Genomic DNA, 72,089 nt, shown 5'->3' with positions numbered 1-72,089 from the left:
TTCTTCACTCATTTTCTTTTCATCAATCAGTCTTTACATTTAAAGTGAGTTTCTTATAAACAATATATAATTGGGTCACATTTTTTGGTCCACTCTGACCATCTGTGTTTTAGCTTGGTGACTTTACACTACTAACATTCAAAGTAATCTTTGGTATGGTTGAATTAATATCTATGGTATTCAATACTGTTTTCTCTTTTTTGTCCTTGTTCTTTGCTTCTATTTTGGTCTTTCACTCTTTTCTGCTTTTTGTGGTTTTAATCGAGCAGTTTACACGATTCCATTTTATCTCTTTTCTTAGCATATTAGTGATACTTATTTTAAACTTCTTTTTTTTTTTTAGTGTTTGCCCTAGAGCCTGTGATATACATTTACAACTATCCAAATCCATGTTCAAATAATTCTATTCCACCTCATGGGTAATGTGAGAACCTTATAGTAACAACTAAATAATCCTAATACCTTCCTCCTGTGCCTATTATTCATTTCACTTATGTATAAGCATACATAAGACTATATTAGCACAGACGAGAGGGACCCCCCCAAAAAAAACTGGAATTATCTTCTGGAGGGTGTACCCTCTGTACAAACTTCCTCCAGTAGGTGAGTGTCTTAGGAACCCATTGGTATCAGTGTACCAGCTGGCACTGTTGTGAGAGGCTGCGTTCGGCTTCAGTGAATTTCTTTGAAGACTTTTTCAACATATTTGCTCATTTCATGATGGGTGGTTTACGAGCACACCTGCCCACACCGCGCTGAGCGTTCAGCAGTTTTTGACCAAAAACAGCATGACCCATGCCCCTCCCTCCCCATTCACCCAAGATCTTGCCACGAGTGACTTTTTTTTGTTTTTTTCTCTGGATGAAAAAAGTCCTCAAAGGGAAATGTTTTGCCAACGTGAAAGAGGTGAAATAAAAAAACAACAGAAGCACTAAAAGGCATCCACATCAATGACTTCAAAAACTGTTCTGAGCAGTGGGAAAAACACCTCAGTGGGTGTGTTGCATCAAGTGGGGACTACTTTGAAGCTGACTGAAGTTTGAACATGTGAGAGTAAACACACAATTTTTAATAAATCAATCCTGGTTTTTGGGTCCCCCACTCATACATATGATACAGACATAAGCATACATTGTAGAATACATTTTTTGCTATCATTGTGGAGAAGGCCAGGTAGCTCTAAAACTCCCTTCCCTCCTGCCACTGCAGGAACTCAAAAACAAGGTCCCATCCCAGGGAGCATGCCACAGATGAGTGACACCGTCAGGACCCATAGGACACAGAGGTGCTTCTCACCACAGGTCCCGTGATTTCCCAGACTGCCTCCGGCAGAAACCAGATGGTTTCTGCTGGGTGCCTGTGGCTCACTGTAAACCATAAACTCAACCAGTTAGTAGTTTTTACTAGACATGCCGTGACCGATGTGGCAACTTTGCCTGAACATATTCGCACAACCTCCAGCACATGGTATGTGGGGTTTTGAGAAATGGTCCGCTACCCCCCGCCCGCCAGTGGCACACGACGGCCTAGAGAAGGTCTTGCCCGAGGGTGTGTTATCTCTGCTGCCCTCTGTCCTAATGCAGTCCAAAGGGATCTGAACTTTTTTGTCATTCTACACAACGTCACATTGATCCACTATATGAATAACGTTACGTTAATGGGGCCAGATGAACAGGAAGTAGCAAGTACACGGGAGGCCTTGGTAAGACCTATGAGCTACACAAGGTGCCGACAGACATTCTGAACGTGAGTCAAGTTTTTAGGGGCCCAGCGGTCTGGTGCGTATCAGAATGTCCCCTCTAAATGCACGGCAGTGCGCCCTGCATCTCCCGCCACTGAGAAGGCAGCGCAAACAGGGCAGGCCTCTGCAGGTTCCTCAAGCAGCCTATTTTGTTCTTGGGAATACTGCTCCAACCTATTTCCTGGGTGACAGAAAAAGCTGCCAAGTTCAAGCGGGACCCAGAAAAGCAGAAGGCTCAGGCAGCCTTTCAGTGGCCTTGCAGGCGGAGGCCTGCAGCGCGGCACCGTGTGTGTCCTTGCGTGAGACGGAAGCCGTCACCATGACCCGGGTGGGACCTGTAGTAACTTGGACCAAGCCGGCAGAAACGAACGTGGCGAGAAGTGGCCGAATACATTTTGAAAGTAGAACTATCAGGGTTTGCCGATTAATTGGATGCAGTTTATAAAGAAAGCGGTGAGTCAAGGAGGGCAACAACAAGGCTTCTGTCACACAGTGTTAGTGCAAATATCTGTTCACGTGGCATGTTTGAGCAAACTGTAAAGGCCTGGAGAGCAGCAATCGTGTTTCTCTGAAGTCTCCTGGAGCTCGCCTGAGGTCTGGTGCAGAGCGGGCCCTCAGAGGGAGTGCCTCGGGCATCTTCACACACACATGCGTTCACAGGTTCGTCACCCAAAACAGTGTGATGCATTTCATTCACTGAACTAAAGGTGAATCAAGAGATCTGGTAATTATCGGTAGCTACTGAACATCCATAATCTCAGTGGGATTATTTTTTTTTTTTGGTACAGAAAAGTAGGAGATAAATGAACAAGACAGGACTTGGAACCATTCAGGGTTATTATTCCCGATTCCAAAAGCACATTTATTGATTTTATTTTTATCATGGTTAGAATAACACTAACATTTGTCTTCTCTGTCTTTTAGCACTCCGCTCATGTGGAACTATTCGGAGTGGCCCTTGCAGATCGTGCCAAAAATAAAACTGGGCTGCAGCGTCCGGTACGACACGCCCTTTCAGAAGGGTGGGCAAGCGCCATCTGCACGCAGTGACGTTCGTGTGACTAGAATGTGCGGGCAGCGATCGGCGAAGACAACGATGCACATACTTGATGAATGAATTATGGATCCGTTGTTTTCCTGAAAAAAATACAGAGGATATGAATTTTATTTATGGCTGGATTTCTTTAAAAGGGTTAGAAAGGTTGCTGTTTTATTGTATGCTCTAGGCTCTCAAACCCATATTTATACTTTGTCCTATGCTAATGCAATCCTGTCCATTTGCTACAAGAAAGAGTAAAAAGGGACCTAGTTGCCATGCTGTCAAGCCAGCTGGCCTAAGGGTAGATGCTGGAGAATTAGTAACACAAGATTTCCCTTTCCAGTGGTACCCTGGAGTCGCTCATGAATACATTACTGAGGAATTGTCACCCTCCTCCTATATTTATTCTCTGGCCACTTGGTACTTCCAAGGGTCCTTATCTATCATGTAATGATTCTTGAATTAGTGTCTGGAGTCCTTGCGAAGAAATATTTCCCTGCACAAAGTTATTAGATTTATTAATAAGCTCCGGATGTCAACTCCACTTTGATCTGTGGATGCTTTGCTCCACCCCCATCCCTTTCTTATGAATGAAGAAGGTATTTTTGTCCACTTGCACATTTGTCTTCGGTGTTCTTTTTAAAACTCAGATGACAGATTGCCTTGGCTAGGATTTTCTTCTGGAGAACATTCATTTAACCAACTCAGAACTAAAGAGAAACTACTAACCCTTTTTACCTGAGTTCTCTGTTTGGTGTGAGAAAAATGAGTCGCGTATGCCTTCTGTGATTTGCACCCAAAGTAGCTATTAGGCATGGTAGGCTCGTGAGGAATTCATCAGCTGAACTCACCATGTGTCTCATTTGATGGGGAATTATCTTAAATCATTCTTGTTTAACAATTTAATTCCAGGAAGCTCAGGTATATTTCATGAGAACCCATTTACCAATAATGACTATAATTGCCTTTTTTTTGTTTTACTTTTAGGTTGCTCTCTAAAAGGGATATGAATCATGTAGACTCCTGGTCAAGAGAACAGGCAATAGATTGAGGTTTCAATTGTAAACAAAGCGATTCCTATATCCCTCAGTAAGAGTCGTGCAGGCCAGTTTGGCTTAGCCAGTGTATAAAGGCCACTGGAATTCTATTTATGGTTAATTTCCACAAATAGTATCATTGAAAAAGATTACTATTCTAATAGAAAAAGCCGAGATCATTTTCATCCTTTTTGCAGCTGCAACACTTTATCGTTTTGATTCCTTTTTGAGATTCTTCCACTTTCCTTCTTCTAACACACTCCTACAAAACGTGCTAATTAATAATAGAACATCTGCTAACATTGGGGGGAGGCATGGACAACTGAATGATGTTCACAATGATGGATGGAGCAACTGTGCGCAGAGACATAAAAAACATAATGATTAAGCAACCTGTGGTATCTAAGTGATCGAAGGTCAATCAGGAAACATTGAACCTACAGTTGTTCTCAAACTTTATCATGTTAAACTATTTCATAGTTCCTTATAACCACATAGTGCTTATATCTGGACATTTTTTTAAATGTGTACAAAGAAGAATTCTCTATACATAACTGCAGGGCAGAACACACCAATAACACTACCCTGTAAGAGACGATTTCTTTTGATAAAGGAAACTGTGGGAGATTAGATGATACATCAACCCAGTGATCTGATGTAGTTTATTTTTTTTTAAGTTTAAGGCTTGTTGCACTTACAACAAAAATAAGAAAGAGAGTAACTGTGTTATCATAAGGTTCCACAGAGGCTGCTTCTTACGTGAAACTGAACTGCAGTCACAGATTTCTGGCTGTTTTGTACATTCTACTAGAAAAACTTGGAAGAATATAAGGAAAATAATATTTCATCCAACCTTAAAATATAGCCACTAAGCTACATTGGTAAAAAATGTGGACCAAATAAATCATGAAAGTTACTTTTACTTAGATTTCTTTTTTCCTAGTTCCACTTGATTTACATCAGTCTCTCACGGACTTGCCTAAGTAGTTAAAGGACCTACTACGAATCTTAACAAATCCCTTTTTGCCGACCTTTCTTTAATCTTTTACCATGATGAGGAAGAGGGAGCAATACTCGACCAAATACTCCCCACATTCCCCGAATGTTGTCCTTTTATTTTTTATTTCAAATTAATTAGCTTTATTCCCTAATGAACTTCTAAGGCAGTGGTGTCAAAGTCATGTTCACTGGGGGCCACATCAGCCTCGTGGTTGCCTTCGAAGGGCCAATTGTAATGTCAACTCCTTAACAGTTAAGGAGTAGTTACATGTATACAGCCCTAAAATTATTTTGGCCCTTGGAAGGCAACGGCGAGGCTGATGTGGCCCTGGTGAAAATGAGTTTGACATCCCTGTTCTAAGGGATTTAGTATGCTAGTATAGGGTTTTTTTTTAAAAAAACATTTTTTTATTTGTATTTTTTCCATTACCTTTTAACCCCCTTAACTTTGGCTAAGTTAATGTTGGTGGTGAAATATAAAACCAGACAAGTTTTGATATGACTTTTTCCATTGAGGGAAAATGTTTACAGTGGTTGAGGGAAAATATAAATCAATGACATTAATATAGTTACTACTGAAATAAAAACCGGAATTACAAATTACTGATTTGTGTGTGTGTGTATTGTATCATTCGGTTCCTGCAATAACCTATTGAGGTTGTTGAATAGGCTACTATTACTATCATCCCAATATAACAATAGTCTAAAAAACTTATTTTAAACCAGTTCAGTTCATTAAATCAACTGTGATTCGTGGATGACATGAGTTTCCATGACATGTCATGGATGACATGACATAATGAGATTCATTATGAATGTGTTACCCGCGGAAGCAAGACCCTTTTATGCTGCATAAAATCGCATGTGCACACACAACTCTGACTTCAAAGGCGCTCCCCACTTCACAGCCGGCTTTCCCAAACGTTCGTTATCTTGCTCGGTCACCGGAACAACCTCGCTGGGAACTAAGGGTTCACTTTCGCACGAGGCAACGGAGGCTACGGAGAGCTCGGTGATTCCGCCAAGGCGCAAACTAAGATGCGGCCTCAGAGGTGCCGACTCCAAGTCTTCCGACCCCTGTGATGGAAGGGCTGAGTTAAGACAGGAACAGGCACCCTCAAGACGCAGACTGACTCAGCCAGGGAGGAGCTGTGAAGGACAGGGTCATCGCCACAGGTGGGATGTTCAGGGTCTGTCCTTAAAGATGCTTACACATAGTATGAAAATAAACGCAGCTAAACCCTGAGACTGTCCATTCCCCAGGCTCAGCGTGCCTCCTAACTTCCTATCACTTATGGGAATAGCATAGATCCAGAAAATCATGTCTACCCTCCAGTCCACAACTCCTGCTTTTAATCTACATCATTTTGGTTCTGTGAGGAGTAGCAGCCTCCATAGCAGGAATTCTCTGACCTTCATGAAAAAGGGTCATCAAATAAATACTGGTATTATTATCATCATTAACATTCATAATGCCGGTCGCCTTTCTACCCCAGAGACGCATTGTGAACATCTGAGTGGGGTGATGTCTGCGAAGCCTCACAAGTTCTGTACATGAGATTTCAGATACAAACACCAAACGTTTTTATTAATACAGTATGAGGTGGACCTGGTCTAGAGAGGAAGTCACAAAAGTTGGTGAGCAGAGGAGGCACGGACACTCTGTGTGGACAGTGCTGATGGGGGGCGTGGTGTCGCTGCCTTAGATTTGGAAATAGAAATCTCTGTGTTCCTAATGTCGTATGCCTTCATCAAAATTTTACACATGAATCCTTTGACTATTCTATCCAGAGTATGTTTTTATTGAATTCTCTTATTTCTTAAAATGCAACTTCATGTTATGCCTATGTCATAGGAAAAAGCCAACTTCTGCATAGAGGTTATTGTCATTTTATACAAATGAAGCCCTCTATCATTTTGTGTGTGTGTGTGTATGTGTGTGTGTGTGTTTTGATGAGACATGTATGTCTAATAAGAAGAGTCTACTGAGGTCATTGCATTTGAGACAGATAGGGTTTTGAGACAGATAGGAAGAGCCTACTGAGGTCATTACATTTGAGACAGAGAGACAGATAGGGTTTTGTCTTTTAAAAAGATTGTATTCGTATCATCCATCCATTCTTGAGATTTATAGGGAAGCTGAAACACAGTTCCTGAGTGCCTGCGTGGAATAGGTGCATATACGGCAGCTGCCTTCTCCCGGCTCAAGGCAGGCTGTAGAACTCTGGAAAATGGCATTTAGGGATGCCCCTCGCAGAGCCCAGCAGAGCCTTGAAAGAAATATTGTGGCTTTGATCCACTCTTCTGATGTTGGTGGTTATCATCAGTGAAACAATCTTCTCCTTGCAGGGTCCCTCGCTGAGTCCTTCTGAAGGAATTTAATATTTATGCCTGTGCTGTTATATTAGCTTGATTCCAATCGGCAATGCATTTCTAACCTAAATGGACTAATTAAAGGGTTTATTTCCTGTCAGAAAAAAAAACTCAGGAATTTTGTGAGTTGGAGTCTTCATGACAACAGAAAAGATTTCTCCTTGAGGATCTGGTCTTTAAATCAATTTGTATCTTTGGGAGAGAAGTGTTCAAAGGGACCACCACGATCTGGCGGAGACAAGCACGCCGCAGATGCTCGTGCTCTGACCTGTTGTTCCAACACCCCGGTGCCCAGGGGACAGTGTGAGAGCGCTGGGTGTCTTCCTGCTGCAGGGAGTTCGGCGTCACATCGAGGGCAGGGATGGGGCAACCTTTGTGCACGGTCTCACAGACGCACTCAGTAAAGGGCAACGTGGTCACTGGACTCATCCAGAGAACTACAGACATGGCGGAAGGTGTGGCCACACTTCAGAGACTACAGTCCCAGCCCATTGCACTGCCGTGGAGAAAAGGCCACTGTCGGGATGCATCAGGTTAGGTGGCAAGGCCTTCACGCCTAACGACCACGGGGAGTCACAAATAACACGGGGGACCCAGGGCCACATCGCTTCTTCCTTCTAGCTCAGCCATGCTCAGACAGCCCCTGCTTCCTTAAACTCTGGGAAGCCAGGCACTGACCCAAGTCACCTGTTATTTAAAAGAGGTCTTTAAGAGTACATGGAGATCATTTTAAAAATGAGTAGGCACAAGAACGTTCCCAAATAGTTTCCTTGGCATGTACACATTGAATTAGTGGTTTTTTTGTTTGTTTGTTTGTGTCTCTCACCCATCTCAGGCACTGAATCCGGATGTGCCTCCACCCCTCCCTCTTTCCCAATTGGAGGGGTAATTGCCGTTCCTTCCACATCTCCTAAGACGGTCTTCTGCTCTGCGACGCTGTACGAGAGGTGACATCCAGTCCCGGTTAATCAGCGCTCAGCCCAAACCCGCAGGGGCAGGGGAGGAGGTGGCACTACAATTTGCCCATGACACTGACCACGTTTTTGAGGAATAAGAGCGAGGGGGGGAATAGCATAAAATACTTAAATTTTTATGGAAAAGGTATAACTTGGTGAAAAAACGCCATCATAAATTCCCAAAAAGTGTATCTTAATGATACACTTAGAGTAAATCATTTGCCTTGAGAGACAGGAGGTCTCTAGTGGCCCCGCGTTGCAGCCACATGAGACTCCTAGACCAGCTACTTTCAGCTAAATGTACTCTCATATTAATATTTTAAAATGCCATAATGCCTCTCTGAAAACCTCAGAGGACAGATACATCAATTTGCGAGGTCTTCACTCCAGGAAATAGAAACAGGGATAATCTGCCATTAAAAGAAATAGTTCATTATGTCTGCTTCTTGGGAGCACATAAACTATGTCCCTCATATACTTAAGTTGCAAATCCTCACTTTAATGTGAAGGGAAGCACCACGGCCCAGAGCTTTATTGCCCACTGTTTATTAGTACAAAAAGGTTTGTTGTGGTATGAAATCTTAAGCTTTTTGCGGTAATCAATCAGCTTCAAAGAGTCTTTACCCCGAGCCAGATTCATTACAAATAAATCAATTAAACATAAAGTTTCTATTTTCGGGGAGCTTCACGGTGCAGAATGGAAGCAAATGCATCACAGTTAGAGGCAGGAATTTTCCTGGAGCCGTGACTCCTCACAAAGAGCGCCCCTGCCTTCCTCGCCCTGCGCGAGCACGGGCTGGAGTTGGCTTTCTTGTGTTGGCTAATTGCTGACATTCTTCTTAGCACGCAGTTTTCACCGGGGGGAAAAATCACATCCATAGGAAAAAGATATGCGGTAAGCAAAAAACACATTGCTGGAGGCAGGGAAAAATAAACAATTGGTTTGTGTCTTCTTGTCATTGCCAACTGCATCCCCTCATGAGGCTTTTGGGCACTTCTCACTCTCAGAGGCTGTATTATATTTTTTTCCAAGCTCTGTGCTCAGATTGTTGACCGGGTAGGCAGCTCAGTGGCAGACACAAAAACATCAACACACACACACACACACACAGAAATAACAAAACCAACCAACAACAACAAAACAAAACAATCAACAACACAAACACCTCTCAACATCAGTCTTCATTAGGGAACTAAGTAAAGACTATGCATGCTGAACCAAACTGACGCTTTGAGTATAAAAATGGGAGTTACAGAGATGTCCTTCATCTTATAAAAACATCATCAGGGACTTTTCTTAATGTTTTCATGTATTTTGTCCTAATGTGTTTCTAATAAAAACAGCTGTTTGCAGAGATTCCCGGAAGTGAGAGCCCTTGGCGGTGAGAGGGGCTGAGCCCCAGCTGATTTCTTGCAGACGCCCGATGCCACAGGGGGTGTGCGCGGGCGGGGTGGGTGCGGGGAGCGAAAGCAAACCCCACTCGCCCATCGCCCTGCCTGTACAATGGAGTGCCGGCCAGTCCCAACTCAAAAACAAACAGATGAAAAGGCCTCACCAGCCCAGTCAAGTGTCTTCCTCTGCCCAGCCCGCATGAACAGTTGTTTTGATGACATCCGATATGCCCTACATATGGTGACATGTGTCAGTGCACTTCTGGAGCCATCCCGGAGACAAAGGGGGAGACGCACCCCAGGAGCAGGAGGCCTTCCTGGGAGGTGGCCGCCCCTGCCTGCCTGCCCGCCTGCGGGTGCGGTGCTCGGTGCTCCCCGTGCTCTCGGACTGGGAGGGAGAAGCCTCGGGTTAACCATTTGCTCTTCAGTCCCTAGATGGTCGGTAGACAGACCAGGGGAAACAGTTACCTTCTCCCAGGATTTGACCGCGGCCTTGTTTGTCTGGGGTGAGGCCGCATCAAGACCCCCAACGGTAGTAAAACATCTGGTCTGGAAACACACAGAACGTGCTCCGAAGAAAAAATGATATTCCCGGAGCCCTCCGCAGGCTCCTCGTGCGTCGGTCACGCCTCAAAGACGCCTGAGGCGCGTTGCTTTCAGAACGCGCCTCCCTCCATGTTATTGTCCACAAAAAAGCCTTATTTTTCTGACAGTGGGCAGCAATATGAAAAGAAACTACTGATGACATCGGATTAGATAATATTCATGCTATTGGAATGTGCATGCTCAAGGGAATAACAAAGCTGCATTTTTATCGAGCAAATCAGAACTTATCATGGTAATTTTTAGTATTTGCTCATGGATACCTTCGTATTCTGCAGACAGAGGCTTTATCTATGAAAACAAATATATTAGTCTTCACATTGGCTCTAGAAAGGTCTATTACTAAGTCAGGTATTTAGTTATTTTGAAGGAACTCTTAACTTTTCAAAATTGGCTTGCAACATATTTTAGAAGCTAGGGAGACAGACCATTTATATGTGATTTGGTTACATCCCTTCATCTAAAAGCTCTTTCAGGTGAAATATAGAAAAGACTTCTTAAAGAGTCGAGATATGTAAATTGGGACCCACATCAGGAAACAATGATTAAAACATTAAACATAATACAATAATTAGTTTATTTTAGAAAGACAGTTGATTCAGAGTATAGCCAATCAGGAAGCTCCGACTGCTTGTGCTTCTTCCTCCTACATCCTCACCGGGGTTATTTCACATGACAAAGGAAGGTCACTGTGTGTGCTCTTATAAAAAACGAGGACCATTTGGGGGGGGTTTGGAAATGCTGACTCATAAATCACTCTTCTATTTTTGTAGAATATTCTATTAGAAGTTCAGATTCTCCATTGTTCAGCATTAAGACAATTACGAAATATAATCAGACAAAATGATGTATTATACAACAGATTTTAAAATTTGCAATATCTCAAATAAGATGTAGGCTCTTCATTAGTCTTCAAAAAACACGTGTACTTTGGCTATTTTAACTGTGTTAGTGAGAGATCAGTTTGGTAAAGTGAGTCAAGCTGAAATTGTGGACATAGCCAAGATAACAGCATGTTCTTGACAAATAACCAGCGTGGAAAACAAGAAAAAGGAGGAAGATGGCAATGAGGATGGTGATGACGGAAGAGATGAAGAGGAAGAAAAAGCTAGTGTGATTTTGACATCACTGATAGAGGAAATGTCTTTTTGACTCTAAATAACCAGTAAGTGAACTACCAATAAGAAAAATCTGAATTATGGGAGTTAGACCATAACATATATTCCTCTATGCTATTATCCGAGCAGAGTACTTATTTTTATGTTTGTTATGATAGGAGCATTTGTTCCTAATTATCCAAAAATACATTAAACTGTTTATTAAAAAGTACAGGTAAAAGGAGGCTAAAGAACATCCTGATCAGATAATTTGAGAGAATTTGGCCTATGACTCATCAACAATTTCTAGATATTTTACTTCCAACGTTGACATTGTATGCAAGTTTTTTGGGAAGATTAATGAAATGGCCATTCTATCAATATTTTGGCTTAGTCATAGATGTAGAAAGAGAAACACAGACTGATGATGGAGAAATAAATGTCCTATATTGCTCTTGGGCATTTTCCCGGTCACGTGAAAGGTGTTTACAAACGTGGTCAGGAGGTTAGTGCTCCCGCAGCTGCCTGCCTGCTGCTCCAGTGCATTTGACTGAGAGCACAGACCTGCTGGGGAGTCAGAAGGAGGCTGGCAGAGGGCTTTGATGCCAAATGCAGCGAGCCCCTCTGCACGACGTTTGCAGCCTAAGGAACTTCCCTTCTGTCAACTGACTAGTTTATGTGTGACTTCTATTTTAACACATTATTCCTGGGGAAACACAGCAAATGGGATTGCAAGAACAAGTGTGCGTCCCTTAGAATTTAAATATTTCAGGAGGCAAAAGACTTTTTTTCTCGGCATATAGAAGAAAGAACATATCACGTGGCTCCTTGATCTCAGCCAGGGATAATTCTCTCATCTGTTGTGTGGCTATGGATCTAGCAGAAATAAATCACTCAGGCATCCAGAAAAAAAAACGCACTTACATATGTCCTCTTAGGAAATTATTAAATTATTATGGCTCCAAATCTCCACTGCTGTGGCAAGTAATTCTGAATCCCGGGACCTCTCCCTGAGGTTTTCCATCAGCCATTAGAAGGGCATTACTGAAAACAACATTTAATGCATTTTCGCTGAGTCTGATGGAAACCATGGTCTGTGTACTTGACCACGGTATTGCTGGCTTCTTGGCAGCCATAGTCAAGAGATGGATGGCCGGTCACCCACCTGGACCACAGAAATGGTAAATTCGGTGTGTGTTTGGACCTGCCTAGATTCATGGAGAGGTGGCTGCTGGGAAGCTTCTCTCAGAAGACAGTTGGAACAGAACGCTCTGAATTCTTTGTCCTATAGTAGTAGCTTGCTCATCTTACTAGAGAGAAACTTCATCCCACCTCAGCCTGGCAAAATCTCTGAGCTCACCATTCCAGTGAGAAGTTCAGACGTGGGGGTATCAATGTTAAACTTAATGGGGGACATTCTAGCATATTCGCTTTATGAAGTTTATACATGCAGCAGCCAGTTATTAAATATCTAATAAAATGGACTTGGATCAAAGACACCGTCCGGCTTCCTTGGGCGCGTGGAGAAGCAGGCTCCAGAGTCAGGATGGGTCAACTGGACAGAGGTGGGGGCAGCCGGGACAACGGTTCTCGAAGTCGAGCATGAGGAAAGGAAAAGAAAAGGATAGAAAACAGCAGAACTGCAGAACTGAGTAAAAGAAAAGGGTTTTGGTTTCCCAAAGCATGGTACTGAGGGCAATAGAGAAAGAGGGAGAAGTTCACCTTGAGGACCAGCGAGGGGACCACTGCAAGGTGGTCTCTCTGAGGGGCGGGGTCAGGCCAGGTCCTGGACAAGGACACAGGACACTTCTCCCGCAGTGGGCTGAGCCCTGCGTGCACAGGAGGGGAATTCGCTGCCCCAGGTTTGTTGTCCTCGGGAGGGAAAATGATGAGCTGGTCCGTTCAGAGTGAAAGAGAAGAGGAGACACTGGGGATGAAGGGGAGCTGAGATGCTCAGAACTGTTCGTGGGGGAAACGTGAGAAGAGTCACACGGGACCAAGCAAGAGGTAAATCAAGAGATTTGAGACAGCCACTGTGAGCCCGGTTCGAGTGAGAAAATTCTGATTCGGAGTCTATTTTTAGGCTGCCTTGACCTACTTTGAAATTTCCCAAACGCTCGCAACTTCTCTGCTCTCTCCCTGGACCGCCACTGTGAGGTGGCCTGTTTGCCTTATGGGGGAAAATGTGTTTCAAACTGTTCTACCTCCAAAACCAAATTCCATTTATTTCTTCCATCGTTTCAAACAAACCCTAGCACATTCATGTGCAAATATAAAAGGCAATCCTAATTGCCTTGCCTGTCCCTACGAGGTGAGGTCTTTTCATTGGTATTCCTTCCCAAGGAACATTGGTTTTCAATATGGTAATTCAGAAAATATTTCTAAATCCTGGAAGAGAAATACAGTTAGGGGAGTTTCTGGTGGGTTGGGAGGCTTGTGAGGCAACCTGTGTGATCAGTAGATTTTAAAGGATTCCTTAGATCACATCATGTAATTGGCTACAGGTGATATAAAATATACATGTGTGTTTTTATGTATGTAGGTACCATATCTACCCGATTATCTATATTAGAAATATTGCCTGTGTATTAGGAATATTTTTCTCTTCTGAAATGCCAGGAGAGCTTAGACTGTGGCTGTATACACATTTCTCTCTTATTGCACAAGGTATAAAAATAAAATGACACTTTCAAAATACTTTACCCTGAAAACTTTTCTATTACTCAGGGAAGCTCTTCTTAACTGCTTCCTTCGAGTTTGGTCTGTGATTTACTGGGACCATTTAGAGACAGCTCATATTTTCTGGACATACTGTAGATATTTTAATGCCTTAATCAATTTTTGCCACTTTAGTTCCTCTACTGGGTTAGATTAATCTTCCCCTAGGTTCCCAACTTTCAAAGAAGATCACTTATCAAAATTATCTTTACAGGAAAAAATGAAGCTGCAATTAAAAAAAAAACACACTCATCTCTCCTAAGTCATATATCACAAATATTGTTAAGCACGATATAAACAGCCTTTAGAATAAAGACTTGAGATAAATGAATCCTTCAGTTTTAGAAAATGTATAAAAATGAATCCTGTTTGCTCTTCAATTTAAGTTAATTTGATTTTTTGTTTTACTCCACTAACGCATTTTAATATGTCACTTCCAAAATAGTAGAGATGCCATTCTCCAAAAATATGGTATGGGTGGAGATGAAGTTTTAGACCAGGGAAAATCAAAGAGAGTATGAGAGGGTGTGAGAAAGTATAAAGGAATCCCCAATCTCTCACTGGGGGAGTATTTTATTCAACAGGACCGTGACTATATGATTACCTTCCCCAGGCTTTTACTGCCACCGTGAGCTGCTTCTCCTTGACGGTAGTTCTCCCCATCTCGTCTTTTGGGGGGTCGTCTGCTACCATACTGCCCGGGCAGGAAGGGGCTGTGGGGTCACTGGTCCTGACTGGCTTGTCCAGGCAGCGGGGGCTGCTGCCTCTCAGCCTGTCCCCTGGGCTGCCAGTCCTCTCGCGTAACCACCAGGGAAGAGAGAGACCACATACTCAGCCCAGGCAGCTGCCGAAGCTACTTGCCCAGGTCCCCGAGATGGGCGTCTGCATCGGCGAACGGAGATGAAGGGGAACACGACTGGCAGGCCAGCCTCGGTCTCCCAAGATCACTCTCGAAGAAACACTTTTAAACTCTTGAAAATTTGACAAAGAAGCATGCCTTTTCAAAGAGGGAAATAAAACGTGCACCACCTCTAAAGCAAATTCAAAATTATTTCTATCTGCCCGTAAACCTGGACGTGGAAAACCGTCTATCCGTCTCTCTTTGTGAAAGCAATATTTGCTGTCGTCTCATAAGTAGTACTCGTGGGAAGTGTGGTTCTGCTCGGTCGTTCCCATAAACACTACCTAGAGATGGATGAACTATGTAAAGTCTCTCTGTCCATTACTTGCTGCTTCGGTCAGCCTGGAAATACGGTCACTCTGGACAGGGGAAGAGGAGGATGGCCTGGGGATCAAGGAACCCCCCTTAGCACGGGACTCCAGGGTCAGCTCTTCAAAGTCGGACGCAAAGTCCCTGTAGCCCTCAGTGTCCCCGGCTGTAAAGCGAGCAGGTGGAGCAAGCAGCCCCTGGGGGTTCTCCGGTCATTAGGGGTCCCCCTTTGAAAGCCTTTGTGGAAAGTAGCAGCTTCAACCATTCCAGAGGTGTGCAACCAGGACACTGTGAGGAAGGGTTACACAGGTCAATTCTTGGACTTCTCCGTGTCTCTGATTTACCTTGAGGTGTTTCTTAATCCATGCACCCACAGCTAGACGAAGCGTCTATTTCCTCTCCTAGCTTTTCTATCCTCAGCACTGCCCGCACAGCCCTGAGAGTCTGTCTAGTGTACTGAAGCTAGATTGCAAGAACCGCTGGTGACATCCCCGGATGCAGACCCCGGCTCATGGCCCACGTCATTATGGATGAAAATGAGACATTCACACGGATTACCGAATCCGGTGGAGGAAAAGGGACGGCATGGCTTTTCTCTCAAGGGGAGCAAAAGCCTCAGCCCTTGCTCCAATGAGCTTTTATTGTCTCACTGGGCACATTACATGATGGTCCTCATTAACTATGTACAGGCTCACTTTAGGGGGTTACCTTATACAGAAAACAAAGGAGCTGGTGCTGCTAATCACATCACAGAAGAGGGATATTTGCCAATGAAAAGGCAAAAGTAGTTGACCCAGTTACACTCATCCTCGGAAGGTTTAGCATGGATTTTAGGAAGTTGCTTTGCAGTAAATGTCCTCAGTTCAGGGTGAGGGAGTTTTAGCAAAAAGCAAGACTCACAGCGGCCTAGGTACATTGCAGGCCTGATTCCCCACGGGAGAACCTATCTGTGGGCGTGGGTCCTGTGCATCTCCCAGTGGGAGCTGAGCCTACGCCACGCAGAACGGCCTCCCACAATCCCCTAGGAAACAGAACCCGGGTGATGGGAGACCTCCTGCCTGGAATGGTGGGGCTGCCTCCTGAGCTCCTTTGACTGGCACTGCACACTGAGAAGACCATGGGAAGGAACAGGGGAATCTGGTCCCGTTCTTTGGAAGAATACTCTTAAGGACATGCTACGTGAACATGTTTTCCCTTCTGGCTCGGCGGGTGGTGCAGCCTCATTGCTCAGAGTCTCCGGCTGAGCTCATCTGTCTCATCCACGCGCCCCCTCCCCCCCTGACCGCAGCGCCCGACAGCGGTCCTCCCATTGTAGGGGGCGTTTTAGGAGGGTTTGGCTTTTGCATTTAGCTCGAGCCGCCCGATGAAGGGATCGTTTCTTCCCAGGAACGAGCCGCCGAGATCATATTATGCTGGCCTTGATTTCTTTGTAAAGGCTGCTTCTAGAATTTCATATTGATTTGAAGCTGGCGCTGTCTCATTTTTAACTCCTTTGTAAGCCAGGAGTCCAGTCACGTTAGCGTCTCCTCCCCGTCATTCCGACAGGCCCTGGTTATCTGCTTTTTGCAGACCTGACTCTATTTCAGAGGAGCTCTTGGTAAAGAACTTCTCGTCTTCACTCTTTTGTGCTACTGTTTTGTTTGAAAAGCCCAGGCCAGGACGGTGCAGGGTTGCTAGGCTGAGATGCAATTTAAAAAAGTAATATGTAAGTGAGAACGCAAAGAGCTTCAGAAAAAAAGAGAGGCAGATCGAGGCTGGCCGAGGAGCACAAGAGCCTTGCGTTGGCCTGGAGAAGGTTTTGAAGAAGGAGTGAGGTCTGCCCAGGGGACGGCGGGACACTGAGCAATGGCTGCAGGTGCAGCACGAGGGCGCACCTTAGTTTTAATGTGTATCAATGGGCTGCCCCCCAGCTGCTCTGGTCCATGTCACTGGGCAGCAAGTCTGACCTAACACACTGCAGATGATAAGTGACACTAACAGCTAACGGCACAATCATTTTGTAGCGCCTTGGAATTCACAAAGCCTTTCAGATCCATTGTCTTGTTTGATCTTCACCAAGGCCCTGTGACCTGGGCGGGGTAGGGGTTAACCAGCTCCTGTCAGAGGGAAGGAAAGAGAGACCCAGAGAGCACGAAAGAGCCGAGCAACAAACACAGGGTGGGGCAAAGTAGGCGTACATTTGTTCGTATGGAACATAATGTAACAATTCATAAATTCAGTAACACAAGAATAAACTTGTGTTTCAAGTACTCACAACCGTAAACCTACTTTCGCCCCGCGCTGTATAGGACACACAAATCCGAGGGTAGAGTTTCAGTTTTCGGACACCGGAATGGTCGCTCTTTAGATTCGGGGCAATCCGAAGCAAGGCAAATACAACTATAATTTGCATATGCCTTGCATGGCCTTTAGATTTCTGTCTCCGTATTTATTCCCTTGCCTTTGTGATTCCTGATTTCCCTCCTGCACAACAGTTACTCTCCTCACAAAGGAGAGCCACGGAAATCGAGGTCTCCGCGTTAGGCGTATTATTCTTAACTGCTTCGAGAATTGTCCCACTGGATTGCCCTATTGTGTTTTAAATTTTATTTGAGCACTATTTTCTCCTCCGTGGAGGGAAGGGGTTAGCTTCGGTTCCCCTCGCTCTGCGGCGCCGTGATTAGGAGAATGGGAGGTGAAGAATGAATCAGCGGCGAGCGAATGTGATTACCGAGGAATCACAAGTAGAGCGCATTATGCATGTTTTAAAACTGGGTATGGTATTTATATTCTAAAGTGTCTCTTTATGAATTACCTTCCTCTTTCCAGGTACTGTTTAGTCTTGCTGCAAACATAATCCTCACACAAATCCAAATCAATTTGTTTGTCCTCCATAGACGACACTTAAAATTTGCACAATGTGTTTATATCCCGAGACAAAATGTTTAGTTTCATAGAATTCTTTCAGTGGAGATAGGGCCTCGTAAGATTGACAGTAAATATCCACTAAAATACTCGCATTTTCCCCTAGTCACAACTTTCCAGAGTGCTTAAGTGGGAGCAATCATTTTTAATTTAGTGGTACCATATTCTTTATTTAATGCCTTGCTGCTATATTCGAAATCAAACTGTATGTTTCAACTTTCAAGAACAAATGGGCTTTGAAAAGACTTACGTTGGATAAAATAATTTTTCCTGTGAAAATATTTCAAATTTTAAGTAACATAAAGGCTCATTTCATGTTTTAATAATTGCCCTATTAATATAGCTAAACTGATTGGCCACAGTAGTAATCTGTTGCGCTAATTATGTATCTTTTAACTGATAGAACCAGAAGAACTTAAAATGTTCAGACATGTAGAGCAAAATAAAAGTCATAACATTTGCTTTTATAAAGTCCTGGGATAAGCGATGACTTGTGACCAGCTCGTGTGTTAAATGTCCAGACTTCCCATAAGGACTTCAGAAAGCAGCACTAGTAAAACCACCACCACGACACGATGCCCACGGATACGTGGAAGTAGCAAAACGTCTTCTGTTATTCTTCGAATTTAATTTCGTAATGCTATGACTAGGTTCCCGACGATAAGCTCATAACCGACCTTCCATCTTCTCGTTGTTTTATGCCCCCAAGGACATAGGAGCTCGAATTGCGAGGAAACCCGGGACTTGATTCCTGCTTGTGCTGCCCAATGTCTTATGTGCACAAGTATAGTCCAGGCCCCAGGACTCCTTTTCCACTTCTGCGCATGAGTGCACCAGGGAAGTGTTTGCTACAAAAGCCACTAGACCGCCTTTTCTTCTTAACGGGCACACTGACTTTCCTCCCAAAGTTTCCGGCGCGTTGGCTTCCCTGAAGTTTGGTTCTAAGGTGGACATGATCAAAAGTGGTGAAGAGTAAGCACATGCTCTTAATAAAATCCCGAGTCAAGTTACACCTGTGCACCACCACGGTAGCGAAATCCCCAAGTAGGCAAAACTGACCACTTCTTCTTTAAAAAACACCACGCAATATGCAGCCCAGTTTCATGAAGCGGCTCACAGGGCGCGCACTGCTTCTGCGTGAACCCGGGGCACCTCCGCGCACACACTGCGCGCGACTTCCAGTTTCAGAGGGAACCACTGTGACCGTTCAGCGTGCTGAAATTTGCTTCGAGTCTTAGTGTTTATTCCTGCTGAGACCCGGGAGATACACCCTGAAATAAGAGGACTGCGTTCAAAGAGGGGCCGCAAAGCCTAGCCGCCCAGCCTCACGCAGCTGTGGCCGCTGCCACCCTACACCCCGAGCTCTGGGAGGCTCTGCCTCTGTGAAGTCGTTCATGGAGTAATTGCGCTGAATTTCTCCAGACACATCAACGGGTGAGGATGGGGTCACGGTTTAATTGTTCGAGTCATCTTGCTTTTATCTCAGGCTTATTTTCCGTGGGCCTCGCCCAGCACCATCAGAGGAAAAGGAAGAAAGAATACACAGGGCGGCGGAGTCCCAGCTCCGGAGCGCACCACCCACGCGCGGCTGTTTCTGGTGGCGCCTCTGAGAGGGGGCTTCAGAGGGGCCAGCTGTGGGGGCAGGACTGGGGCTGGCTGGCAGGTGCCCCTGAGCCCACTCCCACACGGCCCCCGCCCCCTGCACTGCTCTGAGAGAGGCCTAGGGGACCCAGGAACCTCCCAGGGGGGGCCCAGAAGTGTCCAAACCGCTCAGACCTACAGGCGACCCACAGAGGAAGGGCGGCAAAAGCCAAGGCAGAAATAAGCTGAACAAACTGTGTGCGTGCCTGCGGATGTCTGAATTTGCGAGTGTGCGTGTGTGGAGAACAAATAGGATAAAAACAGATATTAGTTTGCTTATTGCCTGAGTATTTTAAATGTAGGAAATGTAGGGGATTGTCCAATGTAGTAGAGACCAGGCACCTGTTGTTGAATGAAATGAAATGGAATAAGCATATGAACTCTTTCAAACCTCCAAATACTAAACCAACAAAAAGGGAAAATATTACATACAGAATATGCATTACCTTTTTTAAAGATTTACTTACTTAATTTTTTAGAGAGGGAAGGGAGGGAGAAAGAGAGAGAGAGAGAGAGATACATCAATGTGTGGTTGCTGGGGGTCATAGCCTGCAACCCAGGCATGTGCCCTGACTGGGAACCGAACCTGCGATGCTTTGGTTCGAAGCCCGAGCTCAATCCACTGAGCTACACCAGCCAGGGCCAGAATATGCATTACTTTTTAATCACTTTTTTTTGCAAAAAATGAAACATGATCATCTACCAATTCCAGCCTGAAAACTGACTTCACTTACGGTTCACCTGAGAACATTGCATGCTGTGTTCTGCAGTTCATTTCTGCAGCCTTGCAATTGTCCTGTGCGGGCCTCCTGTCTCTCTCTCTCTCTCTCTCTCTCTCTCACACACACACACACTATATAAATATGGATTATGTAGGTATACAAGCCACATGTAAAATTAACTTATTTCTGAAAGGATAACATAAACACTGAATGTATATACCATATGCATATACATATATGCATATTTATGCCATTATGACCCAGTAAACAGGACCTACAGGAGAATGAGAAAAATTCTAAGAGAAATTTTAAAATAGAAAAGATTTAATATTGAATTCAAAAATTAATGCAATAACCTATTCATATTAAAAACTCAGGATAAAACTGTGATTTTCATGTGGTCTGAAATGCTTAAATTGACTAAAATGGACAGAAAGTCCCTCTTAAGAATGCTTCTCAATATCAAGTGATTTTAAAAGCATTTCTGTAGTAGAAAATAAAAGAGTTCATTTTCTTTTTTTATTTATTATTTGAGAGAGAGAGAGAGAGAGAAACATCGCTTTGTTGCTCCACTTACTGACACATTTACTGGTTGATTCTTGTATATGGTACAACCAGGCACAGAGCCTGCAGCCCTGGTGTATCAGGACGACGCTCTAACCAATGGAGCTACTGGGCTGGGGCCTGTTTTCATTTCTTTTCTTTTCTTTTTTTTTAAGACTGCCATTTTTTGTGTGGGTGGATTTTTTAAAGGATTTTATTTATTTATTTTTAGAGAGGGAAGGGAGGGAGAAAGAGAGAGAGAGAGAGAAACATCAATGTGCGGTTGCTGGGGGCCATGGCCTACAACCCAGGCATGTGCCCTGACTGGGAATCGAACCTGCGACACTTTGGCTCACATCCTGCACTCAGTCCACTGAGCTCCGCCAGCCAGGGCCTTCATTTCAATGTCACTGATTTTTAACTAAGTGACTTAAAATTAGGTAGTTTATGTAACATCCCACGTTATTTTCTTGATGCTCATGTTCTAGCTGTTGGGTTGGGAAGGGGTGCCCACCTCACCGGTAGAAACGCACAGGTCACTAAAAAGTAAACGTTACGCGTTCCGGCAGTGGGCGTGGAGGAATAAGGAACTCAAGATCAGCGGACAAAACGGTCGTATTTAACAAGCAAAGTGCAGACAGCCCTTGTAGCAGGTTCTGCAGGACACGAGAGATGAGGATGCATGGAAGGAAAACATCAGAGCCGAAGTCCCAACAGGAAAATGCGTCGTTGCCAATATCGTGAGATCTCTCTTCAAAGTGTCCTGGACCCTCCGCTCCCAAAGGGGCCCAGACACAAGGGGGGAGCCCGACAATTTACCTGCCCACGAGATGATATTCAAGTCTGTGTCCCTTTTGCCTCAGACAGGCAGTTTGCACGCGTAAGTCTGCACTTCCTTTTACGTTAACAGATTTTTTTTAAAATAATAAAAACTGATTATATAGCCATTACTACTTGACAGTTACTTGCTTTACATAATCTCGACTTTGTCTTTGGTAGGTTCAGCCACTCGGGCAGGTGGTTATCCGATTTCGCAGACAAAAAGCCCGTGTGCGTGGCGGTGATGGGAAATACTAAAACCAAACCACTCATTCCAGCCCCCGTTTTCCTCGGCACGTCTCGCTTCTCTGGAGTATAGTGCCGCATACGTAATAAACGCCTCGTGATAGATCCATAGATTATTAGTAGCCAAGATTCTTGTCCTGTGAGACATTTACAACAACCTCCAGGAACACAGAACAAGTGCCTCTTATTTTCACAGGCTCCTTGGACTTCTTCCAGCCTTCCAGGCGGCAAGCCCAGCGATGATGAGATCAGCAACCCTCCCTGCAGGTGAGAATGTCTCTCTCTTCCTCGGAACACGGCCCCCTGTCCCCATGGCTCCCTACTCAGAGCAGTGTGGACACTCGGTGGGTCCCCGTCCGTCACTGAGGGTGCACTGAGTGTCTGTCCTGAGAGTCACAGAAAGGCACACAGAAGCTCCTGGCCAGCGGGTGAGGGGAGAAGGGGCTGGCTTTTCCTTACAACTGGGGGGCTGTTAAATTTGCATAAATCCCCTGGCTGGCATAGCTCAGTGGATTGAGCGCAGGCTGTGAACCAAAGTGTGGCAGGTTCGATTCCTAGTCAGGGCACATGCCTGGGTTGTAGGCCATGACCCCCAGCAACCGCACATTGATGTTTCTCTCTCTCTCTCTATCTCCCTCCCTTCCCTCTCTAAAAATAAATAAATAAAATACTTTAAAAATTTGCATAAATCATGTTCTCACCTGCTCCGGACCTCAGTTTGTCCACCTGGACTGTGAGAGTTTCACAGGTGAATTCCCAGATTCCTTTATGCTCTGACAGTTTCTGCTTCTGTGTCCAGTATCTGTATTTCTTGGGGCAGAAGGGCATTCAGAGAGATAAATCTAGAAGAGAGGCAATGTTCTCAAATAGCAGTTTGTTAAACTTGTTCCAAAAAAGCACGCATTCTATTTTTCTCCTGAACTGCTTTCTCATTTTGGGGCTTATATTTTCGAAATGACACCTTCTGAATAAATAGATGGGGGTAATAAAACCAGCCATAAAAGCAGCCCAGTAAGGTGGCCGTAAAGTCTGAATCATGGTTCCCAGGACCGTCAGCATCGTCAGAAGGTGCATATCACAGGAGCACACGACACTCACAGCTGCCATGTTCTCCGGGGGCGGGGGGCGCAGGTGCGGCACGTGCCAACCGCCCACCCAGCAGCCACTGAAGTGAAACGAAAGAAACCCTCCAGGTCTCAGAGCCCGTCTGGCTCAAACAGCCACCCTTCGGGAGAGGTGTAGCTGGATCCAGGTGTGATCGGCAGGTGACGTGGAGGCCAAGGAAGGGAGGGAGGTGATTGCTGTCTTGGATTCTGTCCTTAATGTGATATGTGATGTGAGGAGGTCATCGACCTTTATATATCGGTTTCTTCAGAGTGAAGTGGGTGAAAAACCACTATTTTCCTTAGCTGTGTGCCTTTATAAGGCTAATATTTAATATTTATAAAGCCGCTTGGGTCCCCTTGTGTGGAACAACTCAGTCCGAGTAATAGAAAGTAGTATATTCATTTCCCAAAACAAATGTTCATGAGGTGAAATGAACGGTGTCACAGAGCAATTTGCGGAGCTATATTTTATACGTGCGAATACAGATTTTCTGCATCACATACAATTTAGCCTATCGAATTAGGATGAACATTAACCAAAGGGGACACACCGCAGGAGCTGTAATTTCATGATCACACACGACAGCCGCCTCCCACACAGCCAGAGGTTATCCTAATTATTTACGTTTGGGTGTAGCAAGAAGACAAAACGTGTTATCTTTGGGGTTGCTGCTCGCCTTCAAAATGGAAACGATCTTCTCAAGGAATGAATTACACTCATCCACTTTGACAGTGGGAACACATTTATATCAAGTAGAGAATTTCTCTAATTTAAGACATGAGGTTCAGAGAAAAGGAAATCTCAGAGACACAGAGAAAGGACATCATGACCTTCTGACGTATCATCCGCACACCAACAGTGAACTCCCATGGGGAGAGTCGGCCCTGGGAGACCGTGGACGGGGGGGTCTGCGCCCCATTTCCAGACTCCCACTCTCGGAACGTCCGTGGTTTGGAACAGTGCGTGCACGGCTCCCCCGACACAGATAAACGTTCGCAGAGCACACAGTAGAACCAAGGAGGGCGAACAGAACCATCTTCTGCACTGACTTACACCTCCTGTCCAGCTGCGTTTGGATAGCCAGGCGACTGCCGCACTAGAACTAGACTCAGGAACAGAAGACGGTTAGTTAGAGACAGTGGCGTTCCCCAGTCTTCTCCTGGACTCACCTTCCTCTCTTTCTTTCTTCCTTCTACTCCAGCCTCTCCTGCACATGGAACCCGGTTCTTGAACAGGTTGGGCGCACGTTCTTCCCCACTGACGTGGCTCTGGGGAGAAGGATGTCGATCCATCCCCTAAATGCGTCCCCCCTGGTTTACGAAGGGAGTGAGAGTGGGATTCCCAGCCCACCTGCACAGACCTTGGGCCCCGGGGGACAGAGACTTTCCAGCTCTATTTATGAGAAAAGGAGAATAAAAAGAGGCAAGGCGAGGAGCTGTTTGACAACATGTACATCAGCTTGCAACATTGGAAGGTGCTAGAAGATGGGGGTGTCACAAAGAAGGTAAATTGAGCAGCTTTCAGAAATAAGGAGATCTGGGCAACTACAAAGAGAAAGGAGGGTACTGGAGGTATTATACATTAAGGAGAGCTCAGAGATCAAGGGTGCCTACTTTAGGTCTCTTTCAAGATCCTGCTCCAGAAAACTTTATTTATTTACTTATTATTTATTCTTATTTTTTACTGCATATTCCCTGAATACCTGGAATTGGGTTCGATTCAGCAGACTGAAGTTACCTGTGACCTTCAGTTTCATGAATGATATAAAGCTGTGTGCCTTTGAAAGTCAAAGGTTATACCCGAGTTCATATGAGCTATATGAGACAAAAATCATTCAGAAATGCAACTAACATTTACCAAGTGACTACAGTATACCAAGTACGCCTGTAGGTGCTGGGAATACCTTAGAGAACAACCCAAAATACTCCTGATGTCAAGGAACTCACATTCTCTTGGGGAAGGAGACAGGCAGTGAGCAAATGCATATGGAAAACGTGGAGCAGGTCAGACGTCACCATTTTATGGAGGAAAATAAAAGAGAGAGAAAGGATAGAGAGTCCCCAAGTGGGGACATGGGGAGGATGTGTCATTTCCTCTAGAAAGTTCAAGGGAGGCCTCACTCTGAAGGTGTATTTATGGGGGGACACCTCTCCAAAACAGAACTTATTTATGAAAAATTGTGTATTTATTCTTACGTGGTTGAACTTCAGTCACCCTCAAGGTAGTCTGCATTTGATGTAACACACCTTTCAAGACTTTTTTGTCCTGCCCAAAACAATTTTTGAACTCATTGATTTTGATGCCATTTAGTGCTTCCGCCATTTTTTGTTCACCTCTTCCACATCAGCAAAACGTTTTCCTTTGAGGACTTTTTTTAACCAGGGAAACAGACAAAAAAACCCTCTCAGGGTGAGATCAGGTGAATAGGAGGGTGGGACATGGGGCTCATGTCATTTTTGGTCAAAAACTGCTGAACACTCAGTGCAGTGTGGGCAGGTGCGCTCATAAATTGCCCATCATGAAATGGACAAACACATTGAAAGAGTCTTTGAAAAAAATTCACTGAAGCAGGACACAGCCTCTCACAACAGCACCAGCTGGTACACTGATACCGATGGGTTCCTAGAACACTCACCCAGTTGGGGAAATCTGTACTACAAGGGGCCCGCCCTCCAGGAGATAATTCTCTTTTGGGAGGGCCTCCCCTAGCAGTCCAAATTTGAAGGAGCCCAGGGCAAATTTATGTATAGCATTGGGAAGAAACTTGGAGCTTTTAAATGATCTCATATGAGCTCAACTGCCAAGGCAACTTATTTGAATTTCAGTTAAATGAATTCTTTCCGTCTATCAATGCAGATTTCACTCTCACGAAGTACATGTTGCAAAATATAATTGTTCCACGTTGTCATACATTTCATCTAAGAAAGACTGCAAATCTGAGTTCTTAAGAGATTTAACTCTCTTAAATCTTTACAGTGACCATTTCCCTATGAAAGTGTACCTTATGAGAAAAAATGTAATCTCAGCCCTTTACTACAAAACACTATCGTGTGTAGCAGAAAGCAGGAAACAGAGAATTAAGAGACCCGCGTGCTAGCTGTGTGATTTATACATTGTCTCTTAGCCACAGTTTGGAGGTGTGACTTCATTTGGGTAAAGAGGACATTGGACTACTTTAACATTTCCCAAAGGGTGTTCTGCAGAGCGCTAGCGCTGGAGATTCTTCAGGGTGGGGGGGTGCAATTTAATGGACAATTAAATTAAACATCTATCCCATGGACTTTCATTGCTTTCATTGGACAGTCCAACGCGGGTTATAATATCTGAAGGGGTATTTGAATACAAGGAAACCGTTTCACCTTGTTGAACTCAAAGTTTCCCAAACATGTCAGAGCAGGCTTCGGACACGTGGAAATGTCATCAGTGCTCATGTTCCCTAAAGTTTAGAAATGTTACGATTGTTCTTTGTCCCGAGGCTGGTCCCATTGCCTCAGTGAGGGTAGACGAAGTTACACCGCGGGAAACCACCACCACAAACCTCAGGGCTTGAGACAAAGGAGTCATCTGTCACGGGGGCAGCGTGTGTGATGAGGGTTGGTTGGCTCCAGCTTCTGCTCCATGTTCATGCAGGTGGTCCCAGGGGCCCCGCGGTCCTGGTCCAGAGTGTTACCGTTGTGGTGGCGGCGTTAGGAACGAGCCGAGTGCAGACTCATTTGAATGTGCCATCGGAAGTCCATATTACACACACACCTGGGTGAGTATGTGTGTTTGGTAAGAGCACTCACGACTCCTTGTTTACCTCCTGAGATAACTTCGCAGTTAAACAAAACCTATCGCATGGCGGCTTTTATGGGGCTGAGGGCTGGGTCTTGTTGTATTCTAGTAAAAAGCCCTGCGCTTCATTCTGGCAGGCAATACAGTTACTTCTGGATACATTTTATCTGTTGGAGGCCTGTTTTCAAGTTCTTTGGAGGTAGGTTTAGAGTAGATTTTCCCCCCTAGGGTTAGTTTAGCTCCACTTCCAAGGTGGGACACCCAGGTCACCTCTATTGACTGTTCTGAGTATCCAATCAGGCTTCTCTACGCAGGCTAGCAGGAATTTCAACAGTTCCTGGTCCCTCATGACCCAGCTTTCCAGACATTTTTCTTTGTTCAGGAGTTATTCTTGCCTTGCTTCTTGGGGTCTCTCTCCATGCAAAAAAGGTTGATCTTAAAGATTTAAAAAGCCCTGGCTGGCGTAGCTCAGTGGATTGAGTGCAGGCTGCGAACCAAAGTGTCGCAGGTTCGATTCCCAGTCAGGGCACATGCCTGGGTTGTGGGCCATGGCTCCCAGCAACCGCACATTGATGTTTCTCTCTCTCTCTCTCCTTCTCCCTTCCTTCCCTCTCTAAAAATAAATAAATAAAATCTTTAAAATGAATAAATAAATAAAAATTAAAAAACAGATTTAAAAAGACACTTTTGCACATTTTTGAAGGCCTTTGCTGCATAACTTGCCTCCTGCAGGAGCCTGCAAATTGCAGCTGCCTCTGCACTCGGGAAAGCTTCCGCCCAGACTTCCCTGCACTGTGCTGCGGTGAGAGATTTTCTCCTGTCAGAAAGCCGGGACAGCTGTGGGTCTCATTCTCCAGCCCTGCCCTCCCAGGGACCGTGGTGCTGCACTGTCTGTCGGTAACAGCAGGAAAGCAGTCATTTCCAATATCCTGCCCTGTTTTCTAGTTGTTATGGCAGAAGGTTAATTCAAGACCCTGTTCCTCCCTTAGGGCTGGAAACTCATGTCTCCTAAGTCTAAATTCAGTTCTCGTTTTATAAATACTTTGTTTTTCAGCATGGCAGAGCACTGGGTCTTGAAGGTCAACAAAATGGGTTTCTCGGTTTTTACCCTGGGAGGACCGAGAGCTATGAGCATGATGATGGACTCTCGTACTGCACCTCCAGCTTCCTGAAGCGTAACTGTCCTGAAGTGGAGCCCGTAGGGAAAGCACAGAGCGACCTAGATGGTTGCCAAGGTACTAAGTAAAGAGACCAACTTCTAAGGCAATCGCCTTATGTATCCCTGAAGCATTAAGACATAGTACAAATATTCTAGGTTTTATAAATATTTACATTGAAATAATATAGAAATACATTATCAAGGCAGTAGAATGAACTTAAATCTAGAAAAATAGCACTGATTTTACTCTAGTTCCTGGCAAGCCCATGGCGTGAGTTCTTACAATGGAAGATCAGGCATTTCCATGTGCTAATTATGACAATAACTGAGAAACTGTCGTGAGGAGACTGGAATCTAAACGGTGGTTTGTGGTAGCTGAGAGTTCCCTGCACATCATGGGCTGCCGGGTAGGTTGGTGTCCATTGAATGACTGGAGAAATGAAAGATGGCAAGGACAGATGACTTGTTGTGATGTAGTAGAGACCCTTCCTTGGGAGGTGCTTCTCTTTCCTTTCTTGAAGTGCTGAGTTCTGAGGACGGTCCATGGCTGGGAAGGGTTGGCTTTAACATCATACAGACAGATTGATAGGCTCCTTACAATGATTCTGGAGATAATAATAATTATGGAATGATGCAATAAGGATGTAATAATAGTGAATAATGAATTATTCATCATGTATTTTCTATGTGCCAAATATTATTTTTTAAGATTTTATTTATTTATTTTTAAAGAGGGAAGGGAGGGATGGGGGGGAGAGAGAGAGACAGACAGACAGACAGACAGACATCAATGTGTGGTTGCTGGGGGCCGTGGCCTGCAACCCAGGCATGTGTCCTGACTGGGAATTGAACCTGCGATGCTTTGGTTCGCAGCCTGCGCTCAATCCACTGAGCTACTCCAGCCACGGCTCAAATATTATTCTATACACATTTTATGTGTACCTCATTGATCTTTTACTAAAACACTATGAGGCACATATGATTATCCCATTTTACAGTTTTGGAAACTGAGATGATAAGTATAGATAAGATAAAGATAGAGATAATAAGAGCCTTGAGCAGGGTAACCCGGCCAGACTATATACACCATGTGTGAACAGTAGGTAGGTACAGCACAGGAATGGTAGGTAACCAGAGCGCGCTGACGCCACTGGTCAGTAGCAGAATCCGGTTCTGAACCGGCGGTCTGGCCCCGGCGCCCACAGTCTTAACCGTAGGGCTGTCGCGGCCGTCTGTGCTCAGGACCAAACGTAACGGTGCCCATCAACTCCGAAATCCAGGAAAATCCCTCTAAGAGATCACTTCTGGAACGAACAATACAGGGATCGCATGAAGAAGTATTAACGACATCCTCAGCACTTGACAGACTCTGGGTATGTTGACATATCCCTAAAAAAGAGCAAAGACATTGGAAAGGGAAGACGTCGGCCAACCACAAAAGCACTGAAAAACGGAATTTCGTATAAAGAGTAGAGGAAAAGATGACCTGGTCCCAAAGTTCGAGCTGCTGTTCTCAGTGGTTGGCGTCACTTTCTGCTGAGGAGGTACGTCCCTCAGACCTTCCCAGGCTCGGTCATGGAACATTAAATTCTGAATTTCTCCTGCAGGAAGGCCGTGCGCACGACGACACAGCTTTCTCATTACAGCTCACCCTCAGTGGCCTTGCTTCTGTGCAGAGAAGGTGATGGAGGGAGGATGGAAGCACACACCTCAGTAGAGACTATGTTTCTGGTATCCTAGCTGAGGAGATACCTGATGGCGGCATATATTTAGTTATTTTTTAATCTTTACTACACGAAGCAACGAACTCCAGTAAAATGACAAAGTGGAATCTCTCATTCATCATCACAACCTAGAAATTCCGCTGTGGGAAAATGCCGTCCCTTCCAGGGCTGATACACTGAATTAACCAGCACACTGCATGTAACACATCTACCCTTCCCTGTTGTTGTTTGTAAGATTTTAAAATTTATTTTAGAGAGATGGGGAAGGGAGGGAGAAAGAGAGGAAGTGAAATATCAATGTGTGGTTGCCTCTAGCACACCCCATACTGGGGATATGGCCTGCAACCCAAGCATGTGCCCTGACTGGGAATCGAACCAGTGATGCTTTTACCCTTCCCTGTTGCTACCAAAAAGAACGAGGGCTATTTGGCTGTGATATTGTCTATCCATTGAAGTCACACAATTTTGGAGATTTGGATTGATATTCAGAATTATAACCATAGCACTAACACTTACTGAGCATTTCCCATGAGCCATGCTAGGAGATGTACATTGTCTATCTTATTGAAACCCCGTGCGGAAGGTCCTAGTGTCAGTCTCGTTCTACAGAAGAGACGAGTGAGGCGGGGGAGCTGTGACACGTCGCTTGAAGTCACAGAGCTCGTCGGGAGTCCTCTACATTGTGCCACGCCATCTTCCAACACAGCATCCTTTTAAAATACAGACAGGACAGAATCCAAACAGATAGCCAACATATTCATTTTCTCTTGTCTTCTAGCCTTATATTTTTTGCCGTCAGTGCCCCTGGGGTCACATCCACCCAATACCACTAGGTTTGAACATGGAAGAAAACAGCACCTTCTGTGCTGTTACTCAAAATGCAGCAACAACCAACTCTACCTCCATGCCTCACAGTCACACGGAGTCAGGCCCAGAGATCCTCTCAATACTGGAAATTCAGTGGTTGTCTCACTTTAATTGGCTTATTTCTCTACCCACACAGTGAAGAATGACACATTATTTTTCTTTTATTTTTTTTTAAATTTCTGTGATTTACATTGTGGAGAAGAATAAAGAGTTAAAGTTCCCCAAATCAAAGTAGACTTTACTGGAAACAAGAACATGTGCAATAATTTCCAAATTGTATCTACAGATACCATTTTGTTCTATTGATTGAAAACTGTACTCAGCAAAGGGAATTGTACATAGAAGATAAGAGAATGAAAAATGGAAACAAAGCATCGATGGAAGTGTCCTAACAGCGAGAAATGAGAAGGCCGGGCTATCCCAGGGGAGCGGGGGTGGGCCTGAGGCGGAGAGAGATGGGACCGAGTCAACGGCAGAGAAGCCCGTAATGGCTGAATTAGACTGCTCCGCTGTGGATAATGCATGCCGCATTTTGATCCCGATTTAAAATCCAATTAGTTCAGGATCGTCATTCCTGTTAGTTCTAGCTTCTCTCCGGTGGCTTTGAGAAGAGAGCGATAGATTAGTGCTTTTGCGTCTGTTCTTTGCAGGCCGTCTTTGAAGAGACGACTTTTTCAAGCCATGGCAACAGGTGCCCTCCTCCCCACTCTCACATATTTTACTGATGACGCCTTCGGTTCGTCCTCAGATCCTCTGAAGATGCAGGGACCAACGAACTGCTACATCGATACACATTTAGTTTTTCCGATAACTAATGACAACCAAGCGTGATCCACTTGTCTTTGAAACTACTGCTTCCTTTTACAGTCTTTATGGTCTGTTTCCTGTGTAGAGAGTTGGCCTTTATGGATCGGTGTTATTCTCAATTCTCTTGTTTTTATTCTCATGGAAATTGTCAGGCACATCTTAGTTGTATAATGAAGAAATGAGCCTTCAAAGGAAGAGAGCCAGGTTTAGGTTTGTCAAACGTGAGAGATGAAGGTTTGTGGGAAAGGGGCTTTTGATTGTTTTTTGAGGAGCGTGAAAAGGAAACTCCATGCAGCCCGTTGAAGCAGCTTCCGTTTGTCCACATTATCAGTAAGTAATTGACTGAAGACAGGAGGAAGTAGCTTCAATGGAAGGACTTCAGAATTTATACATTAGAATAGATTAATCTGCATTTCATGATTATGAAATTATTCTGAGTGTAGTTTTGCTTTCTCGTGTTGAATACAGAAAGAAAAGACTTCCGGAATGGTGGCATAACAGATGATAAAAACATGCCCTTCACAGTGAAGCATGAAAAGTTATAGTCTACAGTAATTTTATGCCACCAGAAAGAAAACAGACCCCTTTTTCCCTCCATGGGCTTGCTGAAGAAAATGGGAAACACTGATTGAGAGCTACTTGTTAATTCACACTAGGGAACCATGTAGATTACTTAATTTTGGAAATTATAATATAAACAAGGCTAATGCCATACAGGAGTTCAAGAGCCCTACATCGAAATAACATTGTGCTCATTTACTTTGACGAGTGTGGTTCGTGTACTTGAGTGTTACTTATGATTACATTGCATGGGAATTAACATGGTGCATTTCATCGAAATAATGAAATCTTAGGGATGTGATAACTTATAGGGAAAGTTCATCGCATTTTACTGATACAGATATTTTAAACAATTTGTATGCATTGATGAGTGCAGTAACGTTACTCCATCTGTCCTTCTCACTTGTGGTTTCTCCCTCCCTCTCTCCACCTCTCACAGTCTCGCTCACATACAGAGGATTACAAGTACATTTAACAATTTTCTGCGTTTTCATAAGCTTATAGATTATGGTTATTATTTAAAGTGATTGTGTGGTTGATAAGTCATACATGTCTGTATTCTGCATTCTTCATATTTTCAAAAGTAGTTACTATATCTGTGGTGCATAGCAGATATCATATTATGACTGATTACTAAACAAAATTAAATTTATTGAAACTCTGATAGTTGTATGGTCCCATATTATGCATCAGTCAAGAAACGAGGAGCTGGAAATTTTAACATATGGATATTGAGAAAGTCAGAGATATGAGAGTTCATCATTTTTAAAAATTCTGTTTATATTAAGTTTGCACTCCATTAAAATTGTTAATGCTCTTCTAGGTTCAACTTTTCCGGTTATTGTATACACCTTCAGAGAAAGAATATAAAAATAACATGCTACTTTGATTTTAAAATCAAAGTACTTACCAAAGTACTTACCAAAATACTCAAATAGATACAATAAAAACTAGGTGAAAAAATGAAAACCATCATAAATTTTCTAGGAGCAGTTAGTTATAAATTATTTATATCTTTGTAGAGCACAATACAGACTTATGCCCACCTACTTACGGTATGATTTTTATTTTAAAGAGGGAAATCTAAAATCAATTATATTAGTAATATATTGTTACTTTTTGTGAATTGATTTGGTTTATACTCTAAACGACTCAATTTTTAAAATAGTCTACTTTTGTTTATTAAGTATGACATTATGTAACAATGTCCCAGAAATTAAAATTCGCAGTATTTATTCATAGTTAAGTAACCGTATTTATTACATGAGTTCTTTGTGGGGCATACTCATGTGTGATTCCAACATTTCTGCCGAATGTCTTGTTTCTATTTGAAGCAATCTCATCGGTTTAGGCCCAAAGAGCAGGAGCGAGTTGGTTTGCCAGGATGCAGCCGACTGCTTCGAGCGACTGAAGGGGAAAACCTCAAGGCTCGCTCCCTGAGGGCAAGGGTCAGGAATACTACTTAAGCCTGCAGTGCACTAGCATTGAATTAAATATTTCCTTCCTGAGTTAAGAAAAAAAAAATCTAATATCAAAATCAGTTTATCCAGGTTACCAGACTATCCAATGACAAGACTATCAATACTCCAATTGAATTACAAATTTGAAAAAAAGGAATTAAATATGAAAATATATTTCCTAAAGTAAAAAATTTACTGCCTTGCTGGAAAAAAATTTCCTTTATTATTAGTGTTGGTAAAATCACCAAAGAAATTCAATTCTAAGGCATTTGATTTTAGGCAGAATTCTACCCACAAAAGCAGCATAATTAACAAAAGACATGCTCACTCAGTGGGACTCTGTGCGATATTGTCCACTCTAGACAAAGGTGTGGGTGGAGCCCAAGAAATTGTGCGTAGCACCTACCAAATAACTGAGTAGTCACAGCTGTTAATGTGCATATAATCCGTGTAATAGTTATTATATTATTTGCTATTTATTTCCCATTTGGGATTAGAAATGAGCACACTTACTTACAAATGATTTTTTTAGCAGTTTTCAAGGAAGACATCCCTTATATGGCAAACAAAAAAGTGAAAAATGCATTTTTCTCTTACAGTTGCTTACCAAATCCTTGTTCTCTAGTTTGCAAGGACTGACCTAGCACCCTTCTCAGACCTCCTCACTCTTACAGACAGAGAAGCAGAGTCCCTTCATTGCTGGCCCGGCGCTGCCCTATCGGGGAGCACGTGAGTAGACGCGTCTGGATTCCTTTATCCATAACACGTGCACGGAGACTGCCGGTGCCTCCCAGAGCGTCACACAGATAGGAGATGGCTCTGAAGAGAAAAGTGCCCGTCCCTGGGGACTGGAGTCCTCGTACCTGTCAGAAAGCTAAATGTGTCTCAGCGGAAGGCAGCTATCCACTTAGACTTTCAAAAACCCTTTTGATGGATTAGAAAAAAAATTATACACACACACATTGCAAAATGTCAAGGGTGCGTGCAAATCAAGGACATATATACGCTTGCCTTAGCAAAAATGAAAAAATACTTATAAAAATTAGATTTCCTGCCAGCCCTGGCAGCTATGTCAGCTGCATCCATCTGGCCAAACTCAATATCCCCGCAGCGGCTTTGGTGGGGGGCGCGGGGTGTTGCGGGGGAGATGGGAAGGGTGCGAACAGACAGCAACTCCTAGACCGCCAGGGTAAGCGGCGGACTCTTGGAGCACACTGAGCATTCTAACAGATAACGGAGTGATGGGTGTGTGGTGTAATAAATATGTTTCTAAATCCTGCACGGTTCAGAGAGTCCGGCGGGAGCTGGAACGCCTCCCAGGGCTAGTCTGTGCTTCAGGAAGAGCCACTTAAGACACCCCGTCTGTGATGCAGGTTTCATGGGGGTTTCACTTGTCCTTTGGCACGGGTATGAAAATGTACTTCATTTTTGCAGTTTTCTCTAACTTGGCAATACTGCTCGTCACGTTAGCTTTTAGAATTGCACAGTGGGAGGGGACTTTGTTGAAGTTTTCTGGAAAAGGAAGGAACCTCAGTGAGATGCTGACCAGCCCAAGACTCAAGGTTTAGGATAACATGCCTGGTTCCCCAGGGTGGCCCCGGGTAAGATTTATGGGAGGAAGGGGTGCCAAGGGTTAAAAGGTTTCGCGCACAGCCACACGTGTTCACGGGTGACAGTGAATTTTGGCACAGCCCATGCTCTGCAGACCCCTCTGCGTTGGAGGACAGGGAACGTTGCAAATGAAGAGGATTCGAGCTCCTACTGGCGGTGCATCTGCAGTGGACGGCATGAGGCCTGGGCCAGCAGGCACACGCTCAGGCGAGATGACAAGTGACTCATCCTCAGGGCCTGATTTTCTCCATCTGGTGAAGAGGACTTGGTTTCCTTCTAGAGAAGATGTTTTTCTCGTAGGGTAGATGTGAGGAACTGACGATACGCATTCAGTGACTGCTAGCACAGGGCTGGCACGTGTTATGTGGGTGTTTTGGAGAAGCAGCGGATGGGCAGTGCCCACTCTTCAGGACCAGAGGCCGTGGGTACAGGCTGAGGCCCTCTGTGAGTGTGGCAGTGCCTCGCAGGGACAGTAGTGTCACACAGTGTAGAAGACCCTTTAAAACAGCTGTCGCCTAGTTGTTATCTCCACCTCAGCCTCCTCGTCTGTGACAACAGAGAGACACTGTGGCCATGACAGGCAGTGATACTTCTGCACACACCATATAAGTGGCCACGGTGGCATGCATGTGACTCATGTCACATGTCACATGTGCCACTGTCAGGAGATGGCACTCAGTGAGTGTCCACAGGAACATACAAACCAAATGGAAGGTCTGAGGGCCTGATAGCGACCAAGATCAAGTGGCCGTAAGTGATGAAGAAGGAATGGTGACGTTTTCCAATAGCTTTAGGTGACTGCATTCACGTAAACCAACCTGTGTTCACTAAGCATCCAGAGGCATTCAATATATTTATTGAATACTCATGATAAAGCTTGAACAAGACAAAAGCCTGATGGGAGCTCAGGCTAGGAGCTCGGGCTGGGTCTGTCTGTGCCTCCTGTCCTGCCCCAGGGCCCAGCTGCGAACAAGAGAACAGCACGGTGTGCTGTGTCCAGGCACATGGTGCAACACGACACGGAGTCCCCACACTCCCTGCTTCCCTTCCTCCAACTTCCGGTGAGGAGCTGTTCTGTGACAGGCCCCCTGCTAGACGAGAGAAACAGGCAGAGGAGAACCACACCATTGCTTTGACATGCTAAGAGCCCAGAGCGAGAGTTACATGTAGAAAGATGAGGTGAGTACAGTACAATGTGACAAGTGACAGAACAAAGCATAGACAAGTGCCGTGGGAAACTCAAGGACAGAGCACTTCACCCAGCCTGGATCAGACGGATGACTTCCGTGGGAAACACCGGGAGAACCACGCAAGGCTGTGCGTGCCCAGGTGACGGAATGCATTTCGGGAATGCAGACAGCAGACGCCCGTTTCCATGAGAGGCCTGAGGACGTCCCGTACAGGATGGGTCGCTAACGGGACAAGGCATCTTGTGTCTGGCCTCCGGAGCAATGAACAATAACTGCGAAATCTCTTTAAGGAAACACTTTGCCGGGTTAGAATCATTTGGAGTCAGGCACCTGGACCCACGTTGGGGCTCAACTGCCCCCCAAATTAGGGGGTGCCTGAAGCAAATCTTTCCGATCCTAGCGACAGCTCCAAGCATTCACTCATGGTGGGTGCACCGACCGTTTTAAATCTTTGGTAATATCATTCTGTGCCATGAACATGAAGAACAAGATCTTTGTGCTGCCTAAGTACCAGCCCCGACTTCCTGGCTGCTGGAGGCTTCCGGCCCGTGTAGCAGATTTGGGCTCCTCTCCTAACAGTTGACAACCGAAGACCTTTCAGCGCCTGACTCGCAGTCACCACCTCTGTCTCTACGCCTGTCTCCATGCTCCTTGACTTCGGACCCCTTCTGGCTGGAGTTCCCTCACCTCCAGTGACCTAGCCCTCGGCCCTCTCTCAGCGGCCCACTCCCTGCATTATACACCACCATCCAAAGGGCCACAGAACTTGAACCTGGACTTTGGGGTATCCCAGTCTCTGGGACTGGAACGGGGCATCACCTTTGATGCCTCTACACTCCAACCTCCCTGCTCCCCACTCAGCACCCCGCTGCAGTCCCGCGGGCGCTGGGTCCAAGCGCATCCTCTCCCATCCGTTCCCTCCCCTACCTCCACCACTTTCGGCTCAACCATCACCAATCACTTAGATACCATTAAACTTGTAACTACAGCTTAACAAACCAGTAACAATCCTCATAAAAATACTAACACATTTAAGCAGACACGCTAAATTTCCTACTAAAGGAAGATTAGAGTTAATAGAAGATTTATTTACCTTAAAAAGGGGAATGTAACTTAAAAGGGAATGTAAATACAGCTTAAAGTGCCTAATTTTACAGAGATAAAGGCAATACTTTATGAACCAATACAATGTCCACACTACACCATCATTTCCTTTTTATAACCACATGAGTTAATCTATGTTACAAAAACACGTTTAGAGCAAATGACACCTCTCTGTAAGCTCTCTAAAAGCCAATATTCTAAAAAAGTAACTCTTTAATTTATCAAGAAATTTTAAAATCCCTTGGATAATTAATTAATATGAGTGAATTCATATGCTATGGAAGGTCAGACAATCTGGATTTTAGTGTCCCGTGCCATGAGGAACCATGTGACCTTTAGTTGGTCATCCGACTATTCGATGCCTTCTTTTGAGCAAAAGAGAGACTCTTACACCTGACCTGCCTTCCTCAGCAGATGGTCATGATCAAGTAAGTTGTAATGAGTGCAAGTGAGGTTACGTAACAAGCATAAATACAAAATGACTGAGCACTACACAACGCCATGTTAATGTAGAATGTTTAGATGATTAAGAGGAAAAACGTACTATTGGTAATTGCTAAATCTCGTCTTTGTATATCAGAGAGACAATGGTTAAGGAGGCACCGCCTCCAGGGTGCCCTGGGGGACACTCTGCCTTTACACGAAGGGCCAAGGAAGGGAGCCCGCCCTTCTTTAAGGAGGCGAGCTGGTCCCGGCAGAAGCAACAGGATCCACGTCGAGCAGCTTGGAAACTGAGGCACATTCCCACCGCCAGCATTTCCCTGGACAATGCAAAGGCCCGAGGAGCATCTGGTTTCTCGAGCCAGAAACAACAACACACTGTGCAGGGGGGTGTCCCCTCTGCTGACGAGAAATGCCCATTTGGTGATGGCTGCCCACCGCCATCTCCTGCTGTGCACGGGGCTGAGGACCGCTGTAGACAGTCACTATGCAGATGACTCTTAGACCCAAGTCCACATGTAGATACACCTGTTCCTACCGTGTCCATATTTTTCACTGACTGACAAAGAGCAAGGCAGGAGGTAAGGCTGAGGCTCAACATGTAAAGCGAAGATTCAGACCCTTCGGGGGAGGTTTGTTGCGGCGGATGCGTAGTTTAAAACTGAACATTGAGCAGTGCGAAAACTTCCCAACTTCCCACAAGTGCGAGAACAAAAGTGACTGGAGGTGATGCATTGAAAAACAGACCCAATTACCCAGTGGTTTGATGGCTTTGGAGGGGAATCAGAGGGTTGGGTGAAGGAATACAGTCATTGCAGGAATTCAGTTTGGTGTTTAAGCGAGGCTCGGTAACCTCCGAGGAGCAGACTGCGGTTATAATTAAGGATAATGTTTCATTTCGTTTTTAAGACGAGTCATCTGAAAGAGTGGGGGTGGGGGGAGCCCACCTGCTACATCTGCTTGGTCCCCTCATCGGAGCAGGACTTAGAACTCTGAGTAAAAGGCCTGGAGTATTTTAATGGGCCTGTTTGGCTTCATTCATTTATTTTTCAATCACGCAACGTACAAGTAATTAGTGAGTACCTTTCAGGGGCAGGGCTGGAGTGGTGCTTGGTGTACAACTACCGTATACGAGCCAAACCCAAGTTCAAACTTGAGACCAAGTGCATAGAGGGCCCATATAAACAGAATCATTTTTTTCATGTTTTTCAAAATGTATTTTCTTCCCACAAGTCTGACACCCCTTTCCTTGCCTCGCTCCCTCCGAACCACAAGCAGAGAACCAGCCTCCCGGTCACCAGCCCCAGCTCCGTCCAGCCCTGCTCCTCTGGAGAGCACACCCCACCCACGAGACCTCTCCAGGCCGTGGGAGGGGTGGGGGCCCTCGCAGACACCGGGATGACCACAGCGCCCGTGCGCTTCCCCCGGGGCCACGAGACCAGCGTCCACACTCCACGGAACAACCACTCCCAGAGCCCCGGGTTCCACATTGCAACCTCCGTGACCCTGAGCTGTACTTCCTAAGCACCTCGTGCCTCAGTTTCCCTGCCTGTGCGTGTGGCTAAATGGTGGTGTCCCCTTCGCTGGGTTGTTATGGGATTGGATGAGAACAGTGTCTGGCAGTTGGTTCAGGTCTGTGCCCTTGGCCTCCGCACTGACTCAGTCAGAATCCTGGGACCCGCGTGGGTTCCTGGGGACAGCCCATCGCTTCCTCCAGGCTCCAGTCCTGCCCGAGAATCCCTTTTGCATTCTCAGGGCCCGCACACTCAAAGCTAATAAGCAGAGCACCCCTGCCCTGCCTCCAACGTGGGGTTCTGCTGACGCCCTCTCGCTGTTCAGCCACCCCACCCCCAATGCTCAGAGTGACCATGCTCATTGTCCAAACAGGAACTCTTTGAGAGTGAAAAGGGCAACTATTAACTACACGGGGACCACGGTGTGCACCGGAACTTTCCGGGAAGCAGGACCCATGGCCTCCTTGTTTCTGCCGCTTTGCAAGGACCCAGGGGACCGGGGTCTGCCCTGCCCTTTCCCAAATACTGAGTTCATGGCAGAAGCACCGAAGGATCAAAGACGAGGGAAGGACTGAGAGGTTCCACAAGCAGGAAGCTTTGGGGGCAGAAGGAGCAACCAAGCCTTTCGGACCTGACACCCCTGAGTTCGAACCCCACTCTGCCCTATGCATGGCGTGGCAGGGCAGGAGACTTTTCCGGGCCCCGGGCTCCAGGCCGCGGGTGTGGCAGTAGAGCGCGTGTTCAGAGCTGCGGCGAGGACTGCTGGTGTGTGGAAAGGGAATGTGCGCACAGCTTATTTCTCTGTGGTTTTTTAATTGATTCTCCCTTTTCTCCTTGATTTGTAGTGAGTCAGAATGTATTCATATACATCGGGAACATGGTGTGCTGATGTATAATTTAAGGTTTTACTTGATTTGATGTTTTGCTACATAGCATATTTAACAATTTATGTGATGATTAAATTTATACAGTCTTTTGCTGCTTTCACACTCCAGCGATACAATAAAATTTCCCCATAATTGGATCTCATAGGTTTACGCTATTATTTTTTTCTTTTTTAAATTGTTTTATTGTTGTTCAAGTACAGTTGTCTGCATTTTCCCCCACCACTGCCCCCACCCCAGCCATCCCCACCCCCCTCCCCTGCTTCCATGCTCCCCCTTGCTTTTGTCCACGTGTCCTTTATAGTTGTTCCTGAAATCCCTCCCTCACTTCCCCCCCACCACTATCCCCTCCCACCTCCCCTCTGGTTACTGTCAGTTTGTTCTTATTTCAATGTCTCTGGTTGTATTTTGTTTGCCTGTTTGTTTTGTTGGTTGGGTTCCACTTAAAGGAGAGATCATATGTATTTGTCCCTCACCCCCTGGCTTGTTTCACTTAGCATAATGCTCTCCAGCTCCATCCACGCTGTCACAAAGGGTAGGAGCTCCTTCTTTCTTTCTGCTGCATAGAATTCCATCGTGTAAATGTACCACAGTTTTTTTATCCATTTATTTACTGGTTCTTAAATATTTGACTGATATGAAACCGTTGTAACAGGTTTATCAGGGTACAACTGACATATAATGAACTGCACATATTTTAAACTGTGCGATATATGTATCCGCCTGTTAAATTTTGTCACAATCAAGATGGTGGACACATTTGTCTCTGCAAAACGTTCCTTTCTGTCCCTTTTTATTCCTCTCTCCTGCCCTGCCCCCGCTGACACCATCCCCAGGCAATCACAATTCTATCACTTTAGCTTGGTTTGTATTTTCTAGAATTTGATAGCAATAGAAGCATATAGTATATCCGTTTTGTCGGGCTCCTTTGATGTAACACAGTAACACTGTGACCCACCCACGCGGTTGTGGGCATCACTAGCCCACTCCTCCTTATGCTCCAGCGGTGATCCATTGCCTGGACACACAGCGATTCGCTTGCTTGCCTGTTGATGGACCTTTGAGTTTCCTCAAGCCCCTGGCTCTAATGGATAAAGCTGTGTGGAATCTCTGTGTCCAAGTGTTTGCATGGACATGCGCCTTCATTTCTTTTGGCTAAACCCCTGGGAGCAGAGCCGCTCAGTCTGGTAGGCACATGCTAACTTATTTTGTGAAAATGTCGAAGTGGTCAGGCCGGATGACATTCCTGCCAGCAACATTGACAGTGCCCTTGTCCACATTCTCGCCTATTTGGGCACGGTCACGTTTTACATTTTTGCCTGTTTAATCTCATCGTAGTTTTAGGTTGCATGTTCCTAATGACCAATGGTATTGATCGCTTTTCCATGCGTTTACCTTCTCTTTAACTTCGGTATCATGTTTGTCTACAGTTTTGCATATTTTTATTAGAATGTTTTCTTACAGAGTTTTGTGAGTTCTCCATATATTCTGGATATAAATCTTTATCAAGGTACATGCTTTGAAATATTTTCTTCCACTGTGGTTTTAAAAGTATGATAAAGTCCAATGTGTCTATTTGTTTAAGGCTCATGCTTTGGGTATTTCAGCTAAGAAGTATTGGTCTAACCCAAGGCCACCAAGCCCCTCCCCCACCCTGTTTTACTGCAGAAACTTTAGTTTTAGGTTTTATATTTAGGTCTATGATTCATTTTGAGTTAACTTTTATATGGATCAAAGTTTGTGCTTTATATAGAGAGATAGGTAGATACTCAGTTATTCTAGCTCCACTTTTGAAAAGATGACTCCTTCTCCACAGAAGCATTTTTGCTCCATTAGCAGAAATAAGTTGCCTTTTTTGCATGGGTCTATTTTTAGAGTCCCTATACTGTTCTACTGCATTTTTTCTATTTTCACCTCAACACCACTCTGCCTTATAATAAGTCTTACCCTGAGCTGCATTAGTCCTTTAGCTTTCTATTCTTTTCCAAAGCGGTGCACATATTTTGGGTCCTTTGTATGGCCATATAAATTTTAGAAGTATCTTCTCAAATTCCACAAAAAGTTACTGAGATTTAAATTGGGATTACATTGAATCTAATAGGTCAATTTGGGGAGAACTGATATCTTTACAATATTGAGTTTTACAATTCAACATAATTCAAGAAGGCTTGATAAAAGGCTAACTTTAAAAGTATGGATCGGGGTGACAGGAATCGTGCAGACCCTGGGCTGTACCCCCTACACTTGATGTCACAAAAGGAGTGTTTAATGACACTGACAGGGACCATGATGTAGCGAGGACACCTTGGGAGACATTGAGTGATTTGTGCAAGTGGAGGGTGTAAACCCCCATCCTCGCTGTCTGCTCCCGGGGTTCCCGCAGGGCTGAGCCCAAGCAGACAGGGAAGAGTCAGCGAAGGACCCCTGTGAGTGCGACTTTGTGACTTCTCCCTTGACTGATGGACAGAATGTGTGTGGTCAGGCCACCGCTACGTTCCTGAGACACACTCAGCTTGGTCCTGTGTTACTAGTTTTGCACGCCCAGTATTATCTTGAGGATTTTAGCATTGTTGTCCATAAATACTATGTACTAATACCCTGTAGTTTTTCTTTATTTTTTTGTATTCTTTGTTAGATTTTGGAATTGACTTTGGAAGATTGGAAATTTCCTCTTGTATGTATGATGTAAAATTTCAAAATAGCCTGCATGTTCTTTGTAGGTTTGGAGGAACTGATGCACTGATTTGGGAAACTGTGGAGACATGATTTTGGTGGTGTGAGCGTGACATGCTTGTCTGTGTTTCTCCTGTAGTAATTGTTTTGTTTAATGTGTTGTTACATTTTTCATTTATATTTTCATAGAAAATCATTCATTTTGCATACAGTAAAATTTAAATGTTGAGTGTAGATTCTTTATTTATGTTCATTAATTTCCTTACTTTTGATTTTAATTTAGTTTAATTGTTCTTTGCACCTGAATTGATCATCGCATTTAATTTTTGACTTGCTATCTCCCCAGTCATACTTTTAACTTGGCGTATTTGTGGGTTCTCAGGTTTGTTTCCTTCTGATCCCGGATTATGCCACATCTACTCCTTTTATTTATTTATTTATTTAAATTTTTAACCTTTTTTTAAAGATTTTATTTATTTATTTTTAGAGAGGGAAGGGAGGGAGAAAGAGAGAGAGAGAAACATCAATGTGCGGTTGCTGGGGGCCATGGCCTGCAACCCAGGCATGTACCCTGACTGGGAATCGAACCTGCGACACTTTGGTTCACAGCCTGTGCTCAATCCACTGAGCTATGCCAGCCAGGGCCACATCTACTCCTTTTAAATACTCCTCATGCTTTTTCTTGTATCAGTGACTTGTCAGCACATATTTAAAAGTAGAATTTTAAGCCTAACTTTATGACTCCAAAAGTTCAATGATTTTCAGGCCAGAATAGTAAAGCAATGAAATTAGTATGTACATATTACAAATATGCTCACAATTCTAAAGTATCTCTTTAAAATATTTTATTGGACATTTATTTCCAAATGGTTCTATTTCAAATATGGAATAGTTTGATGAGCTTATGTACATACAATACAGATTTGGTTGATCCTAAGGCAAACTATTTCTGACATTGCAGCTTCTGTGAAATTATGCAGCATAGTTTACTGAGCAGCAATGACTGAAGCGATGGTGTAACTTTTCCATAACAACGTCCTGATTTCGGTAACTCACAGAACTGGCATATCAGAAACAGGCACAATCTGGGATATCATCTTATGTTAAAATTTAGTTTCCTGCCTAAATAAATATTATGTATTTTTCATTGTCTGTTTGCCCCTGACGTTGGGGGCTGTTTTACTGAGAACTTTTACTACGTGCAATTATACGAGTATGTTCAAGATATCATTTAACCAGACTCTTCCTAAATTCTTGAAGAAACTTAGAAGATGGTGTGTCTGACTAGAGAGAATACTGTACTGAGAGTCAGGGCACACTGTTATTACGATTGTGGACAGCTTCTTAATACAACTGGTCCACATCCTTTAAGTGGAAAATCATGAGATTGCACTAGGTAACTCAGTCACCCTGTAGCTCTCTGGATGCTGATAGTGTATGAACTCTGTCAGTATGTGAATGCATTGGCTCTACAAAGCGTGAGCTAAGTTCATCATTGCCATCAGCAGAGTAGGTCATGGATACACTGTTGATGCAGACACCAGTTCGCATTGTCTGCGTCATTATGGGTGAAATGAGACATTCATGCAAACTGCTGAGTCCAGTGGAGGATAAGGGACGTGGCTTTTCTCTCAAGGGGAACAAAAGCCTCAGCCCTTGCTCCAATGAGCTTTTATTGTCTCACTGGGCAAGTTCCAGGAAGGTCCTCATTTACTCTGCACAGGTTTGCTGTAGGCGGTCACCTTTTACAGAAAACAAAGGAGCCAATGCTGCTAATCATATCGCAGAAGAGGGATATTTGCCAATGAAAAGGCAAAAGTGGTTGGACCAGTTACACTCATCCTTGGAAGGTGTAGCATGGATTTTAGGAAGTTGCTTTGCAGTAAATGCCCTCAGTTCAGGGTGAGGGAGTTTTAGCAAAAAGCAAGACTCACAGCGGCCTAGGTACATTGCAGGCCTGATTCCCCACGGAAGAACCTATCTGTGGGCGTGGGTCCTGTGCATCTCCGAGTGGGAGCTGGGCGTATATCCCACAGAACGGTCTACTAAACACCGTGAGAAAGGGACGCTTCCAACCCCTGCTGGCTGCCTTGGCCCCTGTATGCGCAGGGTTTAGAACTTAAGGGAATGCCAGGGCAAAGAGCCCGTAAAACAAGTGGTGAACACTTCCTGCGAGCCCAGAGGTCCTCTGATCTGGAAATCAAAGGGAGGCTTCTCCCCAACCGTTATCAGTGTTTTCTTCTGGAGCCCACGTTTGCACAATGTGGGCGCTCACCCCACTCTTTGATCAGTGTTAGCCACGTGACAGTTCCGAGTTATCTCACGTTAAACCCCTTTTTTTCCTCCCGTAGATCAGAAGTATCAGCATACAAATGTCTTACACATGGCAATTAAATACAGTGTTGTTACTCAAGGGAAAAGAATCATAAACAGGAGTCCGGCCACTGGTAATGAGGGTCTTGGAGCAAAGACAAGCCAGCAGATAGCTCAGGGAAGGGGAATGTGCCCGGCAGGCCTCGGTTCAGAGGCCCCGCCCCTTCTGCTGCACTGCCGCTCTGCCAGCCGCGTTCTGGCGGAGGGGGCCGCCGTGCAACCCTCTGAGAGTGGTTAGCCGGTTAGTCGGGACGGAGAGTGGTCAGGATGTCAGCACCTGCTGCTTCTGAGTTCTGAACATTCAGAGCTCCACTTTTTTCTGAGGATTTCACTTTGGAACTTTTTATTTTCCTCATGGATGTAGTAAAGGATTCTTCTCTTTATTATCAGCTTCTGGTTGATCCCTTTATCTAAATATAACAGTAGACCACCAGTTTGTACTTCTTAACCCCTTCATCTTTTCCACCCAGCCCCTCCCTGCCCCTCCCCCCCTGGAGACCGGCAGTCTGTTCTCTGTATCTGTGAGTTCGTTTCTATTTTGTTTTTCTGTTTATCTTGTTCTTTAAATTCCACGAATTGGTAGTCACAAAACAGTCCGAGGGATGTAAAGTACAGCATAAGGAATGTAATCAGTAATATTGTAATAATTACGCATGATGCCAGGTGGGTACTTGAAATACTGAGGGAATGCACACTTTATAAAGTATACGGTTTACAATGCAGTACGCCTGAAACCAACACCAAATACTATTGAATGTAGACTAGAATTAGAAAATGATATTGAAAAATAAAAATAGCAATAGAACTTTACCATGACAACATTCATGACCCTGAAGAATTTGGTAACAAGGGGGGTCCGTTGTGGAGCCATTCCGAGTGTGTTGTTTCCTCCTTTCGCATCCGTGGCCTGTTCTCATACACCTGGTTAATGCGCGTCACTCGGGTGGGTACTTGAGAGGCTGTGATGAGCGAGACGTACACATGGCCCTTCAGGGGATTCGAAGACCAGGACCCAAATCAGCAGACACAGAGGGAGTGAGAAACGTGCCATCAAAGTAACTCAACATCCTGCAGGGATCCCGACCTTCTTGTCTGATGGCACCCTCCTGGGTTGTCACTAGGACATGTGGCATTTGTACGGCACCTGTGGTTGACCCTGTTGGAGTTCTGCCCAGATCCCCAAAGACGTGTGTCCATCCGTGCCTTTCTGTGTCCCCGCCCTCCCTCCCCCGGTCTCCGAGTTCCTCGGCTTGTCAGCCCTGTGCCCGCCCACAGACTCACGTTTCCCTCCCGCCACCACCCTGCCCAGCCCCTTGCTGACGAGTGGTGGAGGAGAAAAGTGCTTAAATCAGGACCAGCTCTCGTGTGTAATTTGCATTCCGTGGTTCCCCGTGGGCTCGGGCCGAGGCTGGCTTTTTCCACAGTCACACCCTCTCCTGACTTCAGCCCCTTCCCTGGGCTCTCCCTGGGCTCCGATGGGTTTTGTGGGAGCAGAGCGCATGCTCAGTAAATCCCTTGCACGTGGGTCCTTGACTCAGGCTCTGGCCCCGGGGAATCTGAGGCTCCATCCAGAGAAAGCACGGGACAGTTCAGGGGTGAACCACAGAAAGCGGTTTCCATGGAGAAGGAAGCAGAGGATGATTTGGGAAGGAGTGCCCACTCCAGTCGGCTTGGGGTGGGGAAGCGTGAGAGAGAAACTGGAGAGGTAGGGACTGGGAGCTGTTATGAGACCCTGAGAGGATCTTGAATTTGTCACAATGTCACCGTGTATTCAAAGAAGCCCGTGGTACCAATTCCCAGGACACCGGAGCGCTTGTGGAATGAAGGGATTAGTGGTCAAAGACACCATCTGAACATGTATGCTTTCCACCCATTTCAGCGAAATCGAGTGGGTTGAAGCCAAGGTCATTCCTTGTAAACTGTGTCTGCCTCTAACAGTGCCGTGGCCGACTGCCACCGCTCGCAGCAGTGAGGAGGGCACAGGCTTCTCACAAATGACTCCTTCTCCGAACGTCTCGGTGCATTCTCACCACCCGTGGCTAGTGACCAGCGCTGAGGCATTCCCCTTAGGATTTAAACCTGTGTTTTCGGTGTATTTTTAATATATACATATTTTTAGAAAAAGTGCTGGAACCCCTTTTCCCTCCTTTAACCATTTCCAATATTACTAAGAAATAAAGGCAATTGGCTTCAATGGCATTTTAATGAACTAGATTTGTTGTTTTCGCTAAGTTTTTTTAAAGGTTATTTCATCACTGTGGTTTTTACCTTTCTAACTTGACGTTGGCTTTGAGGCCTGCTATTTAAAACTGCACACTCTGCAAGTTCTCGCGAACAGGGAGTGTAATCATATTCCTTTATCAGGGGACTGTCCGTAGTTCAAAGACAACACCAAGAATGAATGTCAGGTTTAGGGAGGGGATGGGCACCCAGAATGTCTTCTAATGTTACCACTTGACGAGACACAGGAGCTTACACAATATTACCGACGACGATAACAACATTCTGCATTCATTGTACTATACATAACACCCACATTTAGAATTTTAGAAATTGAGTGTCTTAGAATTGTTCAAAGTTGATAAGGTTACCTGGCTGGTGTAACTCAGTGGACTGAGCGGGGGCTGTGAGCCAAAAGGTCGCCGGTTCAATTCTCAGTCAGGGCACATGCCTGGGTTGCAGGCCAGGTCCCCAGTGGGGGCCACATGAGAGGCAACCACACACTGATGTTTCTCTCCCTCTTTCTCTTTCCCTTCCCCTCTCTTTAAAAATAAATAAATATATATATATTTTTTAAAAAGCTGATAAGGTTAATATGAGGTATTGAAGAGGCATAATACAAAGCAGAAGAATATAATGCTCCATCTGACTAATGCCCTGTGTAGGCTATGTCTCCTCTTCCGGTTTTAGCACTTCAAAGACTCTCATAAAAAATTCAAAGATTTTGTGACTTTAGATCTTACATCTGGTACAAGAGCAGGTTTGTTGTAGCTACCACACATTGTGATCTACATTAGAAGAGAATTAGGTTTTGTTTTGGTTTTTTTAGATTTTTTATTTATTTATTTTTAGAGAGGGAAGGGACGGGGAGAGAGAGAGAGGGAGAGAGAGAGAGAGAGAGAGAGAGAAACATCAATGTGCGGTTGCTGGGGATTCTGGGGGTTCTGGCCTGCAACCCAGGCATATACCCTGGCTGGGAATCGAACCTGGGACACTTTGGTTCCCAGCCCGCGCTCAATCCACTGAGCTATGCCAGCCAGGGCTGAGAATTAGGTTTTTAGTGTTCAAAAGATGACTTATTACCCTTTAGTTCTAGCTCAACTACAAATGCTACAGGAGTTTTTCCCTTTTCCCGGTACTGGGAGAGTCACCCATCCTATGCATTCTTACAAAGGCCTGTCCTTAGAGTTCACATTTAGTGTTAATTAAGCATGTATTTGCTCTGTCCACAATGGGACCGTGACTGATTCACTGTTGAATTCTCAGGGACCTGCAGAGTGGTTTGGAACACGGTAACTGTGTAACACATCAAGGTAGATCATGCTATACCCATGCCTCTTGGGTTAAGGATATGATATGTTAATGGGCACATTACTATTCCTCAAACAGGAATTATAATGATCAAATTACGAATTATACATGACTGCAATTATTCCTAGAATAGTTCACTGACTACATTTCCCACAGGCTTGCAATATTTGGGAACAAATACTTATTAAAAGAGCTAATGTTTAAACAGAAGATTTCATTAAATTTCAACCAAGGTGTTTGCATAGGCATCGTACCCTCGATCATCTGAAAATTTATTAAAGAGAGAAAAGCTACTTTTATTTTTCAGACAGATACAGAAAGATTCAACTCAGAAGTGTGGCCCAGTCTTTGAGGGAGTGACAAAGAAATGGACAAGAATAAAGAATCTGACCCTAAAGTCGTTTGGGAGGCCTTTGTAAGAGGTGTGAGAACCCCTTCCAAGCAAGTGGAGAACCACAAAAAATTCCATCTTCTATACAGGGTCCAGCAGAAGTATGGCTTGCGTGAGTGTGGTTGGTAGGGCACGTGAATGTCTCACGCAAGGCAGACAGCAATTTGAACATTTCACCTGAAATGTCATATGGGATGATTGAATGTGGTATTGTTATATTACAGAATCACATGCTTACGATTTTGTAATGATGGGGGTGTTACCTGTGCCGAACCCTGTGCTCCACCTCTCAGCCACCTTCTGTTTCACCCAGCCTCCCATCCTGTCCTCCCATCGCAGAAGGGTGAATGCTTCTTCCTCCAGCTAGGGCCTCTGTTTCCACCTTAGCAGGTTCGTGTTCATTTCCTTCTGATGGCATTCCCTTTGTCACTCTTCATGCCGGGTCTCTTGTAACTCATGGAAGGTTTTTTCTCCTCTCTTTTTTGGCCAGTGAATGTATATCTTTGTTACTGCAATTAAAAATCCAATAAATTCGAATGAATGCATGAAAAATGTCCAGCCGTCCTTATAATTTTATAAATGCAAAGTAAAATGAAACAACTTTATGTATATCAGATCATCATGAATTTAACAGTTTGTTCTTAGAAGATTTAACTCTGTGTAGCGGGCATCCAATGCAGTACGCAGATGATGTATCACAGAATCGCAGACCTGAAGCCCATATACATGTAATCTTATTAACCAGTGGCATCCTAATAGATTTAATTTAAAAACTAAATGAGCAGTATAAAAAAAATTAAGTTTGGCACCACATTGATTTGGCCAGGGGTGGGTTAACAGGCAGTCTAACAGTGGGAACAGAAATCTGTATAACCTCTGTGGATAGAAACTTGAAGATATCTATATACATTTAAAATCCAATTACAAGTCTGGGAAACTTTCCACAAAAATACATAGTATTGGACAAAGAGTTCATTGTCATGATTTGTAATAAGAAAAAAATTATCAGAAAGTACATGTCAAGTAATAAGAGATTAACTAAATGTATTATATGAAACAATTCAGACAAGTAAGCAGTGATGTGGAATACTCTCCAAAACACTTCAGTTTTTTTTTTTTTTAAATCAAGATTCGGAAGTATGCACACACCTCACTTACATATGCATAGATTTGTAAAGAATACATGAAATCATGATCGGAAATTACTTTCTAAGATGAGGACTAGAGCTGTTAGAGGGTTTTACTTTTCATAAGCAACCTCTCAGTACTATTATGGTTTAAATGTTTGTCGTGTTATTTTCATAATGCAACTCCCTACCACGCACATTTATTTATATGGCTATTGTGGCGGAGTTCGAACTAAAACTAAAATCCCATCATTTAAATTCAGCCTGTCAGTTTTACTCTCCATATTGGTTACTTACTCTCCACATTGGTTATTGGTTATTGTGTTCATTGAGTAAAATAAAAATAACATTAAAATGAAAGGGGGTGTCCTCCCTCCTCTCCCCAGGATGTCTAGATGCTCTTAGCCAGAAGCCATCACGGGCGCCATTCCAGTATCTTCCTGTCCGAGTCTCCCATTCACACTCCCCCTGCCCCTTGCCCGGGCTTCTCCAGCCTCTCCTCCGAGCCTCAGAACCAGCTTCTGTGTTTCCAGTCTTTCCCCTCCTCCAAACTTTTCTAAAATCTACTTTTGAATACATTTTTGATCCTCCAGTGTTGGTCAGCATTATTCAACAATTCCAAAATTGTGGATGCTTTCTCCACTTCTTATCCTTCACCTGTGATAAGGCAGTTTTGGTGTGAGTTATAAAGGGCATGGTCTTTGAAGTCATTCCCCCGGGTTGGATTCTAGCCCTACTGCTCACTGGCTGAGCAGACTTGAGCAAATTAGTTCATCTTTGGAGGCGCTAACAGTGCCTGTCTCACAGCGTTGTCAGGACGAAATGGGATAAAGCCTGTTGTGAATTTTGTGTGGACAGAAGCAGCATCCAGTTCCTCTGGAACCCTCTAGAGATGCTTCAGAAGCACAGTGCTCTGTGCATGGAGGATGTTCCATAGGCCTTTGCTGCATCTCAAATGGATAAAACATAACTGGCCCTGGCTGGCGCAGCTCAGTGGATTGAGTGCGGGCTGCGAACCAAAGTGTCGCAGGTTCGATTCCCAGTCAGGGCACATGCCTGGGTTGCAGGCCACGGCCCCCAGCAACCGCACATTGATGTTTCTCTCTCTTTCTATTTCCTTCCCTTCCCTCTCTAAAAAATAAATAAATAAAATCTTTAAAAGAAATAAAACATAACTGTAGGAAATCTTAGAATATGAAATACTAGAAAATGACCAAAGTAAATTTAGGAAGATTTAGGTACTCACAATACCCGCCCATGACCGGTAGATGATGGAGCTGGACCAGCAGAAACACTTGCAGAGTCTCTGGGGTGAAATATGTCCCAAGGTCTGAGAAACACACTTTTCTCAGTTAAAATGCTTTTGGGGATAAACCCACTACATTAGGAATAATTTACATGTCAGTCCTTTCATGACCACTCACCGTACTTATTTCTGGTACACAAAAGTATCAATTAACGTTCAGTTGCCAATTTAAACTAGAAAAATAGAAATAATTCATTGCTTAAAAACATTTCACTTTGCAACTATAAGGAAGTAGAACAACACATAGGTGGACATTTATTTACTAGCAAGGGGAAAGTCATAAATACGATTGCTAAATTTCATCAAATAAAAATGTAAAAAATCGTAACTGGTGTATCCACAAAAAGCAAACTGAAAAAAATATAACATATATGACAAAAAGTTATATTTTTGGTGTAGGAAAGTTACTATAAATTGATTTTTAAAGATGTACACCTCATTAAAAGGTGTATGCCTTATTAAAAATAAACCGATAGCATGAACATAGGTCTAATAAGGGAAGAATGACTGATATTCAAGGATAGCCCCTTAGACAACCATGAGCCTTTGCTTTCCATCAAAAATTGTATGTACATCCGTGTCAGATTCTACCCATAACCCAGTATCACAGAGGGTGAAGTAAAAATGACTTTTATGCGTGCCCCTGGAGGATACGAAAATTGGCAGAATTTAGTAGGAGTCATTTGTCGATGTGGGTTTAAAAAAGTGTACCTTTTGTTCATTTATTCAACATACATCTGTTGATCATCAGGCGTTGTTTATAGGTGCTAGGGGCACAGAACAGTCTATGAAATACGAAACAAATAATGTCAAGGAGTGAATCACGTTAGAAGGACAGTGTAGCAGAGTCAGAGGACAGAGAGGGGATTGGGTGCTCCCTGACCTCCGGCGGGTCACACCCCCGTGGGTCCTGCTGAGAGTGTGGAGCTGAGTGAAGGGTGGAGCGGGCGGTGGGCGCAGCAAGGACAGAGACCCGGTGTGTGTTTGTGACCAGGAGCCTGTGTGCCAAGGGCGGAGGGCACAGTGGCCAGGTGGCCAGGGCCCAGGTGCAGGGGGACCTTGTCCTAGGCTGTGGTGAGCACTCTGACTTGTCCGAGTGTGATGAGGAGCTGTTGTTTGTGCACGGGCATCACAGACGGTAGTTGTTTTTTAGGCGCTGCTGCCTGGAGCCTGGCGTACTGAGGGATCAGAGCCAGGGCACATGCAGGACCAGGGGGGACTATTACCCAGCGGTACTTTAGAAACCAGAATTCCCGGGAATCTGCATTGTAAACACACGGCCAGTGTTCCGGTTGATTTATAAGGGTGCCCTGTTGTGATGTTTTTAATTTGAATTAAAAACAGGCCTAGCCCCGTCCCCTGGGCTGCTTCTGACCACACCTGGCGCAGGGCTTCAAAGCACTCCGACTGCTTTAACAAATGTTCTCCAGGAGAAAGTCGCTCAGAAAGTCTTGAGTGTAATTCCTGCAATGAGTGATCACATTCCTCACCAGGAGTTTGCAGACAAGGCTCGCAGAGGTGAAGAGTCCTTCAGAAAGTCTCAGAGCCACGAAGTGGAAGACGCGAGACCACAGCGACGGGTGTCTCTCCCCACTGGCTCCTGGAAGTCCCCCCTTAGGGAGGGGAGACCCGGAACACCGGGGAGACGAAGGCAGGCGAGTACTGGGTGCAGAGAAGTATGGAGTGTGGCGGGCGGAAGGATCCATCACCTGCCCCTAGGCCGGCTCCTGGCTGATGACCCTGAGGTCACCTGTCTGCCTCCTTTTGACGACAGGAGGCCATCCCCACAGAGAAATTAACCAAAGTTTTCTTCTTCCGGAAAAAGAGCATCTCAAAGGTTTCTTGGACATCACACTGCGTTGAGAAAGAATATTTTGACGAGTCAAGTGTGAACAAATCAGAAACACATGTTTGCAGTTTCCTGGGGAATCGTAATTGCTTTAGAATTGGCCGAAAGGTGCCAGGTGGAGTTGAGGCTTTATTAGGCCTCCAGCCTTCGGCACAGAGTTCAAGAGGCCGGGCCAGTGCGCACCTGGAGCCATCGGGTGCTGGTATGAATGAGATCCCGCAGCCGTGTGCCGGGCTGTGGGGCTTTGATCTCCGCTCCGGCGGCAGGGGGTTCCCCGGAGCCACCCTGCTGTCCCAGGCAGAAGTCCAGCACGCGCCCGCGCTCCTCCTTCTCTTCACTGGTGCCTTCTGTTAACTCACGGGAATGTAGACGGCCACTGGGAAGCCAGCGTGGGAACGTGGCACGGCTGACGAAACGTCACATTGGAAAACGAATATGTGTGATCCTCGATGATCACGACACACGTGCTCAGGGGACCCCCGAAACCGGAGGTTTACTGAAAGATGTATCGTAGGTCTGTGGACATTCCAGCGTAGTTAGGGTTCACGATCACACGAAGCGGTGAAGCTCGAGCCCACAGAAGAAAAACGTCTTCAATGTTATCCACGACAGTTGAAAGAGAAAAAGGAAAACAGAGCCTCCCATCTCTTAAAGAGAACACCTCTTTGGGTTTAGCTCACATTGGAACACTCTGTATGATTGTCATGGATCCGGCGCGATTCTGACGGGTGTTGCTCAGTTGAAATTGATAATGATTTGCAGACACCAAGGGAGTTTTGTTTACTATAGTATCATTTATTCTTATTTTGACTCAATTTTTACTTTTTCTTGGGTAAACGTATGTGTATGTGGGTATTCCCCCCCCCCACAGGCTCTCATTACCATAATTCCCCTAATTATGCGGGGGCAGGGGTGCTATGCTAGGGAAGGCGGGGTGGCGCGGGTGTCTGGGACTGAGCTGCACTTCTTTTCCAATAGTATCAGGAAGTGCTCTCCTAGTGTCGCAGGTTCGATTCCCAGCCAGGGCACATGCCTGGGTTGCAGGCCATGACCCCCGGCAACCGCACATTGATGTTTTTCTCTCTCTCTCTCTTTCTCCCTCCCTTCCCTCTCTAAAAATAAATAAATAAAATCTTTAAAAAAGAATTATAAAAAAAAGAAAAAAGAAAGCGCTCTCCTCTCCTGCCCCGTGATACCCAGCCGCGTTCCCTCCCGCCTCAGCCCAACCGAGAGGATGTCTGTCTCCACGGCCCCCCGTTTCCATCTTTCGTCAGGGGAACTTTCAAGGCTGTTTAACCTACTTTTACACACAGCTGTCCTGGTTTCCAATGCTCACTCCCACTTTTAGTTCATGTTGTCAGTGTTTCTATAGGTTTTCCTTTAACGTGCAGTTAAGTATGATATAGACACACACTGCTATGAAGATAAACCCATAAGCAGAGTCAGAAGCTGGTGGGAGACTTTAAAACTGAATTATTTTGCCTGGCTGGCGTAGCTCAGTGGATTAAGCTCGGACTGCGAACCAAAGTGTCGCAGGTTCGATTCCCAGCCAGGGTACATGCCTGGGTTGCAGGCCATGACCCCCAGCAACCGCACATTGATGTTTCTCTCTCACTCTCTATCTCCCTCCCTTCCCTCTCTAAAAAAATTAAATTAAAATCTTAAAAAAAAGAAATATTAAAAAAAGCTGAATTATTTCACCAGCCTCAGGTGTTTTCAAAATCCCTAATGTGAAAAAGTAAAAATCTCTTGGGAACTGATTAGAAAGAAGTTGGCACGATTTCATTTGATTGATTTTCTTGCTTTTTACGAGGTTTTCTTTGGTGAATACCAAACAAATGACTAGGAACAGAAAGACATAAAGCTCTGAGTTATCCTGGTTTCTGTTTCAACTGTAGTCCATTAATATTAACTAATCATCTATTTTGTATGTGGTGCTGAAATGGGAGACATACTCATTGCAAATCATTTAGCAATTCTATAACCTTAAGCTTATTATTGAACTTCTCTGTGTCCGTTTCCTCCTTTATAAAGTAAAAATAATAATAGGACTCTCTTATACGGTGAGTTTCTACAGGAAAAAGCACTTGGAACTGCCGCTAGAACATAGTAGAAACTCAATGCTTTGATTATCATCGTCATTATTATTGCAATTATGTAAAGGATCTGCAGTCGAGGCTTGCATGTATAAGATGGCCGGAGACCGTCACAGACGGTACAAGACTGCAGTGAGGAACTGGAATGGGCGGGGCAAACCAGGCTCCACACTGGAGAACCCTTGGGGTCGAAGCTCACTGAGAAGACCTAATGCATTGGTAGCAGCAAAAAGATATTAGATCCAAATATTTTTAAAACCTATATCCTATCAGGATATATATTCTGAATAGATTGAAAATGCATTTTTTACAAGAGTAAATCTAAGAGCTGAGTTAGGAGGCTACTGTGGGTAGTTCAGCCAGAGCAGTGGTGTGACGTTGCGGAAAACGGCCACCTGGAAGATATACACGTATGTTAGAGGTAGCCTTCAGCGTGTGCTGGTGGGTTGTCTAGGCCTGGGGAGGGGAGGGACATGTGAATAACTGAGCAAGGGTCCCTTTCCCTTTAACATCTCGTTTGCTTGTTTTAGCAGCAGAACACTTGGTGAGACATCTTCTGAGATGAGGAGGATTGGGAGGGAAAGGAGTTTTAGACCCGTCCATAAGGTAAAGGTCCGAATAGGGATGTCTAGCCAGGGCTGGTGAGCTTTTCAAGGGCTTGTAAAGCCACGGCAGTGGAGAAGGTCATACAGAGATAGGGTTCACTGCAGAGAGCGGGAGAGAACTGCCGGCCCGGCATCCTCCCAAGACTGGGATAAAGAGAAAGAGCCAGCGCAGGGAAGGCGGAGCACGAGTGACTTAGCAGAAAACCACAGGAAAGTGAGTGAAGGCGGGCTGGGGCGGGGAGCGAGAGAACAAAAACGAAAGCAAAACAGCCACTCCCTGGAGGCCACAGGAAATCGTGCCCTCCTCTCTCATTACTGACTATTGACTAGCTGAAGAGTTCTTCATTACATTACAGTTCTTCTCCGTAATCATGCCCGTGAACTTCAGTAACGTGCTTTGGGATAACAGCTCTGCCTCCGGCATTGGCTGGGCGAGGCAGAGGCTGTTTCGAATGCTGGCTTCCCCGCCCTCAGGGGTGAGGTTAAGGGAGGAGACGGAGGTCTTCAGATTCACGGCCCCTTTGTTCAGGTGTCTCAGATGGCAAAGGAGTCTCTGTGAGCAGTGTTTCTCCACCACGGAGTGAGCTCAGCTGCAGCCCAGCACCTTTCAAGTTCGCACGTGGTCCCTACCAGCGGATGTGACTTAAGGCAGGGCCCGAAAACAAACTTCCCAACACTCTTGGGTAGTCTATAAGTTCTTCTTGTGATAGTTTGTCTACACTGTGATATGGAAATCAGCAAAATTACAGATATACACCCTTTATTCCTCCGTTCTATCCCTTAGCCTTCGAGGCAGAGAAGTTGTCTTACTCAGGTCTGGAGCCCCAGCATGGAGCCAGCACCTGGCAGGGAGTGGGAACTGACGTCAGCGTTTTCTGAGTGAGCGAATAAATAAATACTCAATGCAGAATGCTAAGGAAGTCAAAGGCAAGATGATACAAAAAAAACCCCCTCAGCTTCTATTATGAAAAATGCTTACCTCATCTTTTATCTACGTCCTATACGGAGTGTAGGTATGCTTCCTAGACTCGTATAATCCCAAAGCTTCATCCGAGGCCTACATATCCTTACATATCCTTATGAATTTTCCAGCATACTCTTTTTTTTCACCCAAGGAAGCTCTTTTGCTAAGGCAACAAAGCCCATGAAAAGAACCAAGCCAAAGCTCTGTAATGCCAAAGTGGTGGTAAAGCTGAGCTGTGACACGGTAAATACCAGGTCTTATTTTACAAAAATAAAAGTCAAAAACACCAGTGGACGTTTCCCAGTGCGAGCGCCGGGCCAGGAGCCCGCGGGCTGCGGAAGAAACACTTGTAGATTGCGAAGTGACATTTAAAGAAAAACGCAGGCCCGGTAAGCATGTCCATGTTTTGTATATTTGCCTTTCAAGCAAAGATGTTGAATAGGCCATTTGCTCTGTTAGCTGAATGCCGCAGTTTAGATATTTGTTTGGTCTGCTATTGAATTTTTCATTAAAAATATGTGGTTAACGGCAGCCAAGCTGATTTGCATGCGTGTGTTTCAGGCGCGCGCAGCCCTCTGCCTCCGTCTCCCACGTCTCAATCACACCCGGGCGCCGGCCCCGTCGCATTACCGGGAGGGAAGTGATGGACATCCTTTGACTCTCTTCATGACCCCCTGATAATCCTGTTTCACACACAGGCTCCCTGCTGCCCGCAGCACAAAAGCTGCCCCTGTAGTTCTTTGCTTCCAGTCGATATTCTGACAGACTTGATCTAGCAAATTAGTATGCTGCGGTAGGGGCATGACAAAAGACCCTTTTGACACACTCTGAATCAATACCAAGGCCGACAGAGAGCCATTTCACCGCGGTTCTGTTATTTTCCCCCTTTTGATGACCCTTTGCTTTTTTTTTTTTCACCAGCTTGTATGACCTTGTCAGATTTAAAAACACAATGCTAGAAAAGTCACCCTTGCACATACATGTGCGTGGGCGTGCAGGCTCACATACCCCACACACACACACACGGAGATCATATAGATCATCTAGCGCGTGCCAGATTTCTGATGAAAGTATAAAAGAGGAATGCAGCTGGTGAGGAAATGCAAATGCTTTTCTTAAAAACCATCCTTCTTTCTACTGAAGGAAAAAGGAAATGCTCAGGGTTCTCAAATATATAAAAAACTGAATACGGCCAGACTGGTTTTCATATCAGTTATACATGGACAGTGTTAGTTCTCAAATTCTAAAACTTATTCAAATCAGATACCTAATTCCATGGGTGTTTTATATTTCAAGTTGCTGATTAGTTGTATGAACCAAGGCTCCTGAGTATAAGCTATGAAAGATTTTGTTAAATTTCTGAGGTTAAAGCCATTAGAAACTTCAAATAGAGAGCGAAATAGAATTATTAATAAAAGGAGTAAGTCTCTCTTTACCAATCTTTACTAAAACAAAATCTTACCTGTTTAATCCAATGCATTTTTGGTAACAAATATCCTGATTTTTCATTTTTACTGGCAGTATGGGGAATACCAATATTACAGCCCGTTCACCACGGGCCTATGATGTCTCTCCAAGTGTTTGTTTTTTGAACAAAAACATCTCCATATTTACTATAAATATTGATTATCTATTATTTTTTTAAAAATATTTATTTATTTATTTTTAGAGAGGGAAGGGAGGGAGAAAGAGAGGGAGAGAGAAATATCAATGTGCGGTTGCTGGGGGCCATGGCCTGCAACCCAGGCATGTGCCCTGACTGGGAATCGAACCTGCGACACTTTCGTTCACAGCCCGCACTCAATCCACTGAGCTACGCCCGCCAGGGCTGATTCTCTATTAAATTTAATCTAAGTGTACCTGGTATATGCTGATTTTAGAACATCATTTTATTTTATCCGGAAAGCCTGTTTTTGTGTATTGTGAATACCAGTTCACATAAAGTACGCACCTGGACTTACTCTGTATGCAGCACACGAAAAGGCCGTGCTCTCTGAATGTTTCCCAGAGCTTCACGTGTGTGTGATCCGAAGACTAGACCGGAGGAAAAATAAGTGAAAAAATGGATGTTCTCAGGCTTAAAAAACACTTAACTTCTACACGGAAAACACTCTCCCGCTAAAATAGGTACCCGTGTGGTTTCTAGTATTTTCCAGGGACTACGTGCACCGCCTGGGTGCCCCCGCGCCCCCTTCAGCCCGGAAACCTCGTTCTCTCGGATAAACCGACTCCGCAGACTGAGTTCAGACACCAGACGGCTTCACCGCGTCTGTTCTGGAAACACGCTGGCAAAGTTATCCCACTGAATCCCAAATTCTCGTCCATATTTCTTCAACGAGACATTTCTAGGGTCTCAGGTAGTCTTCCCAAACGCCCCACTGGGGCTCGGTCTGTGTTCCTTCGGTTCACGCGTGCTGCGCTCCGAGCGCACCGACGCCCGGGCTGCCACCCACGGGGCGCAGAGCTGGGGGATGCGCGACAGGTCACAGCCGCGGCGGTGTTCGCCGCGTAAACCGCCTTGTGAAGTCCGGCGTAGCAGGGCGATGCAGTTCTGACATACGTGGTATTCACGTTGTAAAACTATGGTTTAATAACATTTCTTTTCTGTAGTACACGTTGCACAGACTTCTGGGAGCATAAAAACAGAGGGAGAAACAGTACTTGTTATTTCAGTTTAGACTATTCGTTAAGAGACAAAGAATAGTGAAGATAATAGAAATGGTTGTCCTTAGGTGCTGAGTCTGCAAAATGAATTTTACATGTCCTGCATTATTTTTTTTAAAGATTTTATTTATTTATTTTTAGAAAGGGAAAGGAGGGAGAAAGAGAAAGAGAAACATCAATGTGCAGTTGCTGGGGGCTGTGGCCTGCAACCCAGGCATGTGCCCTGACTGGGAATCGAACCTGTGATGCTTTGGTTTGCAGTCCATGCTCAATCCACTGAGCTACGCCAGCCAGGGAGTCCTGCATTATTTTGTTCGAAGAATCTTCACAGCTTCTTACAAAAGGATGAATTAACAAAAACCAACCAAACAAACAACAACACAAGTTTGAGGGGGAAGGCAGTGGATTCCTGTCTAATCAAATCACACAAATTTAGTAGTTTTTCCAGAATCTGACTCCCCCGACCCAATGTGTACATGCAAACGCGCACACAGACTCTGGACCGCAGAGACCGGGAGTGCCGGCCGCTGGCTAAGATGATGGGGTCTCCTCCCTGCAGGGGGAGCAGAACGGCAGCCTCGGATGTGGGAGCCCAGTGACCCGAGGGAGACAGTTAGACAGGAAGGGCTGCCGTGAAATGGCAAGGACGTCTGTTTCGTTATGAGCCAGAGAGAAAATCTCCATCAAGATAAAAAGAGATTTCTACATTTTTTTTTTCACTTGGCACTAGAGGTCTTTTGTTTGTTTTGCTTTTGTTTGTAGAGGTTATTCCCAGGGCTAAGTTTTCACCGTTTCTCTGCATTAGATTTGTTTCCCGACGCACACTCACGTCCTCACAAGACTACTTTGAGCCTTAGACCTTAGCTGACGGGAAAACACACGGTCCGGCCTAACTTTTGTCCATAACAAGTGTTTCCTTCAGAAAACAATCTATTGCCAATTCGTGTCTTTCCTGTTGTTGTTTCTTCAGTTTTCATCATTCCACTTTCCATGTCACCTGCGGACTCCAGGTTACTGCATGGACAGCAGTCGAGCCCGAGCAAAGAAGTCATTTATGGGGACAGGGGCGTCTCGTGTGCTTGAACCTCCCCCTTCATCCTGCACAGCTTCCTCCACTGAGTGAGTCCTCACACTGAGCGCGACCCGGTGACTCCCAGGAGGGGGCTTGATGCTGTCAGCTCAAGGAGATCACCCTTCCGTTTCCCAACACAGAGTTTGTTATGTTGTGTTGTGTTATGTATGTTTGTTATGTTACGGTAGACAGTTAAGCTACTGCCCTGTCTCTTTTCCGTCTGTACCATCATTATTTGCACATGGTTTTAAGGTAGTTTCCTTTATTTATTTACATTTCCTTAAAATGTATTGATGAGAAAGAGAGAGAGACATCCACGTGTTGTTCCACTTATTGCTGCATTCATTAGTTGATTCCTGTGTGAGCTCTGACCCAGGATCGAACCCACAACCTCGGTGTGTCAGGACAATGCTCTAACCAACTGAGCTATCTGCCCAGGGCCCTTTATTTAAATCAAAGTTCAGAGTTAAAATTCCTGAGTCAGATAGACTCTGTAATGAAGAAATTATCTGCATAAAACTTGACTAGTAGAAGATATGAACACTATTTTGTTGGAAATAAATCATTATAATCTGGCATGAGATTAGAAAGAATAAGTAGGTTAAATGTGGGAAATGTTTCTTTATTTGCAACGTTAATGTGAATACCAAAGTTCTTACACAACGAACTCCCGATTATTTATTAACATGTTATCCAGTTATTTTTCTGACGAGGGCTCCTTTGGCTTTTTGAAACGACTTCATTTCCTCTGGCGTTCTTACACCAGGTGCTAAGCCAGTGGGGAGAAAAATTTCACTCAGGGCTGTCCTCTGTGTAGCTTTTAAAAATTGATCTTCGCTTCTACAGGTGTCCATACATTTCCAACATTGAAATGTCATGGCGGCTGACTACATCATTTATGAAAAGACTGAATGAGCCTAACAGGACACAAATAAGACTTGTCCAAGATTTTCAGGTTCATGATCAAGTAATTACCATAAAATGACATAATATCGAGGAATGGGAAAAATCTATAAGAACAAATTCCCCTTGGGGTGGCAAGAAAGCCAAAGGAAAGAGCGACAGAATGAAGGGGCACTGCAACGGGTCCTCACGAGGCTTGTAACCTGCTTGCTAATGACATCTGCAGGGTGGCTTCATATCTATGCTGTTGACCTGCACTTTGGATCTTTTCCTTCCAATATCTTCAACTAACAGAGGGATTACAAATGGAGAAAAATATGCCCCTAAAATGACTATCTTCCTGGCTCTGGAAAGTGGGATGACATGGTGGGAGAATAAGTTCCAAGTTTAACGCTATCACTAAATGGGTTACTACTCTGACTACAGCCTCAGGGAATCTTCCAGAAATAAGACAGACAAGGTCACAGAAGTGCCCCTGGAGCATTCTCCGCCCGCAGTCAGGCAAGTCTGATCTGGCTGGAGCACCGTTTGCTGGAATATAACCACTGATCTCCCGGAAGAACAGTAGGGAACTTTCCCCTTGAGCCAAGTGGATGAAAGCTAGTGGAGGCATGTGGGCGTCTGCCGCCATCATGAGCACGAGTGGAGACGTGTGCAGGACTGCTGTACCCAGGGACGGGGTCAGGCCTGGCGGAGGGCTGTGGGGCAGGCGGGGCAGTGGCAGTGCCTGCGGGTCTAGGCTGGGAGCCGGCAGGATGCCGCCTCCGGTGTGACAGTGCTGTGCCTTACAAGGGGGCGTGGGCTGCGCTGGGCAGATGTCCAGAGAGAAAGCGAGTTCCTTCTCCTTCTGGCTCCCAGGGCTGCCAAGGGTGGTTCCCTGAGGCCTTTGCAGATGCTAGAGAACGTCTCCGGACAACGCAAAGCAAAATAAACCCTGCTGAAATTTCTCCTTAGGAAGATGGCCGGCAATTCTGGCTGATGTCCTTCTACGGTGAAGAGGAGGAGCAAAGTAAGAAGCCTGTCTGATCCACGTCTTCTTTCTACACAGACAGACGGAAGTGTTAAACAGGACAAGGGTCTCAAGGTTTGGGCAGTTCTTACTAAATCTTGTCCTTGCTAAATGGAAAAATGTGGCTCAGTATTTTGCAGGTGCAACTGTAAACAGCATGAGTTGACAGGAAGTCAACAAAAGGTAGCCCCATGCAAAGAAGAAATCCACATGCCATTGACCAAACAGTGCGCATGAGCAATAGCTTTGGATACAAATCCTCGGCCTCTTTACTTGCTGCAAGTCAATGAAACTACCTTGCAACAACCACGTCTCATTTTTGAACAGAGCACCCCAAGAGGCGAGCCCCTTGAGTCTGGGAACACGAGTGTGGAGGGCGTTGTCCCGGGGCTCACGGCCCCACCTAGATGATTGTCTAGATGATTGTCTTCATCTTTTCACTCCAAGACGCGGGTGCCTGCGGAGGCCACTTTCCACCTTCTTTCACTGCCTTTGAGAGAGGGGAGGGAAAATCAGGACGGGAGGTAAAACGTGTTGACTGAGAGCAAAGCTTTGAACTTGGGTGGCTTGTACTTGTTCTGACTCCCTGTTAATTACCATTAAATGGTTTTTACTCTGACTACATCAGGAAGAATTGAGCAAGTAACTTTTTTCCAACAAATAGTGTCTGCCTATAGAGCAGCACATTCGATAATAATGTGAGTCAATTAGGACTAATTTCTATTTTAGAATCTGAAATCCATCACTTAGGCAAAATCTCTTTTTCTCCCTAAATCAACAGCCTTCTCCACTGCAATTACATTCTTTAAAGTTATAGCTCTACATGCAGTTTGCAGTGTTCCTGAATATAATATCAAGTTATAGAGCACTGTTGCCGTATCAAAAGCACTAATTGAGATTAATTGATGTATATCTGTGAGGTCAACGAATTCTTACATTGCCCTGGAAGAATTGAAAAGTATAGGATTTGATGGACTGTCATTTCGCAATTTGAAGGGTGAAGGTTTCTGAGGAAGGCGAGTGTGAAAAACCCTTTTTAAATGGCACGTTTACAGACAGGGCCTTCACTATCACCTGGCTCCGTTCGCTTTCCTTTCTCCTTAGGATTTGGTGCCTGCCCCTTTTTCTTCCCTCCTGTTCCTGCCCCCCTTTGGGTTCTACGCGGGAACCACCCTAAAGATGACTTCAGTGCAAGTGCCTCGCACATCTGTGCTTCTAAACATCCAGCAGGGCATGGCTACACACCTGTGGCACGTCTACACACCTGTGGCACAGTTTAGCACACCGCACGCCGACTCCGTTTTCCAAAGCCAGAAACGACCTACCCTATGTCCATCCGCCCAGACTCCAGACAACCCAGTCTTCGCCAGCTCTTCTCTCTTCCCTGCCCCCCCGCCACCCCCGTCTGGCCAGCGGGCAAGTCTGGCGCTCGTCACCTCTTCTCTGTTTTGCCTGCTTTTGCGTCTCTATTCTGCCAAGTCCATTGCCGGCAGCTGAGAGTATTTCAGATCCCCTAACGGTTGTTCTCCGCATCTGCCACAGTGCCGGCAGAACTAGTTTACTGTCTAATCTTCTTATTTGGCGGTTTAAAAACCTTCAGTGCCTAGTTGTGGGACAAAGAATAAAGTTTCCGTAGCTCCTGGTCACTGATCCCCCGCCTACCTCATTGCCCACGCTACTGTGAGAATGTCCACTGCTAGCTTCAGTAGCTTCCACGCCCCAGGGCAGCGGTTTTCAGCCAAGGTGCCTGAGAACGTTTAAAACGTGCAGAGCCTGGCTACTCAGTCAGGGACACTGCCCTCTCTTCCCTTAGGCTGTCAAATTAACAAGTGACCACAGCCAACACAAAAACAGCCATCTGATGTGAATGAATGAAAATTATAGCCATTTTTTGTCAGATCAACAAAAAGGATCTGTTCTGGTGGGCTGCAGACTTACAGTGATCAGGCGCCTGTGCCGTGAGATGAACCGGTCTGAGGGTCACTGCCCTGAGGCAGGGTCACACGAGGGTGCTCACTGTCCCCGAAACACCCGCTCCCCTGTCTGCAGTGCTCCAGACTCCCAGGGGCAGCTCTCACTGGCCCACCCAGCCTCCAAGCTCAGCATCTGTATTAGCTCCTCTCTGAAGCCTGGGGAGACCCCGCAGGTGGGGTTCTTCTCCCCCCGTGTTACATATGGAGCAGCCTGCCTCGCGCCAACATTCCCGCTCCCTAAGTCACTCCCCACTCGCATCACACAGCACAATCGTCGACAACGCTGGCTCGATCGAATTGTTCTCCTGCAGGCCTTGGCACTAAGAAAGAAAACCCTGAGTGGAAAACAGGCGAGAAAACAAGCCGAATTCTCTCCTTCTCACAAGTCTTTCTCTTCTGACATCATTCCCGTGGTTCGGCCTCTTCCTGCCGAGCCATGTTATACTCTTCCTGCTGGGGCGTCCTCCTCCTGTTTCTCATGAACCCCGCCCGCCGGAGTTCCCTGCACTCTCAGGCTCCAGCCCCTAGAACTACCTGATCCCTTCCCCCCAGGCTGCTCTGGCTTCTTGCTGTTTTTCTTTGTTGTTGTTGTTATTGTTGTTTTAAGAAAACATTTGCTAGCCCTGGCTGGCGTAGCTCAGTGGATTGAGCATGGGCTGAGAACCAAACTGTCGCAGGCTCGATTCCCAGTCCGGGTACATGCCTGGGTTGCAGGCCATGACCCCCAGCAACCGCACACTGATGTTTCTCTCTCTCTCTTTCTCCCTCCCTTCCCTCTCTAAAAATAAAGAAATAAAATCTTTTTTAAAAAGCAACTACTGCTTGTTAATTAAAAAAAAGATTTGCTGAAAGAAAACACAGTAGTTCCTTTTCACTGAGGAGTAACGGATATATAACATTGTATTAGCTTCTAGCTTCGGGCACACAACCTAATGACTCAATACTTGTAAATATTGTGAAATGCCCACCGAGTGGAAGTCTAGTTAACACCTGCAACCGTCCATAGTTACAAAATATTTTTCGTTGTGGTGAGAACTTTTGAAACATCTACTCTTTTAGTAATTTAGCAACTGTTGTTGTTGCTGTTGTTGTTGTGTGTGTGTGTTTTCAGTTCCTGCATGCCATCCCCACAAAGGGTCTACCTAGCATTCCACTGCCAGGGTACGCCCGGCTGTGGTGGAATGTTCTGGAGTAATTTGATGATAGGCACCAGAAGCTAGCACTTTAATTTTTAGGGAACTCTGCTCCTGACCCAAGAGGATTAAGCCAGTTTAAAATTATAATTCATTTGGAGTTCCCTCTCCTTTCTGACACCTGCCTTAGTGCTGCTTTTGTCTAAAGTGAAAACACATACGACTCACTTCAGAGGGGATATCCCTTCATTTACATCTGCTGTCATTTTCTTTTTGAAGGGTTAGAATTTTTCAATGAGAAACGATGTCCAGAAACTAAAACGTAACGGACAACCCACCGCAGAACCGCAGCCCCTTCCTGTCTCGCTGGGGGCGCTCGAGGCGCCCGAAGCCTGTGCACACGCCGGCTTCGCCTGCCGCCTGGGTCTGCCGCCGTGGATCTGAGCCAGGTGCTCGCACAGCCTCTGGCACGGCCCGGCTCAGCCCGGGGCAAGTTCAAAGACGACCGCCGCAGTGGCCGCACTGGAAGCCGGGTTGGGCAGGACGACCCGCCACGCTGCTCCGTGATTTCTCATTTTTCTTCTCTCGTGGGGGCCCCTTCCTAGTCCAGAGAACATCCGTTTCACCTCTCGACCCTCTCCTTGCCCACGCTGTTTTAGAAGGTCTGCCTCTCTCGTTGTTAGAGATAAGGACTCTCTCCAAGGATTTTTTTTCTCTCTTGACGCTTATTTTATTTGGAAATAGCACTGGTACTGTTTTTCTGAATAAGAGATTACATAAAGTACATAGAAAACCCCAGAAGTTGTCTACAGGCCGTCTTCCACTTTCATTTCTTTCTAAAAAGAAGGCTGACCTTTTTCAAAGACTCACTCCCCTCCTCCGAAGCCCAGCGCCCTGGGCCGGGGCAGGTCTCCGGGGTGCCAGGGTGACCTGCCCAGCTCCCCAGCCTCGGTGTGAGGACCGAGCACGGTTTGGTGAACCGGAGGGAGATTTCGCAGAGTTTCCTCCCTGCGGGGAATAGCAGCCACAGAAGTCCTTCTCCTCCCTCGGGACATGCCCTCAGGGGTGTGACACGCCTGCGTGTTCCTCTTCACACTTGCCTCAGGGTGAAGACGAAAGCAGAGCCGGCAGAGAGCATGGCTGGAGGTGACCTGCTCGGAGGGACACGCTTCAGCTTCTGGGTGGTGGTCCACCCGCCCAGGCGTGGGAGGAGGGGGCGTATTCCCAGGAGAACACCCCTGTTCTGCCGTCCAGGCTGCTTTGCTTGGTGTGTGCCTTGCAGCTGCAGGGGCCTCACTGATGCACAAGGACCCAGAATCCGAGCCCTAAAGAAACACAGGATGAGCCTGCGGTCATCTCACCTGCTTCATCTCCAGCTGGCGCCTCTGTGGCCGGCTGAACGCCCGACTTCCACCACGAAGACTTTAAGGTCTAAATCCACCCTGCCACCCCTGGCCCCAAGGCCCGGTAAAGCGGCACCATTAAGGGCTGGCATTTTAACGGGGAAAGCCATGGAGAGCCAGGCCGGAGGACTTGAGCCGCTGGGGGTGGGGGGGGGGGGGGCGCGGCGCAACCCTGAAGCCAGCGCCCCTGCTTCTGTTCACCTGCGGGCGGACGCGGGAAGGCCGCGTGCTCACTGGCTCCTTCGCGTAAGGCTGTGCCGGGAGCATTTTACATCCCCGTGCACAAACGCTGTCTTTTGTTGAACACGTTCAGCCGACACATCTTTGCTGCGGGCACATGGCGCCGTCACAGCCCTGGTGGGAGACAGATTTGCCATGCTTCTGCAAACACCGAGTGTCCGCTGTGCAAGAGTGGGGGGAAGGCTGGGCCCAGCAGCCGACGTGGGGAGGGCCCTGGAGGGGGTGCAGGTGGCAAGGCCCGCCATCTGGTCTCTGACACGGCCCTGGGTCTGGGCGTGGCGCAGTCCTCCGCGGTGGGAGCCGGGGCTACCCGCCACTCAAGGGCACTTCATTACGCTGATCCTTCTGGATAATGCCAAACACGGCATCCCTCTACTCCAGCGATTTCGCCTCAGTTTCTGTGCCGTGCGCTTGGGGCAGGAAGCTGCTGATACCTGCAGAAATGCTGCCCTGCAGCCTTTGTCCAGAGATGGGACTCCCATGGCCTTCTCTGACATAGCCCCCATGCCCGCGACCGCCAAGGACCAGGAGGGGCCCTCCCGCCTGCTGACGTCTGAGCCCTTGTAGCAAAGAAGCCCTTTCGAAGAACTCAGCTCACAAGCCTGGGCTCATGACCTGCCTCTGTGCGTTGAAAACCCTTTTCTCCCGGCTACCCGGTAATCACAGGCATGGCTGAGCAATGGCCTGGTTCTTCTGCGTTCTGTGCTGTCCATCACCACCGTCACAAACATTCACTGAGCATGTGCTACCTGAAGATATTGAGCTAACTGGGTACTATGTCATTAGACTTCCACAGTTGTTCTCGGCGGTGGATAGTATTATTTTACCCATAACACAGATAACAGAAAGGAAGGACAGGGCAACTGAGTAATTTTCCTACATTCTTACAGTCTCTGTCCTGGTCCTACAGGAATGGAAAGCAAACAACAGTTGGTAGACCATCTCAACCCCATGCCACGGCGAGGGTCTGATTGCTGTGCAACGTCTCAGGAATGGGATTGACGGGCATGGGGAGGGCAGTGTGAACCTGGCAAATTTTAGAATCTGCTTCGCTTGTGGCCTTGCCGCAAATGAATTCTCAGTCTAGTTGAGGCCAGAGTGTTTCAGCAGGAAAGAGTTAATACCACCACCCAGCGATGTGTTACCCGGCTACAGGCACGATCCCACGGAGTGATTTACAGGAGGACGTCCGTGTGTGAAAGGGGCCCGTACGTCATCTTTGAAGGGACCGGCCTGGGAGGACGCATCGAGACACATTAGCTAAAGTGACTCCCTTCTCCGTTGTCAGAATAAGCAGTGTCTAGGAAACTGGATAAATAATGTTTGAAGTAGATTGGCACCGGAGGACCCTGGACATTCCAGGATTCATTTTCTAAGGATGCATTTCCCATATTTCTCAAAAGTGACGGAGATAAATAACAGGAGACAGTTGCATAGGAGAGAAGCACAAAATCAGATAAATGTCTTCTCCTCCATGACTCCTGGCCTGTGCTCCGCTCCCCACAATGCCGGGGCGCCTTCTCCCCTCACCCCCATCTGTTGAAGTTCATCCTCTCCGGCTCAAATAACAAGTCTTCTAGTAAGTCTACCCAAGTCCCCACTGTGACGTGACTTCTTTCTCCTACGGAGGTCCCTCATCTGTTGTGCTTCTTGAATGGCTCTTAACTTTTCTACTTGGTCTCAGAGTTCTCTGCTCACCTCTCGCCACATAAGCTGAGAGCGTCCAATCTCCTTTTCCCAGCTTCCCTTGCAGCTAGAGCCCTGGCACATGACATGGACCCAGACGCTAACATGTCCTAGCCCCAGATGTTGAGCCAAGAATTAGTGATGTGAAGAAGCAGGGACACTAGAAAGTCCACTCTGAGGGTTGGGGAGCGGTCGTGGAGGCAGCAGTGACACTGGTGTCCAAGGGCAGCACCTTCAGGGGTGGTGACAGGGGTCTGCGGCCAGTGATGCTGGCAGGGCACCCTGCATGTTCTGTGGCCAGCAGAAGTGGCTGCTGTCGCCTCACGATTGTCCCCTTGGTTTTGTGGTGTGGTTTGTCTCTAGCATCGGCTGCCCCTAGCTCCCCTGCCCCTTCCGACATCCCGGTCTCCAGGCTTCCCACTGGTGGAAAACTCCCAGGACGGCTTGAGGACATCCCTCCACTGCTTAAATCAGCCAGAGGCAGTTTCTGTGACTTTCTACCAAGAGCCTTGGCAGGCACATTCCCTTCCGCTGCCGGCTCCTCGTTCTGCTGTTTGTAGAGGGGGACGTTGTTAAATATTACCTTGTGTGGGATACCTTCCGTAACCACAAGGACTACGGCTACACCTGCCCCCTGTCATTAATGGAAAACTCCGTGGGTTGTTTGGATAAGAAGGGGTACATGTTGGAATCAATATACTCATAAATCTACACTGTATCTGGCTTGTCTCATGTTTGTGATGTCTCTTCATCTAAAAAATCAGGAAAATGGTTAAATGATTGTTAAGCCAGCTACTAGCCGGCTCTAATTCGATGTTGGAGAAGAAGGTATGTCCTCTCCCTTAGTCTTACCCAAAGTTTGGTAACATTGGTGATTTTTCTCCCTATCAAGACTACCCCTCCGTCTCTTGACGCCACAGAGTTTGTGCATTAAGGCAAGAGATTTGCAAATAGTTTGTTAAAAGGACAAATGTCGTACCTGCCTACAAGTGTCCACGCTGGTAACTTCTTCATGTGCTCCATTCATGAGAGCGTAGCCTAACCTTTCTTTCTATCACGGTTCTTCTTTTTCCCAGCATGTTTCAACCTAAGGTATGTGTCTTGATCCATAAAGCAAGTCTCTGAAGTGGTCATCGTGAGCCCCAGGTCCAGAAGTCATTGCATTCCTGCTCTTTGAAAAAGTGTTTATTTCTAGGTGTAGTGATTAGCTCCAAGTCACCGCAACCGGTTAGGGAAGAGCCAGAATTAGACTGCGGTCTCTCGACCCCCAGAAGTTGCTCTCTCAGACTTAAAGGACTGGAATGAGCTCATCAGTCAATCAGTGTGTCAGCCAAGTATTTTTTTAAGCCTCTGCAGGGACCTTAATAGTGTCCTAACCCCTGCCACTTGAGATATAAAAAAAAAAGGAAAGAAAGAAAAAAAGGAAAAAAAAAGCATTTAACCTGTCCACTGCCTCCAAGTTTCTTATTCTCCAAATTATCCCCAACGGAAAGAGCCCAAGCAAGACAGTGGGGAGAAGAGGAAGAGAAAGAAAAGGACAATATAATCTCCTCTCTGCAGAAAACTTTTGTCTACAGACCACCATCAGCGGGTCCTGTCCATGCCCTCGGGGTGTAACACGGAAAACCGTAGCTGCAGCCCGAGAAGGCGCCCAGACTGAGCAGAATTAGGAATTTGGAGAGATCTGTTCCCGCCGCGTTCTTCCACACTCGCCTTCTCCTTCTCTCATCTTTTTGGCCTTATCTCCCTTCATCTCTGCGCCTGAGACTCGCTCGGAGTTCCCCTTCCGTCAGGTCTGGGGCAACTGTTCTCTGAGCTCAGGCACGGGGAGCAGTTAGTGATTGATAACGGTGCCGTCAGCCACCTGTCCCAGCAGAGCCCTCAGAGCTTGCTGAGGAAGATGAATCGCAGGGCCCAGGAGGCGTCTTGTTAGCTAATGAAGGGAGTGAGTCGGGGACAGGGGGTCTGTCGTCAGCTTTTAAATGAATGCCACCGTGCTTAGGCTCAGCTTCTTTCGTCTTTACTTTGTTCACTCGTATGGAAAGAGCTGTTAGGCTGCATGTATATTTCTGTTTCCCTTTAGAAAGCTGTGGAAGAGTACCTTGCAGGTTGAATGTTGAAATAATAATAGTAGTAATCATAACAAAAACTACAGGAGGGTACGCTGTGCTGGAAAAAAATACCTGGAGGGTGTAGCGAGTGGCGTGGTGGCCTTTCCCCCCGGGACATGCCCACGTCCTCAGCCCTGGAACCTGGGAATGTGACCTTCTTTGGAAAAAGGGTCTTTTCAGATGGAATCCCATCTAGACGATTTAGGTGGGCCCTGAATCCGATGACTCGTGTCCTCGTAACAGACACCCAGAGGAGGTACCCCAGCAGAAGACCAGCCCTTGTGACGCAGAGAGGGGACCGCGGCCACACAGCCACAGCCACGGAAGGCCCGGCCCCAGCCCCAGCCCCAGCTGGAGGAGGCGAGAAGGGCCGCTCCCTGAGGCCCTGCGGCGGGAGGGCGGCTCTGCCGCCGTCTGTGTTTGGGGCTCTGGCCCCCAGACTCAGCGAGAATAAGGTTCTCTCGTGTTAAGTGACCAAGGGGGTGGTGACCGATCACGGCGGCATAAAAAAGGAGCGCTGTGTGTGCACCTGGGGTCAGGCACCCCGGCCTGTTCGTGTCGGGCTGGTCAGACAGTGCGCTCCGTGCTTTCCATGAGACCAAAGGCACATTTTTCACTTCGCCAGTAACTGCATGGACTTGGATATTCTGAGTATGTCCGCTATCTCCCGAGTGGTATAACGTTGATTCTCTCAGTGTCTCAATGTGGTCGGTATCAACTTAATCCTTAAGACGAGT

This window comes from Phyllostomus discolor, chromosome 3 (assembly GCF_004126475.2).
Source record: "Phyllostomus discolor isolate MPI-MPIP mPhyDis1 chromosome 3, mPhyDis1.pri.v3, whole genome shotgun sequence".
NCBI lineage: Eukaryota > Metazoa > Chordata > Mammalia > Chiroptera > Phyllostomidae > Phyllostomus > Phyllostomus discolor.
This window is presented reverse-complemented; position numbering follows the sequence as displayed.